This window comes from Rutilus rutilus (genome assembly GCF_951802725.1).
Source record: "Rutilus rutilus genome assembly, chromosome: 21".
Classification (NCBI taxonomy): Eukaryota; Metazoa; Chordata; class Actinopteri; order Cypriniformes; family Leuciscidae; genus Rutilus; species Rutilus rutilus.
In genome coordinates, this window is record NC_140226.1 from 7,793,631 (window position 1) to 7,865,719 (window position 72,089).

Here is a 72,089-nt window from a genome sequence, read left to right on the forward strand (position 1 = left end):
TCATTGATCTATTAGACCTTTAACAGGCTGATACTGCTGATTAGCCATTTTTCTTAACCTTATCTTACTAGCTTTTAATTCAAGCAGGCGATTGTTTTACTTAGTCAGATCTATTTAAGGATCTGTGTAATAAAATCGAACCAAAAAAATCTATAATCTTTCATTTTTTATCCTTAACACAAATATCAATAATTATATTATTTTGTTTCAAACAATGTCATTATTTTAAAATTAACTCTCACCCAGCTGTTGCCATGATAACAGCTTTAGCTGCTGATGTGCCATTTAATCTTTAATTACCTATCCTAAAATCCTATTTTTCCAGAATTAACTGATGGACATAACATGTCCTGCCTCTATTTGTTTGCAATGCAGAATAGTTCATAATGGATCCATTGATCCAGATCATTAAATCTGTAACTTCATTCTGAATTAAGAAAGCTTTTTAGAATTTTGTTTTATGAGCAAATATTCTATTTCACTGAAATGTCTTAACTGTTGAGATTCATTTCAGTTTAAATCTAACATGTTTGTGTTACATTGTTCTTGGTCTTGGTTTTAACTTTGTGATACATATATATATATATATTTTTAACACGTTGAAGACCTTTCTCAACAAAACAAATCCATATTTCATTTCTGGAAACTGGGCTAAATAAGCAAGCACTGTTACTGCATTCCTAGATAGACTAGACCCGCAGTCACCTCTCAGATATCAAATACAGACATTAGACAATACATGAAAGGAACATTTCAATAATCACACTGGTAACTTCTCTAACTAATAATAATCCAGAAATTAAATATGTTTCCCAAAATCAATCTCCTTTTGAAAGTTTTTCTTTTGCATTTTAACAAATGGAAACACCTAAAAAATATTTAATTTAGTCATTCATTCATCGCTATAGAAGTTTACCCTATTATCTATTCGGACCTAGTCCGGCAAAGTAACTTATCACCCATTCTCTCTTATTAGAGAACAATTATTATTTTTTAGCATCTATTTAAAAACCCTCAAGTTTCTTCAAAAATAGTCCCTATAGATTATTTATCATCTTTACAGTAATGTACCTAGTTAAGAGTCCCTATATACTCTACAGAATTAAGAGATTTTCCTCTTAATTTACATGTACCTGCAATATTTTCAAATTAATCAGTAATTGTTCACATCATGAGATCTATATCAATTCTCAGTTGTACAGTATAGTTTGATTGAAACAAATAAAACATCAATAAACATCACACAAAATTAATTATTATGCTAAGCTTAAACCATTAGTTGGTTCACATCTTCCTCCAGGTGTGTTGATCATCTCGTTGCCCCATGGACGTTCCATCTTCACCAGGGTGATTCTTTGCGAAACGTTGCAATGGGCTTATCCCACGTTGGCAAGGGAGGAAAGTTAAACTAGCACTTCCTTTGTCCCTCACTTTACGCGGTGCGTTGTCGTTGGTGTCTGCGTTTGGGGTTGCTGAGGGCTGGTTGGCGTTTGGCTCAAGCTGGTTGGTGTAGTTTAAGGTGAGAAGCTTGGACGGAGGTGTCACACACTGCAACCTTGCTGATAGTTGCAAGATTTTTCCTCAGAACACAAACGCAGTCCACTGGACCTTGTTTGTGGAGTGAACCACAAGAACAACCTGTGAATGGAGACCTTAAGTATTTTGTTAGTGACAACATGTATCATGTCGCCGGACTCATCTGCTTATCCGGCCGGTCGTCCTTTTTTGATGAGACCTGTAAAATTTCATGTTAAACAGTAACAAGACAATATTTTATACATTTGGAACAGAACCAGTTCTGTTCGATGAGATCCATCATGACATCCTGTAAAAAGTAAAAAGTTAAGTATGGGTGGACAGGGCAAGCTTGCTTGCTCTCTGCCTTCCCAAAGTTATACGCTGCGCGTGTGTGTGTGGCATTGTTTCTTTTCTGCCACAACAATAACCCAGCTTAGGCTAGTTAGCCAAAATCATCCATGGTCGTTGTTCTGTTGGCCATATTTTCTTCCCTGTGGGGTCATATTTTACCCTGTGGGGTCATATTTGACCCTGTGTATCATATTTTAACCTGTGGGGTCATATTTGACCCTGTGTATCATATTTTAACCTGTGCGCATAATTTACCCTGTGGGCCCACTTTATAAATTTAGATACAGCTGTTTTGATTGACAATTTATTTGTCTCTGTGTTTCTCAGAACACCATCTTTCACACACTTTCATACACTTTCATACACCCCTCTCTCTGGCCAGAGAATTATACCTTTTTGTCTGCTTTAGCAGTTTATGAACTGAATGGGGAACATATATTTATTAGGAGTGGAATACCATTAAATCTGACTGGTAACAACTTTTCCGTCAAAGCTACTGAACGTAGACATACTGTGCACAGTAAATTCCCCTTGCAACAGTGTCTAAACGTTAGGATATTTATTTTCAATTGTCTGATGCAGTCGCCATGTGTTTAAGTTTAACACAGTGAACGTAAACCTTTTCAAAATCAAATAGATTAAACACTTTAAAATAATAATCATATAGATTTGCAGTTGCAGTTGAGAGAATCCATTTTAATTTCCCAAATGCAATTTGTCATTCTTTGCACAATTTCAATTTTTCAAACTTTTTGTTGTTGCTCACAAGCTATTTAAAAAAAGATTTGGAAATCTTCACACAATCTTCGATCCGTGGACAAAAATAAAATAACATTTCCATCTCGTACCCCTGGTGATGACAGCATGTGATTTCAAAAGTCTATAATTAGAAAACATTGTTTCTATTGAATCTAGAAAATTACCTTTAAATGAAATGGAGTGACCAATTGTTGCTAGTCATAACTTCTCTTTAGACGCCTTGTGGCCTATATTATATTTTTCTTTTCCATAGAATTCTGCATAGTCAATAACCTAATGCTTTTACATAAACCTCACTGCCATGTCCAGATTGGTGAGTCATGCTCTCACTTCTGCTATTGAACTTCTTGCAGTAGGGCTTGTTAATGTTACCTATTGAAAGCAGATTCAAAGAGTTAGTTGAAGAAATATGAAGAATTGCTGAAACCAGTGGATAATCAAAAAATAATCAAGTTAAATAATAAACAAATTTGAAGCAGTCTCTGTAGTGATCATTGAAAGTGCAGCACCTAGCCCACACGGAAGATACATTGGATTGTCTCTCCGTGTGGATTGTCATTCAGTTGAACTGTCCATTCTGACCCCCCTCAGAAGTGTCAACTTCCTCTTTCAGGAGGGAGCTGCAGGCCCCACTTCCTCTTTTTTTCTGCAGTCATCCCATTTTTCACGGCAGCTGAAATCTTGAACACTCAGAGAACCGCAAAAATAAAATTAATTTCCAAAAGTCTCTTCTGGTTTACAACACAGCAATTCTTCAATTTATTAAAAAGCTTAGTCCTTCATTGCGGAAAAAAGCAAGCACTTCTTCTTTGCAAAGACGCAGGAAAAAGCAGGAAAACTTCTCTAATTATTACAGTGTAATGTAAATTAAAATAATTCTTTGTCTTTTCTTTTTTTTACAAGAAACCAAAATAAAATGACTGTAAGATGTCTGTTATGTGCTTGTTCAAATCACAATTTATATATTAATTGGTCACACAATCTCATTCTCATACGATGCACAATGCACAAAAAATTATCTTAGTTACACATAAACCATTGACTCGTAGAATCTCATAGATCAAAACCATTTTTCCACACTGTCTCCCAGGGATAACGGGATACAAATTCTAGACACCTTCAGATAGAAAGTATATTATTTAAACACGTGCATTTACAGTTTCTCTCAGTCCTTCCAACAAATTGCAAATGCTTTTGGACATGCATCAATTGGTTTCATACAACTCTCTGCTGTTTTATAACATTATCATTTGCTTATGTCATGTCAGTCAAAATTAACTATACTTGTGAATGCTGAATAGTCATTCCATATAAAACTAATAGTCCTCATTTCATTGCTTGAGTCATTACATGCAAAAATGTTGAACTAGTTGTCAAAATCTGTCAAGCAAATTTTACACAATTTTTTAAATCTTTTTTCCTGAAAATGTCTCCTAAATTGAACAATTTGCAATTGAGCAAGAGATGATATTCGCTGTGATGTAATGAAATTATGTGGCCAGACAGAGAGGAACATCTGGATGTGCATGAATGATTACAGTACTATGTATGTTGTATGTTCAGTTCCAATATGTACTGCAATATTGTGTACAGTTGTGCACAGCTCTACCCAAAGGGAGTTTATGTTTGTTGTAAATAAGGGTGTATTTGTTCTTTTGCACAATGCTGTGAACAAATTAGAATTGCAAAGAGCATATACAGTCAAAATGTGAAACATACATATTCAGTGTCTTGTACTCAGTTACCTCACTAAATACAGCACTGTGTAACTTTACTGTATTTTTCAAATGGCTGTGCAAATAGTATATAGTGCTGTCTTGAGCATTTTCAGGTAGTGTCACCAAGATCTGACTTTTTTGCATTGGAAAACATTTACAGAGTAAACTGTCATAATGAAAACATGACAAAGCCATTTGATTATCTTGTTCATAAACAATGGTGTCAGGCAGGACTTTTCATCTTGATGACACTGACACTTTCATTGACATGAATACTTGCTTTTGAGGAATGAGCTATCCATTTTGAGCAAGTGACACGCTTTTGCAGGTTATCAACTAGGTTTTGCAGTTTGTACTAATTGTTTTGAGAATTGCATTAACTGTGACGCAAATGCAAATAGCGATGCGAGAAACGCACCAAAGCGACCGAGAAAAACCGCAATATCTTACTATTTTTTCATCACTTTTAAGAGCCCCTATTGCTCAGTTTTATATATCTCATCTACATAAATACATAATTAAAGTCTAACCCATAAAAGTTTCTTTATGATTCAAAATTTCCTAATTATCACAGAGTATTTCACATGTGCATATTCCTATTATTATGATTTATAATTTTAACAATTTCTGCAATGTTTAATTGATTTCAAAATGTAAAAATTCATAAATCTCAGGATAAAAATATTCTATTTATCTTGTTTCCACATTTCTTTCTTTATCTATATCTTTCTTTATTAACCTTTATTTAATTCAGTCAAAATCAAAGTCTTTTTCAAACAAAACTTCAAACAAAAAGCAAGTTTCAGTACTGCAGCATCTCGGGGTATTTTCCCCTCCCGGATCTGGTTTCCAGCATGACAAGTTGCTTTGCAGAAGTTTTATTGACAGCTTTTTTGAAGCACTCTTAATACAAAAAAACAAAATACTCAACATATACCTTGGTTGCATTTAACCATAATCATTCATTGCCCTTAATAGACAAGGTAAGAAACATTTTTTTTCAAAATCCTTAAATCTTTTAGATGTGATTACCAGTTTTCTTCTAAATTTTACTTAATAGAACAGCTAAAATTTTATTACCTTTTAATTAATTTAGAAGCATTTTAAAGGAAAAGTGCTGAGGTCTGTCATACTACCTTAATACTCTAAGTCCTTTTAGCCCGACTGGAATGGTTCCCTCTGTCGAAGAGGGTTCTGCAGTCTGGCAGAGTGAAGACAACGTGGTTCCTCGCCCCTTTCATTCAACAAAGGGAGATTCCGAGGACTCCTGGCTGGCTCGCCAAATTGTAGAGGAATTTCCCCTTAACCTAACTATCCAAAATAAAACTGTTGCGTCTACTCATCGACACAGAGCGTCTACTAATCGACACTTAATAAATAATAAAACTGTTGCGTCTACTCATCGACACAGAGCGTCTACAATCGACACTTAATACCCTTTATACTCTAGCTCTTGCGTCTTCAGTCGACATCTGGCCGAGTTTCTTACTCTAACTTACTTGATTCTTACTTGAAATGAGCAAACAAAATAACAATAATTAATTGAGTGAGACCTGAGGTAGGCCTAGTCCGTGAGTCCCCCACGGATGAATCGGTGATCGCATAGGCCTATAGATTCTCTTTTAGACTAGGCTACTGAAAGAAATGGCTGCAAAACATGATCAAACTGGATTTTATTACGGCAGGCATGTCACATTAATTACATTATAAACCCAGTCGACATGAAGCCTTTGGGTTTCTAAATGAGCAGACAACACAATGTCCAGATAGGCCTACCAGATCAGGCTGTAACTTGGGGGATCTGTGTGTCGACAACGGACGGTTCCATTATGGAACTTCGGCCAGGCTGATCAAAAGAAGGCTATGGCAAACTTGATCGAACTGAATTAATGACTAGCACAATGCAATAGCAATGGAATGCATTGACATTGTAACACAGTCGACCCGAAGTCTTCACATTTCTCAATGAGCAAACAACAAAAGCAACGCATAGACCGAGACCAAGTTGGCCGTGGGTCCACCACAGATCCATTCCAGATCCGTGGTAATGATAAGGCATTTCCCTGCAATGTAAAGATAGGCCTATAGGCTAAGTGGAAAACGTGATCAAATTGGATTTAACAATGACAGGGCAAATGTCAAGTTAATTAGGCTGCATAAATGAGCAAGCGCATTAAAACATCCAGTGAGTGACGGAACTTTGGTTAGGCTAACAGAATCGAACAGAATTTTTATAATGGCAGGACAACATAGGCCGTCAGGTTAACATGGCATATGGTGTATAAATCTAAGTGAAAAGGCTATTTCAAATGCTGCATTTCTAATTGAGAAAGCAACGCCCAGTGCACCATCGTGGAAACAGAAATCTATGTCATGTCTCACAGAAGATGAGTGTCATTGACTTGCGTTGGAGTTATCCGTGGTCTCAGCACAGACTCTTTCCGTGCTCCTATCACAGATTTTAGTTCTGACTATAGCCAAGCGAGCAATAGGTGTAAAACGCCATCAAACTGGATTTTATGATGGCAGGACCAGGACGAGACAAAATGTCAAGTTAATTACATGCCATTGCAACACAGTCGACCTAAAGCTTTTAAGTTTCTAAACAAGTCAGCAACATTACAACATCCAGTGAGTGAGGTCAGGTTGTTGAGGTCCGTGGTGCCATCACGGGACTTCAATTAGGCTATGTCGTGGAAATTCTTTCTCAACTTTAAATAATAATTGTAAGACAGTAGGACATCTCAAAGGTTAATAAAGATCTTTATTTCTTGCAAGAAATAGACATTCACATACAGAACGCATCTGGTATGGGAAGGCCCCGACTTCTGCTTTTTGCTCAGCTTATATACACAAAACACATCCTGGTTAGGCTTCACCATTCGTTTACCTTAAAAGGAGGCATCTCGTCCAAAATCTTTGTCTTGCATAAATTATATCCAAACAGAACAATATCATGCCTAGATACAGGTTCCTGTTTTTAGCTGCTGCTCAAAATTCACACCTTTTGTCTATCGTTATTTTGATCTGAGCTGCGCACATATTTTCACACTTGAAGTCCACCAACAATAGGTCACTTGAGTACTCTTAGTCTCTTTGCTACTAAGTCTCCTATAACTCAAAACATTTTGTCACTCAAGCTTGTCTTAACTTATGTATTTCTAAAACTTGGTTACATATCTTTAATAACGTGCTTTAGCTTATATGAATATATTTCTTTAAATGCTCATGAGGAAAAAATAAAGTGACAGATGTTAATACAAGTTGTACACTTCTAAAAGTAAAAACACATCTAAGAGTAAAAAACACATCTAAATGTAAAATTTCTAATACATTCCACCCCATGTTCATTCAAGGAACATACGCAAAATTTGACATTTACTTCTTCCATAATCATAGTACATTGCCTTTTAACTTTGAATCAAGTTTCATTATCCTTTGCTAAATTTCGAATCACCTTGATCTATTAGGCCTTTAGATACTGCTGATTAACCATTTTTCTTAACCTTATTTTACTAGCTTTTAATTCAAGCAGGCGATTGTTTTACTTAGATCTATTTAAGGATCTGTATAATAAAATCTAACCAAAAAGTTCTAGAATACTTTCATTTTTATCCTTAACACAAATATCAATAACTGTATTATCTTGTTTCAAACAATGTCATTAATTTAAAATTAACTCTCACCCAGCTGTTGCCATGAGAATAGCTTTAGCTGCTGATAGGTCATTTAATCTTTTATTATCTATCCTAAAATCCTATTTTTCCAGAATTAACATGTCCTGCCTCTATTTGTTGGCAATGCGGAATTATTCATAATGGATCCATTGATCCAGATCATTAAATCTGTAACTTCATTCTGAATTAAGAAAGCTTTTTAGAATTTTGTTTTATGAGCAAATATTCTATTTCACTGAAATGTCTTAACTGATTAGATTCATTTCAGTTTAAATTTGACACGTTTGTGTTACATTGTTCTTGGTCTTGGTTTTAACTTTGTGCCCCCTACATAATTTGCTTTAATTCGTTGAAGACCTTTCTCAACAAAACAAAACCATATTTCATTTCTGGAAGCCGGGCTAAATAAGCAAGCACTGTTACTGCATTCCTAGATAGACTAGACCTGCAGTCACCTCTCAGATATCAAATACAGACATTAGACAATACATGAAAGGAACATTTCAATAATCACACTGGTAACCTCCTTAACTAATAATAATCCAGAAATTAAATATGTTTCCCAAAATCAACCTCCTTTTGAAAGTTTTTCTTTTGCTATTTTAACAAATGGAAACACCTAAAAAATATTTAATGTAGTCATTAATTAATCGCTATAGAAACCTACCCAATTATCTATTCGGACCTAGTCCAGCAAAGTAACTTATTCTCTCTTATTAGAGAACAACTATTACAACTATTAATTTTTTTTTATTTTTTTTTTAGCATCTATGATATCTGAATTAGGGTTCTAAACCCCTTAAGTTTCTTCAAAAATAGTCCCTAGATTATTTATTATCTTTACAGTAATGTACCTAGTTAAGAGTCCCTATACTCTACAGAATTAAGAGATTTTCCTCTTCTCAATTTACGAGTACATGAAATATTTTCAAATTAATCAGTAATTGTTCAAATCATGAGATCTAAATACTCAAGTCCTACAGTATAGTTTGATTAAAACAAATAAAACATCAATAAACATCACACAAAATTAATTCTTATACTAAGCTTAAAACATTAGTTGGTCCACATCTTCCTCCAGATGTGTTGATCATCTAGTTGCCCCATGGACGTTCCATCTTCACCAGGGTGATTCTTTGCGAAACGTTGCAATGGGCTCTCCCACGTCGGCAAGGGAGGAAAGTTAAACTAGCACTTCCTTTGTCCCTCACTTTACGCGGTGCGTTGTCGTTGGTGTCTGCGTTTGGGGTTGCTGAGGGCTGGTTGGCGTTTGGCTCAAGCTGGTTGGTGTAGTTTAAGGTGAGAAGCTTGGACGGAGGTGTCACACACTGCAACCTTGCTGATAGTTGCAAGATTCTCCCTCAGAACACAACCGCAGTCCACTGGACCTTGTTTGTGGAGTGAACCATAAGAACAACCTGTGAATGGGGATCTTAAGTATTTTTGTTAGTGACAACATGTATCATGTCGCCAGACTCGTCTGCTTATCCGGCCGGTCGTCCTTTTTTGATGAGACCTGTAAAATTTCATGTTAAACAGTAACAAGACAATATTTTATACATTTGGAACAGAATCAGTTCTGTTCGATGAGATCCATCCTGACATCCTGTAAAAAGGAAAAAGTTAAGTATTGGGTGGACAGGGCAAGCTAGCTTGCTCTCTTCCTTCCCAAAGTTATACGCTGTACGTGTGTGGCATTGTTTATTTCTACCACAACAATAACCCAGCTCAGGATAGTTAGTCAAAATCATCCATGGTTGTTATTTTATTGGGAATATTTTCTTCCCTGTTGGGTCATATTTTAATTTTTTAGATACAGCTGTTTTGATTGACATCATTTATGTCTCTCAACACCATAATTCACACACCCACTTTCACACACTCCACACACACCTCTCTGGCCAGAGATTCATTCATTCATTCATTCATTCATTCTTGTCTGCCTTAGCAGTTTATGAACTGAATGGGGAACATATATTAGGAGTGGAATACCACCAAATATGAACGGTAACAAAGTTCGACGACGACAGAAACTACTGAACGTAGACACACTGTGGCATTCCCCTTGCGACAGTGTCTGTACGTTACGATATCAATTCTCAGTTGTCCGATGCAGTCGTCATGTGTTTGAGTTTAACACCGTGAACGTAAACCTAACTTTTCAAAATCAAATAGATTAAACACTTTAAATAGAAATCGTATAGACCTACAATTGCAGTTGAGAGAATCCGTTTTAATTTCCCAAATGCAATTTGTCATTCCCCGCACAATTTCAATTTCCCAACTTTTGTTGCTGCTCATAAGCTATTTAAAAGAAGATTTGAAAATCTTCACACAATCTTTGATCCATGGACAAAATAAAAAACATTTCAATGCCTCTCCACTCTGCAGTCTGTGGTTTAGCTAAAAAGATGTGAGGGACTTCCCCATCTACATCATACAGTGATGCCTGGCTATCAGTCAATTCAACCTTCACAGCACACCATTTATCTGACCAAATTAACTCTGAGGTTTTCAGTTCCTCAATCTCTAGTTCAGACCATTTTTCAGCAAACATTTCATCTGGCTCACTGCTAACATGACATGTGCAATGCAAAATCACTTTCTTCCATGAAATCATGGTCAGGAGACATCCTATCTGTGGCTTTGTTTTGCAGACCACACTGAGGAGTGCTCCATTCAAAAACAAACATGGCATTCGCACCATGCTCATATCAGCAGTGAGGCCACTGTCATCACAATACAAATTCAGCTTCAGTTTACACATCAAATCTCTTCTCAGAAGATTACAAGGACAGGTATTAGTCACAAGAGAAGCATGAGAAAATGAGCGATCACCAATCTGACAAGACAAATCTGCTATATATGGTTCCTTTACCAGATGCCCTGTGGCACTTCTGGAGGTTGCCCATTTTCCAGATAATACAATTAAATCAGGCAATTGTTCATTTTTAATTACTGAGTTCTTCACTCCACTGTTAATTTAGAAATTAATTTTCCTACCCTCGATACTGATATCAATCATTGGTAATTTTGCAAATGCTTTATACATTCGTTCAGTATCAGCAAGCGAATTTTCTTCATTGCAAGAAACAGCAAGCATATTTTCTTCATTGCAAGGAGCAGAAAAAGAGATAAGATTAAACATATTTACCACCTGGGAGTCAGACCCTTCACCGTCGCTCCCCTCCCCCTCCTTCTTTCAATCTCCTTGTGGCTCTGGTGGCTGTTGGAATCCTCTGTTCTTTGAAGGATCCGGACAGTCATTTCTCCAGTGTCCTTTTCGCCCACAATTATAACAAACTTCAGGGTCCATTGCGGGTCGGTCACCCATTCCACGTCCTCTTCCACCCCATCTTCAGCAGAGCCAGTTGAGTGTCTTTGTCAATCTTTTTCCTGTTTGTTCTTGGCTTGGTCTCTCAGCAGCTGTTGTTGATGCGTTGCGTGTCGCCGGATTTCTTCCAGACGCTATTTTGACCTTTTTCCCTATTTCAGGGTCCAGACCGTCCAGAAAAAAACAGTTTTCAGATATTCTTCATACGTACTTATCTTTGATTGTCTGGCCTGTGCTTCTCTTTGGGTTGGTGTACATTTACGAATTTTGGAGATGGAGGAGTGTAGTCTGGAGGAGCAGAGGGCAGGGTGATCGAACCTAGCAAGCTTCGATGTTCAGGGTGTCTTGGTGGTCTTGCTTGCAGACTCGTTCCCTCTTCTTCTTTGTCTTCCTCTAGATCTTGACCTCCCATTGCTCCTGGTTGTCTTTGTGGTTCGTGTAGGGCCACTGCTGGTGGTGGTTGGTAGGGGGAGTAGGGAGCCGGACAGCGGTCGTCCTCAGCCAGGCGGGTTTTCATGCATCTCATTTCCTCGGAAGAATTAGAAACAGAGTTTAGTAAAGTTTTTTTTCTGGCTTCCTCTTTCTGGCTTCCTCTGATTGCACTCTCTAATGGTTGCTAATGCTGCATTTATCTGTTTTCTTTGTCTGGTAATTGCCTCATTTAACCATACATCTATAACTCGACCATTAAAGTCATCTGTAGGGTAGAGTGGGGGAAAACGCCCCCCTTAAGGAAAATGTGACATTACAGTGAAACAAAACATAAATGTGACTAGAATTGCCATCCCGGTTTTGAGTGACTATGGCAGGAGTTATTCACCAAATATTAAAATTGCTTAGCCTTCATAATTAATTAGTATTTTCACTGAAAATATTTTTGTACAAAGGGGGCGTTTTGCCCCAGCGGTGGGGTAAAACGCCCCCCAAGGTGGGGTAAAATGCCCCCTTTCTTACCAACCAGTTTGCTTCATAGATCAACAGCAAAATTAACAGACAATAGTTTTTAATCTCTAAAGGTAAAAGGCAAGTAATGTATCAACATGTATATATATTAATATTTATTTCAGCAATGTTCAAAATAGGCAAAATTAACTACCTTCCATCAGTGAGCTAACTGTGCTAGCAAGCTAGCTAGTTAATGCTCACTTGAGGTAATTTTTTCATGTTTTGTTCAAATATTTTGATTTACCACCTAGTTATACTGCATTAAGTGTAAAACAAAGGATTTGATAGACAGAAATATTTTATTATAGTAATTATGATAGAGAAACTATGCCCCCAGGGGGGGCGTTTTACCCCTCAGCGTAGGGGGCGTTTTACCCCAGAAGCTATGAGTTTTTAAAAAAAATGTTTAATTTTTAAAATATAATTATATTCCTTATAAATAATATATGATCTCAAACTACAGACTTCACTATTCATATATCATACATCACTGTGATATCCTGCAGAACAATATTCTCTTAAACACTTATTTACTAATATCTGAAAATTATAGCATTTACCCTGTAATCCTCTTCTCTTCAAATGTGTCGCTGGTGTCAGCTTATCCATAGAGATTTGTATATCCCCGTTATCAACGTAGTGCATAGCAACAGTAAAAATGTATCTTGACTACTTTTAGTGGTTATTTTGGGAAAAACAGGTGGGGGGCGTTTTACCCCAGGGGGGGCGTTTTCCCCCACTCTACCCTATATTTTTCTGTATATTTTTGGACTTGTTTTTTTGTCCAATTTTCCTTTGTCTTTTGCAGATGGCTTACACTCAGACATTAAACACTTATGCTTACATTAAACACACATTAATTAACTGTGGTATCCTATGATGCCACCCTTTTGAGAAATCCACTGTCTCCAATTCTTTATCATTATCATACTCGACGGTATTTATATTTGCGTATTTAATTTTTTTTTTTTTTTTTTGTATCGTATTTAAAATTTCCCAGTCGCGTGCTCACACGCACTATATTTACTGTGTTAATCCTCCCCCCAGCGTTGCCACCACGCCGGCCTAAATCCGTCAATCTAGGACTTTCAAAAATGCCCACATCCGTCGATGCTAGGTCTTTTTCCCAGACAAGTGCCTTATTAAATGTTTGAAAATCACTTTCAGCTTATTCCAAACCACACCTTGTCTAGACGTTTGAGAATTACTTTCCGGTTTATTCTCCAAACTCTGGCCCTTCTGGGAAAACAATTAACACCTGGCATTTGAGAAATTACTTTCAAATTTATTCTCAAACCCTAATTTTCTCTCACCGTGCTTTTTGCAGCTTGGTTCTTTATTCGGGATCGCGTCCACCTAGGCCTGCCGTGGTGTATACAATTCTCCCCTCCCTTGCAGTTTAGCGTCGGGGTATGGAGCCATAGACTTCTTGTCTTTGGGATGTTCAGTCAATTGCTTCGTCCACGGAGGTCATCAGCTTTGCGAATCCCTCCTCGTCGCCATTTGTCGTGGAAATTCTTTCTCAACTTTAAATAATAATTGTAAGACAGTAGGACATCTCAAAGGTTAATAAAGATCTTTATTTCTTGCAAGAAATAGACATTCACATACATCTGGTATGGGAAGGCCCCGACTTCTGCTTTTTGCTCAGCTTATATACACAAAACACATCCTGGTTAGGCTTCACCATTCGTTTACCTTAAAAGGAGGCATCTCGTCCAAAATCTTTGTCTTGCATAAATTATATCCAAACAGAACAATATCATGCCTAGATACAGGTTCCTGTTTTTAGCTGCTGCTCAAAATTCACACCTTTTGTCTATCGTTATTTTGATCTGAGCTGCGCACATATTTTCACACTTGAAGTCCACCAACAATAGGTCACTTGAGTACTCTTAGTCTCTTTGCTACTAAGTCTCCTATAACTCAAAACATTTTGTCTTAAGCTTGTCTTAACTTATGTATTTCTAAAACTTGGTTACATATCTTTAATAACGTGCTTTAGCTTATATGAATATATTTCTTTAAATGCTCATGAGGAAAAAATAAAGTGACAAATGTTAATACAAGTTGTACACTTCTAAAAGTAAAAACACATCTAAGAGTAAAAAACACATCTAAATGTAAAATTTCTAATACAGCTAACAGAATCAAACTGAATTTTTATGATGGCAGGACAATGCAATAGCTACAATAACAGAGAGGTTAACGTCTTTATGGTATTTGGTGTTGGAAAAGAAACAAATACTTCAAATGTTGCGTTTCCAAATGAGAAAGCACGTCCGTTGAGTGAGTTCTGTACTCCGTCATTGAAACGGGTATCCGTGTGTGGACCACGGAAGGTCAGTGTCATTGACTTGCGTTGGAGTTATATCCGTGGCTGCATCACGGAATTTGGGGCAATTCTGTGATGGCTCCACGGATTTTGAGTTAAGGGCCCGTGGACATTTCACGGAATCCTGTGAGACCAGGTTGGCCATCAACGGTGTAGAGCATAACGAGATGGTTTATGAAATTTGTACCCGAATACACGGTTACTACACATCATAAATTCACCTTTAGTCCATTCCGAAATTTCATGGAGAAAATTTGTCAAACGGATGTGGCCAAAAGGTTTTCTCGGTGCCATAGTCAGACTATGTTGTCTGAAATATTGTAATCTATTCTTCCATCACCCTGCTGCGCAGCCCCGCCTCTGGGGATTTAGGGGAGGATAAACCATCCATGCTCATGTAGCTCATATTTCTCTTTCTGGTTTTTGTAGAACCCCATTTATATACGCTGCTCTGGAATGCGGAGGGTGGGAGGGCGCGTACACAGACACACTTCCTATGTATAGTATGTAGAACAAAGTTATAGAACGATCAAGATCGAGGACACTTTGGTTATAGAAATGTTCAATAGGTCAAATTTGAACAACTGTATGGCTGATAAAACATCAGAAGGATTGTAAGAGAAATTAAGTCTAGAAATTTAAAGTTCAAGGTCTCATGTCTAGAAACATGTTCAAAATATAAAATTGTAACTACTGTTTGGCTGAAGATACATCAGAAGCAGTCTATGGGTATGTTTAGAAAGTTCAAGATCGAGGACTCTATGGTTAGAAATATATTCAGTGGGTCAAGTATGGACATATTTCAGGCTGATGAAACATCGGAAGCTGTCAATGAGCATGTACAGAAAGGTCAAGATCAGGGACTCTTTGACCAGAAATATATTCAGTAGGTCAAATATGAACTTTTGTATGGCTAATGTATTATTAAGAGAAATCAATAAGCTGAGAAAGTTAATGTTCAAAGACTCTTTGGCCAAAAATGTGATAGAGATATGGCTGAATTAACATAATAAGAAACCCTTTGAGGACCCTTTGACCAGAAAAAAATTCCTTGGGTCAAATATGGACTACTTCATGGCTGACATAACATCAGAAGGACTCAACAAGTATGTATAGAAAGTTCAAGTTTGAGCACTCTTTGGCCCAAAATATGTTTAGTAGGTAAAAAAGGGACCTCATATGGCTGATTTAACATCAGAATTAGTCTATAAGATAATATAGCTTAAGAATGATATATTATGTAAGATTATATACATATATAATTTTTATTTTATTTTATTTTTTATATATTTATATTTAAAACCTTGACCAGAAATAAGGTTAACAGGTCAGATATGGACTTCTAAATGGCTTATGAAGCATCAGAAGGAGTCTATGAGTATGTATAGAAAGTTCAAGATTGAGTAGTCTTTTACCAGTAGTTGAAATATGGAGTTCATATGGCTGATTTAACATCAGAAGGAGTCTATAAGTTTATAATAGTACACAAAATACATTTTGAGGACTCTTTTGCCAAAAATAATTTCAATCAGTCAAATATGGACTACTGTCTGGCTGATATAACATCACAAGTAGTCAGTCTTGTATGTTTAGTAAGTTAATGTTCAAGGACTCCAGAAATTTGTTCAGTAGGTCAAAAATGGACTTGTATGGCTGATGTAACATCAGAAAGATTCTACGAGAATGTATAGAAAGTTTAAGATCGATTACTCTTGGGTCAGAAATATGTGCAGCAGCAAAATGGACTTTTGTCTGGCTAATATAACATCACAAGAAGTCAGTCTGTATGTATAGTACAAACTCTTTGGACAGAAAATATGTTCCGTAGGTCAGAGAGCGACTTACTTATTCATTTTTGCTTTGAAGGGAAACTATTGCATTTATCTCTTGTGTTACAATGCATATAATAAACTACTTCATACCTCATGTGCAATAAAAAGATAACATGAGTGTTGCATTCCACAAACGATCTAAGAATTAGCGTTGAATAATCATTTACATCTAACTATATCAGTTAGATCTTTTATGCAGTGGAATGTAACTCCAAAAATGGCATCTCTTCAATGCACATCGGAATGAGATAGTTACTGTATGTTTACAATGCACTCATAGCTTATATGTTTTTCTTCTATGCAAAAAGTTTGATCGTGTGTGAAATGCAATGCAACGGCACAAATTGTATTTCCTCAAAGAACAACGCAGTGAGTTTGGGAATGAGTTAGTTCTGGTGTGCAATGCAATGCAAGAAGTGCATAGCCTATAGGTTATTCTTCAGTGCACAACGTTAGATTGTTTGTGCAATGCAATGCAACATGTTATCTCTTTAATGAACATGGGAATGAATCAGTTCTGGCGTGCAATGCAAGAATTGTATAGCATATGTTATTCGGTAACACTTTATATTACGACCCGCAAACAACTGCGTAAGTAAACCGAAATTACGGTGTACGTTTCTGTAATTATAGTGTACTTCCGTGTAGGTACAAGGGAACAATATGTTAAGTTTTGGGTAATAAAGGGGTAACAAGCAGATATACAACCTGCTAAGAACTTCGTAAATAAACCGAAATTACGGTGTATGTTTCTGTAATTATAGTGTACCTACGTGTAGGGATAAGGGAACAATATGTTAAGTTTTGGGTGATAAAGGGGTACAACCAGATATACAAGAAAATTATTTATAATGTAATTATTTTAAAAATGGTGCCTATTCTGTTAATATATTCCAGGCAAAAAAATTATGTCTGTTGTATATAAAAGTCTTTATTATATATAAAAAGCTTTATTAAGATGAAAAAGTTTTTTGAATTTTTTTTGTAAAATAAAAGTCAGAAATGAAATGGGATCCTTTATTGTATATTTACTGCACTTACCCTGTAACTACACAGAACAAGGGGGTAACAAGCACCACTTTAATTTACAGCCCGCATGAGTTACACTTACCCTGTAATTACACAGAACAAGGGGGTAACAAGCTCCACTTTAATTTACAGCCCCCAGGATTTACACTTACCCTGTAAATACACAGTTGAAACGGGTAACAAACACTATGTAACAATACGAAACAACACTATTTGCACAGTAATTACAGAGAAAGAAATTAAAAAAAAAAAAAAAAAAAAACTTTTAATTACACAGTATATTTGCCCTGACATTTAAGTTTAATTGCAATACTTACTTGGCTTAACGTTAAGTAGTTCAGTAAAAAAAAGCCAATAAATAGCATTGCCAATGTTTTTCGAAATCAGCTGTTTATAACATTGTTTCAGATTCAATTTTTATCATACTGAGCTTACATACAGCCATATATATACAGTAAATAAATATATATATATATATATATATATATATATATATATATATATATATATATATATATATATATAAAAGTTTAATTTACAACCCACAGATGTCAAAATTACCCTGTAACTACATTGCATAAGAACATATTTTGCCAGAAATGTGATAAAAACTTTTATATACAACAGACGTACAATTTTTGCCTGGAATATATTAACAGAATAGGTACTGTACGTGTTAGTTTTAAAATAATTACATTATAAATAATTTGCTTGTATATCTGGTTGTACCCATTTATTACCCAAAACTTAACATATTGTTCCCTTATCCCTACACGGAGGTACACTATAATTACAGAAACATACACCGTAATTTCGGTTTACTTACGAAGTTCTTTGCAGGTTGTATATTTGCTTGTTAACCCTTTATTACCCAAAACTTAACATATTGTTCCCTTATACCTACACGGAAGTACACTATAATTACAGAAACGTACACCGTAATTTCGGTTTACTTACGCAGTTGTTTGCGGGTCGTAATATAAAGTGTTACCACATGGGAAGGAGTTAGTTCTGGTGTGCAATGCAATGCAAGAAGTGCATAGCCTATAGGTTATTCTTCAATGCACAACGTTAGATTGTGTGTGCAATGCAATGCAACATGTTATCTCTTTAATGAACATGGGAATGAATCAGTTCTGGCGTGCAATGCAATGCAAGAAGTGCATAAAATATATGTTATTCTTAAACGTTAGTTCGTTTGTGCACTGCAAAGCAACAACACATGTTATCTCTTTAATGAACATGGGGAGGAGTTAGTTCTGGTGTGCATTGCAATGCAATGCAAGAAGTGCATAACTTATATGATATTCTTCAATGCACAACATTAGATCGTTTGTGCAATGCAATGCAACAACACATGTTATCTCTTAATGAACATGGTAATTAGTTCTGGTGTGCAATGCAATGCAAGAAGTGCATAGCCTATGTTATTCTTCAATGCACAACGTTTGATCGTTTGTGCAATGCAATGCAACAACATACATGTTATCTCTTTAATGAACATGGGAAGGACTTAGTTCTGGTGTGCAATGCAATGCAATGCAATGCAATGCAATGCGAGAAGTGTATAGCCTTTATGTTATTCTTCAATGCACGACGTTAGATCGTTTGTGCAATGCAATGCAGTATCACATATTTTATCTCTTTAATGAACATGGGAATGAGTTAGTTCTGGTGTGCAATGCAATGCAATGCGAGAAGTGCATAGCCTATATGTTATTCTTCAATGCATAACATTAGATCGTTTGTGCAATGCAATGCAAGAACACATGTTATCTCTTTAATAAAGGAGTTAGTTCTGGTGTGCAATGCAATGCAACGCAATGCAGAAAGTGCATAGCCTATATGTTATTCTGTGCAATGCAATGCAACAACACATCTCTTTTTTTATCTCTTTAATGAACATGGGAATTAATTAGTTCTGGTGTGCAATGCAATGCAATGAGAGAAGTGCATAGTCTATGTTATTCTTCAATGCACAACGTTAGATCTTTTGTGCAATGCAATGCAGCAACACACGTTATCTCATTAATGAACATGGGAAGGAGTTAGTTCTTGTCTGCAATGCATTGCAATAAGTGCATAGCCTATATGTTATTCTTCAGTGCACAACGTTATATCGTTTGTGCAATGCAATGCAACAACACATATGTTATCTCTTTAATGAACATGGGAATGAGTTAGTTCTGGTGTGCAATGCATTGCAATGCAAGAAGTGCATAGCCTATATGTTATTCTTCAGTGCACAACGTTAGATCGCTTGTGCAATGCAATGCAACATGTTATCTCTTTATTGAACATGGGAATGAATCAGTTCTGGCGTGCAATGCAAGAAGTGTATAGCATATGTTATTCTTCAATGCACAACGTTAATTCGTTTGTGCAATGCAATGCAGCAACACATATGATATCTCTTTAATGAACATGGGAATGAATTAGTTCTGGTGTGCAATGCAATGCAAGAAGTGCATAGCCTATGTTATTCTTCAATGCACAACGTTAGATCGTTTGTGCAATGCAATGCAACAACACATATGTTATCTCTTTAATGAACATGGGAAGGATTTGTTTTGGTGTGCAATGCAATGTAATGCAGGAAGTGCAAAGCCTATATGTTATTCTTCAATGCACAATGTTAGATTGTTTGTACAATGCAATGCAACAACACATATGTTATCTATTTAATGAACATGGGAATGAATTAGTTCTGGTGTGCAATGTATGCCCAATCAGTACGAACATAGTCTCAAAGTCTTAATAATTCACAAGATTTAACAAGGTGTCAAATTTGTGTGATACTCGTACATATTTGTATACTCGTACACAATCCTGCAGCTTTTACTCCTAGTGCTGTCATTGGTTACTGCCTCAATTCCTAGTAGCACCTATTTATCGCGATATTTGTAATGTCCCACACACTGTCAGAAAGTTTATATTAATTGCATTGTATTCATTAAATGATTACAAATTGGTCCCCGTCTGTTTGTTCCAATGATACATGATGTCTCTCCACACCTCATAACCTACCTTTGTTTACAAGAGTGGAAAGGCTTATCTGACTTGTCACATGACATCAGACACTCGATTATTTTGTCATAATCAGAATATTCAGTTTGCATGTAAATCATTTTTATGATTTTTGCTTGCTATTAAAGACATCCTTTTATTCATAGAAATGCCCACATATCAGTGAACTTATTACATAAAAATGCTTTTAACATTTAATTATGCAACACTCTTTACAGAAAAATATCCTACAGTTTTATATAAACTGACTACTTGCAAGTAATGTATTAATGTACCTTCCTTTCTGTTTTGCAGGATTACTTAGTCCTTTTTTTTAAAGCTCTACAATATCAAACTCAACAGCTCTTTTAAGAGCCAACCCTCACAAGAGCTACTAGTGAGTTGCAGCGAATCTTGCCATGATCAGCCCTTCCCAGGTAAAGTTTCTAGAATATTTCAATCAGTATTTACTCATCAAATGCTTTCTCCTGAATCGTATGGTAAATTAACATATTTATAACTGTCTTAATTTATGTTTCAAGAACAATAGTAATTGCACATAGAGTAAGTCTAAACTTTCTTGTTTTACAGCAGAGAAGGAAGACCTTATATCAACGCAAGCTAATCGAATAAGTCCTTTGTTTTGGGTGAGGAAGGAACATCTGGTGCCCAAAGACAGAAATGTGCATGAGTCCATTGATATGTTTTGTATTGAAACAATGCTGTAATATGTAATTTGATGTTGACAATTTTAGATTGTACAGGTTATCACTTGGTTTTTGACCAAGTGAAGCTCTTGAAACAAGTGACAGAAGAGTATGTTGTCTTGAAAGAAATCAAGCATCACTTGCAAAGGCTCAAAAGAGACCATGCCTATCTTTTAATGCCTTTCTTTTGTGTGCAACGCAAGCAACAGCATTTGTTGTTTCTTCGTTGAACAATGGAATGAGTTAGTTCTTGTAGGCATTGACCTGCAACAAAGTGCAGAGCTTATATGTTATACATCAATGTACAAAGTTAGATCGTGTGTAAAATGCAATGCAACAGCAAAAATTTTATTTCCTCAATGCAATTCGGGATGGGTTAGTTCTTGTAGGTATTGCACTGCAACAAGTGCATAGCTTATATGTTATTTTTTAATGCGTTGTGCTTCATCTGCAAGATCGTGCTTACAATGCAAGCAACAGCATATGTTGTTTCTTCGTTAAACAACAGAATGAGTTAGTTAGTTATTGTATGCATAATAAAGCAACAGCAAATGCAACGATTTCTCTTCAGTACACAAATTAATACGTTAGTTGTAGCCTAAAGCAATGCGAAATCACGTTATTTGTTTTTATTGCACAGAGCAATAAGTTAGATCTTTTATGCAATAAAATGCAACAATAGAGATGTTATCTCTTAAATGCACATCAAAGTGAGTTAGTTCTGGCATTCATTGTAATGCAACAAAGCGCATAGCTGATATGATATTCTTCAATGTACGTTAGATTGTGTGCGCAATGCAATAAAACCGCACTCATGTTTTCTCTTTAATTCACAACGGAATGAGTTAGTACTGGCATGCATTGTAATGCAACGTGATTTTCTTATGTTTTTCTTCAGCACTAATCGTTAGATTGTGTGTGCAATGCAATGCCAATTGCATTTAGTGAATGGGTATTCAATGCATTGTAATGCAACAGCTAATGCAATAATTTCCCTTCAAAACACAAATTAACAAGTAATAATTAAGTAATCAAGTAATAAATAACACAATTATTAACAAGTTTACTTTTAACAATATAATTACAAGTACAATATATTAACAAGTATTTTATTTATTTTCTCTTTAGTTCTCTACAAGGTTGCTGTTTGGTTTTGTTTTTGTTTTTGCTAGTTTCAGTTATTTATATCTAGATATTTTGTTTATTTATTTTGCTAGATTTCAGTATATTTTAGTATTGTTTCTTTATTGTTCTCTAGTCTCATTATCAGTTTTATTTTGCTTTTATTACTTGTCTTGGCTTGTTAGTCTTGTCTTGTGTTGGTTCCTGTCCCGCATCCTGTTTGACCCTGTTTGTTGACTCTCCTGGTCTGGCAGCTTGCCTGGTGCAAAGTCCAGTCTCATCACCAACTACCAAGCGTCTGATTCCCTGAGCCGCTGCATTGTCTCCATCTTTCACTCTCAGAAAAAAAGGTACAAAAGCTGTCACTGGGACAGTACCCTTCAAAAGGGTTCTAATATGTACCATTTAGGTACTAATATGTACACTTTTGGTACCAATATGTACACTTTTGGTACCAATATGTATCTTTGAGGGACTAATATGTACCTTTGAGGGACTAAAATGCACTTTTTAGGTACAAAGGTGTACCTTTTTAAAAGGTACCGCCACAGTGACAGCTTTTGTACCTTTTTTTTCTGAGAGTGTTGGACGTCACGTCTTGCTGTCTCATCTTCAACCTACCTGTTCTCCAGTTGTGCCCTCGGCCTGCCTGTTCTCCAGTTGTGTGCCCTGCCCTGTTGTTTGGAATGTTCCTGCCTGTGATTTGTCTTTGTCAATAAATATCACTCCCCGTTCATTCTGTGCCTGGGTCCTCCCTTCTCTGAATCTTGACACATATACTAGTTCATTCTGTGGTCATACAAAATCTGGCATGCAATATCTTTGTCCAAGTTGCCTATGAGGACATTCGTGCATTGTGAAAAACATGGCTGCCATCGGACAATACATTTTGAACACCTATTAGATCAGGTTAATGGAGGCCGATCGGAAACAAATTTGTTGGGCCTCATGGTCCTATGCGAAGTTTGAAAGAAAACAACCACCGGGTTTTTGACCCATATCACTCAACGTATCACACATCCACACAGTATTCAAATAATATGTTAAATCTTCTTATTCTGAACGACTTACCTCTTGAACCGCGGATGTCAATCAAATAATTCCTTAAATATTTGAGATTATTTGAAAAAATTACTTTTCGAACTCCTCGTAGGCAGTTTGTCCGAATTGCTCAAAACTTAGAGACCCTCATGGCAAAAAATTATCAAAAGAATTTTGATCTATTTAACCATTAAGCAGATACAATTTTGTATGTCTTGAATGGCCCATTTTACATGTTGTGTGCACAAAGTAGAAACTTATCAAACCAGTGGAAATATGGAGAACATGTCATTTTGAAGAAACATGCTTAGTTGAATGAATTACTGATGCTCAGAGGGCGCACAGTAAATTCTAAACTACCAGCCATTTCAACTGAAAGATGAAGGCTGTAATACTACATTTGTCCACTAGAGGGATCCGCAGGACAGTACATCTTTTTAATCTTTCTTTCAGTTTCCAGCACTGACTAATATAAATATATGCTTAAAAACTTTTATATATTTTTTTATTATGGGGCACTGGTAACATAATTAGTGGTTTTATATAATTCGTTTACAGAGGTATACTGCATGTGAAATTCTTATAGACCATAAAAGACATTTTCACAATATATCCCAATAACATTGAAAACATATTTGTCTTTGTGTGTGTGTGTGTGTGTGTGTGTGTGTGTGTGTGTGTGTGTGTGTGTGTGTGTGTGTGTGTGTGTGTGTGTGTGTGTGTGTGTGTGTGTGTGTAAGCATGCTTAATGGAGTTAACAATTACCTTGCTTTAGTGGAGATTACTGTTGGAAACAAACAATTTAGTTTACAAAGTAAGCCAATGGTGCCATCTGCTGGTTTGTTTTGCATTCATTTTTAGACGTTACAAAATCATTACACAATCACATTTTGTTCTGAGCTCTCAGTTTGACAATTGTGCCACATTATAAGTAATGTGAAAATAGTGTTATACAGAGGAGACTTGCAGTAAAAATTTTGTTACCCCTACAACAAAATGTGTGTATGTGTAAGCATAATGGTCTTAAAACGCTTGAACCTCAGTAATTGCTGCTCACATGTTGTTTTTTTCTTTCTTTTTTCTTGTTTTTCTTTTTAGATTACATAACAATGATGACATAATATGACAACACAAACTTTGACATAAACATTCACTTATTCACATAAGGAAACACATGCTAACTAACTTATTCTCTCTGAATGAAACACAAGATTGCTTTCTTTTATTTGATTGTGTAAGCACTAATTTGATTGCTGTGCATAGAATTTCTAACATATAGAACAGTATGTTTTATTAACTACATTACAAATAAGCCTAACCTTCAATTGCAAGAAACAATCTTACTACAAACTAAAACTACAAACAAACTGAGTGTGTCCTCCGATTCATTGCACTGGAAGAAAGCAATGCCTATAAATGTTCTGAGATATACTGTCATTCACAATATTGCTAAAAATGCACTTCTCTAGCCAAATACTTTAACGTTTGAGGACTCTTTGGCCAGTAACATTTTCAGTAGGTAAAATATGGACTACTCTCTGGCTGACAGAATACCAAGTATAGATATATGTCCAGTAGTTAAAATATGGACTATAAAATATACTCTCTGTCTGATTGAAAATCAGGTGTAGAAATATATTTAATAGATAAAATATGGACTACTCTCTGGCTGATCAAACATCTGTGTGTATGTTTAGTGTGGTAGAAATTCCCATACGCACAAGTGTGGGAATCAAATTAATCTGACATAATCTAATTTAAATTAAACTTCCGTATCTTCTAGACACCTAGTCGTCTCCCATGACACCTACAATATTGTCTGTGGATAATCCAATATTATCCACAGACTCTGAGTCAGACGACATCTTGCCCCCTATGATTTGGGAATAAAGGTCTCTAGTGTTTCACTAAACACCTATCACTTAGGAATGGAATGAAGATCTCTAGTGTTTAGCCTGCTGAGAAGTAACCAGATAGACAGACAATGCCTTTGAATTTAATCACGGCCGGGAGAATCCCACTGGCAAAAAGATTACAGCAGTTTATATATGTGCATGGACAAAAGTAACATGATATTACATAGTTTTTTTTATTATTATTATGATTAGTTCTTCATTATGTGCAATTCAGCAAATCTATCAAAATCAGCAATAAGTTATTGGGAAAGGCAAATTGGATTTCTTGAGTCATGAGGTTAAATACATATAACATCCTTCATGTTCCAATACATGTAACATCAGTATGACTCTATGTGTATATATTAAACCTTTGAGGAGGACTCATTGGGCCTCACTGGCTAATTAAACATCAGGTGTAATATGTGATTATGTATAGTCATTTAAGTTTTAAGGACTCGTTGGCCTTCTCATGTTCATGAGGTGAAAACTATACTACTGTATGGCTGATCTATAACGTCAACAATCATCTGTCAATATGCATTTGATGTTATGTTAATGTTAAAGGACTCTTTGTAAAGAAATAAACAGCTGGAGTGCCCTTGATAGCCACCAGAGGGCACTCCACCCCATATTATTGTGATTCCCTCACTAACTACATCTCCCAGAACTCAATGCCTGGTCTCATCATTCCCAATTGTATTCAGCTGGGTCTCATTATCAAATTGCCTCTCTTTATAAGCCTGGTTACCTCAAGCATTCATAACATGGAATACTCTCCTATCGAACATCAGGGATAGTCTGAGTATTTGTTAGATTATTACTCTATTTTTCTGTCCCTCATCCAGTTTTACTTTCATACCCTAGCTTTTATAGCCTACATTGTCCAGCGGTGGTATAGCAACTGTCCAATGAGAATATACATTACATTATATAGAATGCTAGACAAAAAAGTCCATTTGAGGAGAAATGTGTACATGAGAGTAGATATATGTTCTGGACAAATCCAAATCTCCTATCTGGGCTGGTTTCCAAGAAACACAAATACATGTAAAGTACATTAAATCAGATCTGTGCTGGAACAAGAACAGCTTCTCCCCCTTGCAGCCTAGAGAGTCCAGAAAATTCAAGATGAGAGGTTTATCTTACAATATCCCCCATTTGATCATATGATCAGGTGATCTCAGTGTGCAGCAGAGCTGATTCGAGCGTTAAATTCACTAGCAAATGAAGTGGAGCGCAAACAGAGAAATGGTAGTGTTTCCGAAGATTATTATGCGTCTGCAGGTGATAGAACCAGCACGATGTTGGAACGTCTGGGAGAATTTTCTGCCTTATCAGGCGTCAACATTATGCTGCGCTATGTTTCTTTTGTATACAAAATATTCTGATTGTCTGATACACATATGCTTATCTTTATTCTGATTACTATTAACTATACACTCACCTAAAGGATTATTAGGAACACCATACTAATACTGTGTTTGACCCCCTTTCGCCTTCAGAACTGCTTTAATTTTACGTGGCATTGATTCAACAAGGTGCTGAAAGCATTCTTTAGAAATGTTGGCCCATATTGATAGGATAGCATCTTGCAGTTGATGGAGATTTGTGGGATGCACATCCAGGGCATGAAGCTCCCGTTCCACCACATCCCAAAGATGCTCTATTGGGTTGAGATCTGGTGACTGTGGGGGCCATTTTAGTACAGTGAACTCATTGTCATGTTCAAGAAACCAATTTGAAATGATTCGAGCTTTGTGACATGGTGCATTATCCTGCTGGAAGTAGCCATCAGAGGATGGGTACATGGTGGTCATAAAGGGATGGACATGGTCAGAAACAATGCTCAGGTAGGCCGTGGCATTTAAACGATGCCCAATTGGCACTAAGGGGCCTAAAGTGTGCCAAGAAAACATCCCCCACACCATTACACCACCACCACCAGCCTGCACAGTGGTAACAAGGCATGATGGATCCATGTTCTCATTCTGTTTACGCCAAATTCTGACTCTACCATCTGAATGTCTCAACAGAAATCAAGACTCATCAGACCAGGCAACATTTTTCCAGTCTTCAACTGTCCAATTTTGGTGAGCTCGTGCAAATTGTAGCCTCTTTTTCCTATTTGTAGTGGAGATGAGTGGTACCCGGTGGGGTCTTCTGCTGTTGTAGCCCATCCGCCTCAAGGTTGTGCGTGTTGTGGCTTCACAAATGCTTTGCTGCATACCTCGGTTGTAACGAGTGGTTATTTCAGTCAAAGTTGCTCTTCTATCAGCTTGAATCAGTCGGCCCATTCTTCTCTGACCTCTAGCATCAACAAGGCATTTTCGCCCACAGGACTGCCGCATACTGGATGTTTTTCCCTTTTCACACCATTCTTTGTAAACCCTAGAAATGGTTGTGCGTGAAAATCCCAGTAACTGAGCAGATTGTGAAATACTCAGACCGGCCCGTCTGGCACCAACAACCATGCCACGCTCAAAATTGCTTAAATCACCTTTCTTTCCCATTCTGACATTCAGTTTGGAGTTCAGGAGATTGTCATGACCAGGACCACACCCCTAAATGCATTGAAGCAACTGCCATGTGATTGGTTGATTAGATAATTGCATTAATGAGAAATTGAACAGGTGTTCCTAATAATCCTTTAGGTGAGTGTAATTACCCAATAATGTTGATGATCATACAGTTTTTCCTTACAAATGCATAGGCCTATTACTCTGAGATTACAGAATATGACGGGTCAAAATCATAGCTACCGAAAATTGTGACCGCTCTTTATTTCTTCATAACTGACTGTAATGTTCAATAAAGTGACTCATGTGATGTATGACCAGCTCCCATTTCTATTTTATTAAGCATATAGATACTGATAAATGATCCATAGGTACAGTAGGGGTCACGGAATCTGACGGGTCAAATGTGGATCAGGTCAGGGGCTGGTGACATCATCATCTATAATTCAGTGTCTATTATTTAAAAAAATGAAGCAGCACAAACAATTTTTTTTACTGGCACAAAACAGCACAAATGACACAAAAATGGTGCGTGAATTTGGAGCATGTTGGGGGCTGAGTGACCTCAGAATGACCAATAAATATTATTCTATCTTTACAGGAAACCCAGTCTTACATGGAGGCGTTCTAAAGCGTCATCAATGCAGTGTGAGTTCCCTTTCGAAAGGGAACAGTTGACAACCAATGTCAAAGATTCTTTTTCTTTTTTTCTCTTTATGATGTACTCAACTTCCATTTAAATCAGTCACCCAATCTTGTTCTCATTTAACACAGTTCAGAAGTTATTTTAATTAGCATATACAAAAATCTCGAAATCTCTGCAATGGATCGGTTACATTTGTTATGGCATGTTGTTTTGCCATTACAATTTTTCTTTTTAAATTTCCTGTGGATATAAATAAATTCCCATTCAATGGGAGGCTATAAAACATTGTTATAAAGTTGTATATCTCTCTTATGTTCCCAGGTAAAATAATTAAGTTTCACTTTCATCACACTTCCCTCCTCTGCTGAAAATGACCAAATTCCCATGGTTATCATATAACATCTGCTACTTTATCCTGCACAGGCCAACAAAATCTTAAATCAAAGCAACTTTTGTCAGCTGGTTGCAAGTACTTCCCAGGGTCTATAATTAGATATATAAGACCGTGCTTAAATTTCTCACTGTACTAATGCAATGTTTTTCCAAACATTTCTTCTTTCTCATGATTATTTTGTTTGGTTTCAAGGTTGCTCTGACAACATAGATGCAAAATACATGGGCCCTCTGGATTTACTTATTATGCATTTGGCAGACACTTTCATCTTTTTTTTGTTATCGCATGGCTAGTGCCATGCTATACATGCTATACTGAGGCTACAGGTGTGCTGTATGAGCTACAGGAATGCTTCTTCCTAAACTAAATTTATATTAATATAAATTAACCTGATTTTATATTACTAAAATCGTTTGGCTGGTTGCTAGAGTACGCTTGCTGTATGTTAGCCATGTTAAGATCTTCTGGTTGGTTACTGGGCATTCTAGGGTATTCGAGCTAGAATTTTATGAAAAGATTTTGCAAGTTCCTAGGCCTTATTAATCTTATATATGTTGCTAGGCATTTTAAGGGCTCTCTGACTGGTTACTAGGCATTCGTTTTTCTGCCTGGTTGTTATTGGGTTTTTATTGTTGGTTGCTTGATGTTTTTACATTGACATTTACATAGATTAATAATAAATATATATTTGTAAATAAAATAAAATAAACATCTTTAAACTTGTGTTGTAAACTCACTTTGATAGCCAATATAATGATCCACTTGATATGTACCAATAGCTGATTATAAAAAATAACATTTTGGTTACTGACATTTTAATGCATAGCTAATAACAATGAATTATGATCATCATCTTTCACATGAAAACAATCTCACATACAGTTTGTGCAATAAGCCTATATTTATAGTAATAATCTTGTAAATGATTACAGTGGAGAAAATAATTATTTGATCCCCTGATGATTTTGTAAGTTTGCCCACTTACAAAGAAATGAAGGGTCAATTATTTTTATGGTAGGTTTATTTTAACGGATAGACACAGAATATCAACCAAAACATCCAGAAAAAAACACATCGTATAAAGGCTATAAATTGATTTGCATTTCAGTGAGTGAAATAAGTATTTGCTCCCCAAGCAAAACGTAATTTAGTACTTGGTAGAGAAACCCTTGTTTGCAAGCACAGAGGTAAGACGTTTCTTGTAGTTGGTCACCAGGTTTGCACACATCTCAGGAGGGATTTTGGTCCATTCCTCTTTACAGATCCTCTCTAAATCCTTAAGGTTTCTTGGCTGTCGCTTTGCAACTCAAAGTTTCAGCTCCCTCCACAAATTTTCTATAGGATTATGGTCTGGAGACTGGCTAGGCCACTCCAAGACCTTAATTTGCTTCTTCTTGAGCCACTCCTTTGTTGCCTTGGCGGAATGTTTTGGGTCATTGTCATGCTGGAAGATCCATCCACGACCCATCTTCAGTGTTCTGGCTGAGGGAAGGAGGTTCTTGTCCAAGATTTTACGGTCCATGGCCCTGTCCATCGGCCCCTCAATACAGTGAAGTCGTCCTGTACCCTTAGCAGAGAAACAGCCCCAGAGCATAATGTTTCCACCTCTGTGCTTGACTGTAGGGATGGTGTTCTTGGGGTCATATTCAGCATCCTCCTCCAAACACAACGAGTTGAGTTGATGCCAAAGAGCTCAATTTTGGTCTCACCTGACCACAGCACGTTCTGCCAAGCCTTCTCGGAATCATTAGATGTTCATTGGCAAACTTCAGACGGGCATGTACTGTCTTGTACTGCCCCCTTCTTGAGCAGGGGGACCTTGCGGGTGCTGCAGGATTTCAATCCATTGTGGCATAGTGTTTTCCAATGGTTTGGTTGGTGACTGTGGTCCCAACTGCCTTGAGATCATTAACAAGCTCCTCACATGGATTCTCTCCTCATGATCACCCTTACCCCATGAGGCGAGATCTTGCATGGAGCTCCAGACCGAGGGCGATTGATGGTTATTTTGTATTTCTTCCATTTCCAAATAATGGCACCAACAGTTGTCTCCTTCTAACCAAGCTTCTTACTGATGGTCTTGTAGCCTTGTGCAGGTCTCCAATCTTGTCCCTGATGTCCTTTGACAGCTCTTTGGTCTTGCCCATGGTGGTGGAGAGGTTGTAATGGAAGATACAAATTCTGTGGACTGGTGTCTTTTATACACATAACAAGCTGAGTACTTTCTTAAAGGGTTAGTTCACCCAAAAATGAAAATTATGTCATTAATGACTCACCCTCATGTCGTTCCAAGCCCGTAAGACCTCCGTTCATCTTCGGAACACAGTTTAAGATATTTTAGATTTAGTCCGAGAGCTTTCTGTCCCTCCATTGAAAATGTATGTACGGTATACTGTCCATGTCCAGAAAGGTAATAAAGACATCATCAAAGTAGTCCATGTGACATCAGTGGGTTAGTTAGAATTTTTTGAAGCATCGAAAATACATTTTGGTCCAAAAATAACAAAAACTACGACTTTATTCAGCATTGTATTCTCTTGTCTGTTGTCAATCCGCGTTCACGACTCCGCAGTCATTTATGTCATTAATGACATAATTTTCATTTTTGGGTGAACTAACCCTTTAAAGTGACAGGACTAATCTGTGTTTCACATGGGCACATAACTAATCTGTGAGAGGCAGAATTCTTGCTGGTTGATAGGGGATCAAATACTTATTTCACTCGATCAAATGCTAATCAATTTATAACCTTTATATAATGTGTTTTTTTCTGGATTTTTTGGGTGATATTCTGTCTCTATCCGTTAAAATAAACCTACCATAAATATTATAGACCCTTCAAACTTACAAAATCATCAGGGGATCAAATAATTATTTTCCCCACTGTATATAATATAACAACTTTGTTACTCTATAAAGCAATACCAGTCTTTCCCAAAAAAATCTGGTCATAATCAAACAATAAATATTTTGTGACATTTGAGCCACATTTAATGCATGAATAACATTTCATTACACTTTTCAAAACAAACATTTCACAAAAGACGTTTGTTAGGTTATAAATTGTAAAACAATAGATAAACTAAACTAAATTTGGATACTTTAGTTGTCATACATTTACTAAAGGTATGTTTCACTAATGATACTAACTACACCTTAATGAATGTGACTTCATTTAGAATATCCCTTATAAAATCACTCTGGAACCAGCTGGGTAAGCAATAATAAAAAAAATTTAAAAGGCTAAAAAGAAATTTGTAAAAAAAAATTATCCCATCAATTATTCTAAACATTTCACCAACATGTCCTTGTCACAGATATCTAGGGAAATATGATTACTACCAAGAGATGCCTATATAGATGAACATGCTATTATTATTTGAGATTTTAAGTTAATCAAATAATCAAAAAAAAAATCAAGTGAAATTCAGTTATGTAAACCTAGAATGCATCTCACAGTATTCTCACTGTACTGCTAGAGCAATCAATTGTCTTCGAGTCTTTCTTGTTTTCATTGTGTGAAGAGGCCAAACTTAAGTGGGTTGTGATTGAAAAAAGCCCTTCATGTTAAGTGATGGCTTACTGTAAAAATATAGTGAACCTCTTTTACATACATAGTACATTGTAATGTGCATCTGTTTTAGACTTAATCTCAGAACCATATGTTCTTTAAAACTAGGGATGCACCGATACCACTTTTTCCAAAACTAGGCCGATACCAATACTTACATTTTTGGTACTCGCCGATGCCAAGACCTGTATTTTCATTTTTGTAATTTTGAAATATCTTAGGTAGAGAAACCAAACGAATATGAATTATATTAATTGGTTTAATTTTGTTTAGCAAATATATTTAGTTCAGTTATTTTCATGCTTAATTATGCCTGTTAAAATGTATTGTACAAGCTTCTGTTACTTTCACTGTTCATTCTATTCCTCTGTCTGTGCTATTAAATAAAAGGTAAAATATGATAGAGTATATTTAGAGCTGCTTCAGCAGGGCTCAGTGCTAAGGATTTTTTTCTACTTGCCTGGTTGGGTAAGTGGTTCAAATGTTTAGATACCAGTGAAATAACAGGAAAAACTACAAGCCTAATTAATGTTAATTTAAAACATTATTAAAGACAAGTAAACCGTTAGTAATAAAATAAGAACAAATACTTAAATTACAAATACAATAGAACAAGGATACAACTGAAATAAACAGTGATTTCAGGTGTTAAGGTAGGCCTAACAGTAATTTTCAGGTACAGAATTGGAATAAAGTAATCAAATGTAAAATAACACTGCACAGTCTTCACTGCATAAATTAAATATAGATTATTTTTTATTAAAGTTACAAAAGTCATTCAGTCAAGAGCAATTAGTGATTTCTTTTTTGTCCTTTGTTTGATTAGCAGGTTTATTAAGCTGTGCTATCCCTTTAAGACCGAATGCATGGTTCAAATATACTGTTACACATGCGTTTTATTTCTCAACTGTTTACGTTCAGTTAGGATATTACCAACTATGTTTACTAGAATACTCACCAGTACGGGCAATTTTGTGTGATATCAGTTCAAGTGCAAGAAGACTTCAAGAATTGAATTCAGTATTCAAGCACTGTCTAAATGCGGCTTACTAGGTGCGAGCTTCGGATGTTTGCACACAGTAATCTTCTTGTCCTGTAATCAGGGCCGTACCCACCATTGAGGTCCCCAAAGTGTGTAATTTTTGTACAGTGTTAAATATGTGCCTTGTTTTACTTTATTTGCTATTGACATATCCGACCAAACTACAAACTTTCCAGCAATGTCTGGGAAAAGGGAAGTGCTCAACAAGCTGTGCCGCTGAGCACTCAATCCACTCCGGGTTTCGCTTATCAGCTCGTGCACACCAGCTATATAGGCGTAAATGATTTTTTTGTTTTTAAACATTTACTTCATAGACATCCTTCTCTGATATATCCATTCTGTTCTCTGTTTTCTCTGTTGTCTGTGTTTCTCTGTCACAAGCTGTATGGTATCGGAGCATTTTAATGAGTATGAGTACACAAGCATAGTATCGGACCCGATACTGATACCGGTATTGTGCATCCCTGTTTAAAACCGTGTGTTGGCTGAGGAACACTGGACAGAAAAGTGAGGAATAATCTAAATATCCTTCTGTTGTTTTACATCTCACCACAGTTGAACATTCTGCAGTTCCACGTCACCCAGAATCTCCAGCTGATCAATGGAGGTCAAGTCCTGCACTCTGTGCTTGTAATCCAGCAGGTGGGATCCGTTAACTGCTATTTTAAACTGATGAAGCTGACATAGGATGATCATCTGACAAGATGAAGCAAAAAAAAAAAAAAAAAAGAAGTTTATTGATATACCATTTCACAAATACACAATTCTTGCTTCTGAAGACAAATAAAGTAACTCAAATGTCTGATAGAACATGCTAGAATCATGCTACATTAGAAACATGCTAGCAATGTGCTAAACCATTGCTGAAAAATCCAGTATAAACCAGCATATTGGTCCAGACAGGTTCATGCTGGTTCGAGCTGTTAAAGGGATAGTTCACCCAAAAATGAAAATTCTGTCATCATTTACTCACCCTCAAGTTGTTTCAAACCTGTAAGAATTTATTTTTTCTGCTGAACACAAAAGAAGATATTTTGAAAAATGTCTGTAACCAAACAGTTGATGGACCCCATTGACTTCCATAGTAGGAAAAAAAAATACTATGGAAGTCAATGGGGTCCATCAACTGTTTGGTTACAGACATTTTTCAAAATATCTTCTTTTGTGTTCAGCAGAAAAAATAAATTCTTACAGGTTTGAAACAACTTGAGGGTTGACAGAATTTTCATTTTTGGGTGAACTATCCCTTTAAAGCTGGTCAAGCAAAACTGAGCTGATGTAGCTGGTCCACCAGCACTTCCGCTTCCCATGCAGGGGACCAGCAACCAGCATCCCACGCTGGTCCCAACATGCAAAACATTCCTTATGCTGGTGACCAGCAATGCTGGATTTTTCAGCAGGGACATGTTGGGTCTACTATTTAGGCTCATTATTTTTCTTTCGATTCTTATTCTCAGACCAAAGTTTCTAAAATGAATCTGGGGTAACACTTTATTTATAAGATAGGTACTGTTACATATCTTACATGTACTTACTATAGTAATAACAGCAAATTATGCATATTTACATGCAGCTAACCCTAAACCATTTTGTCTCGTGGTCTGGTTGAAACTAAGCTGGGGTCTGGTGTTGTGCATGTCAATGTCAAATCATCTCCGTTTTTGTTTATTATCTCATTTGTCGTGCACTAACCTACCTAACCCTAATTATATAGTAAGTACATGTTGTCAATTACTATTACATCCTGATTCTCTGAAGTTTTCCTTTTCTTGGTGTCCCTCAACTAAAAATACAGCTCTTGATTTATTTGTCCAAAATATATACTGTACATAGCTGTTATTCCCTTTCCTGCCATTGTTGAAATACTGTATACTTTCTCTGATTAAATTCTTTATCGTAAGTGAACCATTATACCAGAGTATAATTTCTTTCCCCAATTTGAACTGTTAAACAATAAAATGACATATTTACTGGTCAGATCACCTTTGTTTGTATGGTTTTTTGTACAATGAAATTGTAGCATTATGCATAATAATTCAGAATGAAATTTTAGCGATTAATACTATTGGCATGAGCATGCATTACAAAGTCAGACGGCAAAGTTAGAGAATATTATAAACAGCAGCAGCATGCATAGCAAATTCAGATTGCCATGTTAATGAATATTAACAGTAGCAGCATGGATAATAAATTCAAATTATAATGTTCGCAAATAATATTAACAGGGGCAGCTGTATTTTAGTGGCAAAGCATGGCTGGTATATGAACTCGTTAAAACGAATTAAGGATTCAATTATGCTTTCACCTATTCAACGGAGAATAGCGCAATTCTACGTATTTGTATTTGTACAGCAGCAGCAGTGTGCTATTATTATTAAATATTATTAAATAATATAATTATTGGCAGAAGAGAGTAGTGAATGTGTGTGAGGGTATAGCAAAAAAGCATTATGGTAAGCATAAGTCATTTACATCACACAGTTAGATGGTCTTGGGAGTCGGTAGTTTATCACTACAATGGCGCGATCAGATCATTTTAAGCTGCCAAACTCCGGGAAAGTTTTCAGTCCAATTATCCAGTAAGCGAATGCATTCCAACAATCAGTCCAAAACGGCGCTAATGTAAAGAAAACCAGGCTTATTACATCAGAGATGACAGTGCCGGTTTTCAGTTAATTATTCGTTCTGGTGTAGGTTTAGCTTTAAACACGAGCTCAGTCATGGCCAGATGATGTAAAAAACAATGTTTCTCAGCTGGATAAAGCAAACCATCATCTCGCTAATAAAGTTTTGATGGATTCATTTTAGAATTAGTAACAGAGGCTTGGCCACAACTATCAAACTGTCAACTTGAGATTTGAATCCATGGCACAAGGAAGTAGTTCCGCACAAAAGAGGGTTTTTAAAGACACACTGTTGTTTCCTATTTATTTACACACTTGTGCTGTCGAACTGTTGTACAGTATAAATGTAATATCACACTCATAGCCATGCGATTTGGCTGTATATCAGGCCTCCGGCCTCGTGCCTACAGCCGAATCACAGCCGTGCTGATATACAGCCATATCATTGGTGGTGGTTGAGGAGATTCCCCCCTTCTATGTAAAGTGCTTTGAGTGCAGAGAAAAGCACTATACAGTATATATGTCATGAATTAGTGCTGCACGATTAATCGTATCGCAATCGCAATCGCGATGTCAAGCCTACGCGATTATATGACGCAAAATGCTGCGATTTTATATTAAATAAACAAATTAGCGCTGTTAACGCACTTATTAATGCAAATGCTTTTAAACCATTCATCCGCGATAAGACATAATAGAACGAGCCGCCTGTGAATGTCCTCCTGACACACACACACATGTACACACACACACACACACACACAGATAGATAGATAGACGCGCGCCAGTATCAAGTTCTCTTTCGCGGTAGAACGAACAACACACATGCCAAAATGAACGCGCTGCCTGTGAATATCCTGACTGTGACAGACAGAAAGACTCGCGCTAATATCGTGCGTGCGCACAAAACAGCATGACAGAATACAGTTCTCTTTCGAGCTTGAACGAACAATAACACACACAATTATGCAAAAATGTCTTTTTGTCGAGTGTCTTCATAACATAAGAGTAGTCTTATGATAAACACGAAGAGTTGTGATAACTCGTGAAAGAATGAGGCGCGTGTGAGATCCGCGTCTCTGACAGCGGCTGGTCTTAAAGGGACAGTACAGTAGCCACTAATGACATCTGTCGCTAAAGTTATTATTATTTATTTATTTATTTTTATTTTTATTTATTTATTTATTTTTTCTTTAACCTAACATGTATGGTTATATGTACTCTTGTATGTAAATTATGTTTTGTTCTTGTTAAAATGCAAAATGCAAAAAAAAAAAAAAAATCTGTCGCTAAAGTTAATCAAAGAACAAAGGGAACAGAGAAAAACACTCACTGCTCTTGACTAAAGAACTTTTTTCTTTAGGCTGATTATCACTAATCTGTCTGTGCATTTATTTTCCTTGAGAACCAAGCAAGTTGACTCATGAAACCATTTGTTTATTATATCGCATATCGCAATCGTAATCGCAATATTGACCTCAATTATCGCAATATGACATTTTCCCCAAATCGTGCAGCCCTATCATGAATTATTATTATTATATTGTATGGCTACTTGTGTGATATTGCTCATAATGTATATTATAAATGTATTTTATCTACAAGTCTACATAGGTCAAGTCACCTTCATTTATATAGCGCTTTTCCCAATATAGATTGTTTCAAAGCAGCTTTACAGTGATAATAGGAAATTAAAAGTAACAGAGATTGTTGTGGCTTTACAGCAGCTCTAGAATAAAGTTATTGTCCAGCTAAAGATAGTTTTTGATTGACTCACTTTCATTGCAAAGATCATTAGTTATTAACTTAGGGGCCGCTTACACAACACCGTTTTAACTGAGAACAGAAAACTTTTAATGGGTTCTGGCCGTTCATTTGCACGACAACAGTGTTTGGTGGCTCGAGAACGCAAATCTTGAAACAGGTTCCAAGGCGTAAGTTTTGTAATTTTGTGAAAAATGTTATCATCTCCATGTAAACTTAAAAAACGTAAATCCTGTGAAAACGGCAACATGCATATCATGTGTTTAGTCTATAGGTATGCGCATTTGAATATATATGTGCGCAGGCGTGTAGTCTTTCTTTACAAATTGACATCGCCAAATTACTTGTCTGGCCTGCATAATACAGAATTTTAAGTCGTTTCCGTGGATCGATGCGAACTGGAATCATTTTTATAACGTTTTATCTGTACAGAAGTAAAGGGAAGGGAAGGAGGCCTTCACAGGGGAGAGACTAGTTGACACTTCAGGACTGCGTTGTCGTCGTGTCCAGGCGCAGGTCCTTCATCAGATCTGGATACGGCCTGGATCCAGCGGACTACGGTAAACCTCGGGATAAACAGAGAGACTAATATTAGCGTAGACGCCATTCTTCTTATGATATAACGAGTATATCAGGTGTTATGGGAAGTGTTCCCGGTTCCGGGTGACCTAAGAGATGTGTTTTTAGTCTAGATTTAAACTGAGAGTGTCTGCTTCCTGGACAATGTTAGGAAGACTGTTCCAAAGTTTTGGTGCTAAAAAGGAAAAGGATCTACTGCCAGCAGTCGATTTTGATATTCTAGGAATCATCAACTATAGACGTGAAGGACTATAATGCGTTAAGAGCTCGCTCAAGTACTTGGGAGCTAAACCATTTAGTGCTTTGTAAGTAATCAGCAATATTTTAAAATGTATACAATGTTTAATAGGGAGCCAATGCAGTGTTGACAAAACCGGGCTGATATGGTCATACTTCCTGGTTCTAGTAAGAACTCTAGCTGCAGCATTTTGGACCAGCTGGAGTTTGTTTATTAAGCGCACAGGGCAACCACCCATAAGAGCATTACAATAATCTAGCCTTGAGGTCATGAACTAACTGTTCCGCATTTGTCATTGAGAGCATATGTCGTTATTTAGAAATATTTTTAAAGGGGTGGTTGATTATGATTTCACTTTTTTAACTTTAGTTAGTGTGTAATGTTGCTGTTTGAGCATAAACAACATCTGCAAAGTAACGACGCTCAAAGTTAAAAGCTAAGGGGAGATATTTTCTTTTACACAAATTGCTTTTTGAGGACTACAACAAACAGCTGATAGGGACTACAATGAGTTTCTTACCAGGTTAGTGACATCACAACCCCTAAAATTTACATAAACCTTGACTCCGGGAACGCGATTTATAGATTGATTAATATACTAATCAATGACTAGAAGATAGTTAACTCCACATCAGCTACATACATTCATTAACTAACCATTCAGAAACGTCCTGTTGTGTTCTACATGTTGTCACTTCTTCTTGAGTCTCTCCATCTTTGTCCGACTCCGGTTTGAACATAAAAGGCTAAAGGTTTTGGAAATGTTTGAGTGCATGTCTGTGTGAGGCAATCAGAGCTGCAAACAAGCTCCGCCCTCTGTGCCGGGAGCAGCAGCTCATTTGCATTTAAAGGGTTAGTTCACCCAAAAATGAAAATTCTGTCAGTAATTACTCACCCTCATGTTGTTCCAATCCCGTAAGACTTTTGTTCATTTCACTTGTCATGTGTGTGATGCGTGTGAAGTACAACACAGAAGCGCTACGCTGTTACACTACGTGAACTAACTCAGAGGCCCACTTTTTTTTGTATTCTCATCGCTTGATAAACTTAAGTTTGAGCCACTGTAATAACTTGGACTATTTTAAACATTGTCTTTACTAACTTTTCTGGGCTGGCAAGTTTCAATAACATAGAAGCCTATGGAGGAGTGAGACAGCTCTCAGATTTAATCAAAAATATCTTAATATGTGTTCCGAAGATGAACAAAAGTCTTACGGGGTTGGAACAACATGAGGGTGAGTAATTACTGACAGAATTTTCATTTTTGGGTAAACTAACCCTTTAAAGGGACACACATAAACTGTTTTTGCTCACCCTCAAAAAGTGACAATTTTAACATGCTATAAAAATATCTGTGGTAACTCAAAGAGCACACCAAGGTTCCTAACTGACGACGAAGACTTGACAGAGCAGCCATCAAGTGTTAGACAGTATTCTATGTTATTACGTGCAGAGGTTTTTGGTCCAATAATTAGAATCTCTGTTTTTTTCAGAATTAAGTAGTAGGAAATTACTAGTCATCCAGTTTTTTATATCAGCTATGCATTCCGTTAAAGGGATACTCCACTTTTTTTGGAAATAGGCTCATTTTACAACTCCCCCAGAGTTAAACAGTTGAGGTTTACCGTTTTCGAATCCATTCAGCCGAACTCCGGGTCTGGCGGTACCACTTTTAGTATAGCTTAGCATAGATCATTGAATCGGACAAGACCATTAGCATCGCTCTCAAAAAAATGACCAAAGAGTTTCGATATTTTTCCTATTTAAAACTTGACTCTTCTGTAGTTACATCGTGTACTAAGACCGACCTAAGCAGGCGTAATGATATGACGCAGCGCCTGAAAATAGTCACCAGCTCGGTAACTTCCAACGTGACCGGGACTAAGTTTGTCTAACCTATTAGACCTATTTTCAGGCGCTGCGTCATATCATTACGCCTGCTGGACTCATGGTACGGCAGCAAAGTTTCTTGATTATTACGCAGGAATGAGAGTATAGTTCCTAGCCATATCAGCCTAGAAAATCGCAACTTTACATTTTCCGTCGGTCTTAGTACACGATGTAACTACAGAAGAGTCAAGTTTTAAATAGGAAAAATATCGAAACTCTTTGGTCATTTTTTTGAGAGCGATGCTAATGGTCTTATCCGATTCAATGATCTATGCTAAGCTATGCTAAAAGTGGTACCGCCAGACCCGGAGATCGGCTGAATGGATTCGAAAACGGTAAAACTCAACTGTTTAACTCTGGGGGAGTTGTAAAATGAGACTATTTCCAAAAAAAGTGGAGTATCCCTTTCATTTTGTAAATTGGTAAGTTTCGACAGGGCGCGAAGAAATATACAGCTGAGTATCATTAGCATAACAGTGAAAACTAATGCCATGCTTCCAAGCAAAGGTCAGAGGTACCTCAAAGTAGTTTCCAGCTGAAAAGGGAAAGTATGGCAGTTCACGCTCCTCTGGCCCCCATGACTGGCTGAGAAGAGAGTTCCTGATAAGCATGCCAGATTTGATGTGTGAGTTAAGGTGCAAGGCGATGTTGTTTGATTGGCTGCACCTTAGGTTAACAGTGAAACTTGAGAAAAGACAAAACAAGATAATTAGATGTCAAAGGCAAAAACTGTACAAAAGATAAGTTTAGTATCTACTACCTGTGAGGGAATAAGCTGATATGCCCTTTGATTGTTATATGCTGCCCTGGAATGACTCCTCTAAGTAAACTGCCCCTGTAGGGTATGCTCTGCAAAATCACAGTTCATGTTGTGAGTCATGTATTTTTCATGTTAATATGAAGTGCATTTTTTTCATTAATAAGAAAAAAAAATATTATGCAAAATGAATTGTTGATGTCAGGTGCAGGGATGCTAAACTTACTTGGTCATCTGATTTTGAAAATATTGCCTGTGCAAAAACAGAAAATATGTCATTGCAAAGTTGAAATGCATATTATTTACCCTTTTCAACAACATCCTTTTCAGCTTTTATCCGTATGTTTTGTATACAAATATAAATTGTGATATAAATTATGCCCAAATGATGAATTTGCATACATGGAGCTGAACTAACTGTATAATACTGTTTAAAAAACTCAAAGTTGGCCAGTCTGTGCACTGTAATCTAAGCACAGGGTGGCTACTATGTTTTAAAAAATATATATTTTTTTGGTCACTATATCATTCCCATACTTGAGTGTTAACTATTATACTAACATCTGGAATGTAATAATGATAAAATGAATAATAAAGAATGAGTAGGTGTGTCCACATTTTTTGAATAGTAGTGTTTGTCACTTACTGAGTCAGGGATAAAGCCAATGGCATGCAGGTCTACTTTTCCAGAGACTGAAAATGTGTCGACCATCTCAAGAGGAATTCTGTGTTCATACTCCAAAATGTGAACGCCATTTACTGCTACCTACAAGTAAATGAGTTAAATTCCTGTCACTTAACAAATCTAAAATTTCTCTCTGTAAATATCTCTATTACAACAACTACTAAGAATAAAAATTAATATAAACTTTATCTAAAACTAATAATGCTTGAAACCAGATAGGCTGAAGATTGTTAACTAGCTAATATAATAAAAACCTGATATAATGTTTCACACTCACTTTGAAAACATCACAAAGTACCAAGATAATGGTCTCAAAGGTAGCTCCTTGTTTAAAAGGCATGAGGTCCATATTTTCTTCTTTTCCCCAGTTTTCGTGTTGTAAAGTGTTGCACACGATCTGTGGAGAGCTGCTGAAGCGGGGATTGAAGTGAAAGGCAACATCTGCCCGTGGCTTTGTGCTGCAGCCACATGTCATATCAAACTGAAACCTATGGAAGCACATATTGTATTACACTGAAATATTTGTACCTCCCTTTTTAGTAGGCCAAAATCCACCCATAGCATATCATTGTGAGACAATTAACAGTGTATGTGAACATGCCATAGTCCTAAATATATAAAACTTAAAAATCACTTGAATGAATGAATGATTTGACATTGCTTATACGTCTGCATTGTAATTTGTGGGTGGAATATTCAGACGGTTCCATAGCAGCAGGCGATAGTTTTTACTACAATAAACATTAAATGAAACTGGGACACTGCGGGCATAGAACCTTAATCATAAATAATTATAAATAAAATGAATATGGCATGCTTTAAGATTATCATGTAATGTATCATGAGAATAAACCAACGGATGTATTGAGTTGACTTTACCTGTCCGCATCATTATGAACACATCCCTGTATAACAATCATCTCTCCTGGGTGAAGACCACCCGGTATAATCTCAGTGAAGGGGACAGTCTGGTGAAAATAAAAATAAAAACCACGTTCATAACGTTATAAACACAATCATTTTGCATTTTATTGCAGTCTAGGTTACTATTATGATGCTAGAAACAGAATGCTTAAAAAACAAAAACAACAAACAAACAAAAAACAAAAACAAAAACAAAGAAAACGCTTGAGAAAGGTTCATTTCGTAGGCTATAAACAGTAAGTTAGGCTAAATACAGTACGTATTGTTGTCGTAGCCTTTGCTTAGCTGTAGGGCGTCTCAAATAAATAAATCGATGACTTACCGGATTGAGAATCGTCTTTTTTGCATTTGCGACTGACATTAATATTCCTCTTTTTAAGAATAATATACTTAAAGTTCTCAAAACAACGCGGCCTTGCTAAAATCCCGTTTTCTCCATTGACAAAGGAGTGGCAGGCTGCGTCTCAAAATCTACGGAGCTGCCTGCTGAAACACCATGTTTGAGCATCATTTGTAGGAGGTTCCAGACTGAAAAAACGAACGCGAGAGAGATCAAATCTGCGCGAGAGGAATATGAAGTAGGCAACGACTGAATTATAAATAAAATTAATGCAGACTACAGCATGCTTTAAGATGTATAGTCTACAGTAAAATGTCTAATAATGCCCCCCCCCCCCCCCCCCCCCCCCATATTATTGGTTATATAGGCTACTGCAGATTGCTGTTGTTTTAGGCTAGCCTACTTGATTTAATTACAAATAAATCATAAATCAAATTAGTTCTATTTAAAAAATTGTATTAATGTGATTTTCTTTATTTTTTAGGCATTAACTTAATGAAACTCAAGTGCATGCTTGTCAACATTAAGACTCTACACACGGAGGAAATTAGAAATTGGCGGATGATTCAAAAATATTGAATCACCAATAAATCCAAAATATCGAATCACCTAAGTATAACACGTTAATTCCGATGACCCGAAGCCCTAAAATTAAACTTTTTTTTTTTGTCCAGAAAGCTTATTTCATTTCATTTTGATAATATTTTATCTATTTTTCTTACCTTTAAATTACTAGATATTTATCAATCAATAAATAATAAATAAATAATAATTTAAGCACATTCTTTCAACTTACATTCCAAAATAACCTTTTGGGTGCTCACATTTGACGTCTCTGGTGTTTCCGTCGACCTCTTGTGGAAAGAAATAATAAAACATAGTGCCAGTGCCATAGCTCTATGGAGAAAATGAACAGTTCTGCTGGGTCATAAAGACAATTATTCATCATTATGCATTCAGATATCCATTTAGACATTGGATTGGAAAATTTAGTTTTTTTCTGTATAAACTGAAGTGTCAGATATTGTAATAATTCAAGTAGTAAGAAAAAAGTAAAACCTTGAAGAATATTTATTTGAAAATGCTGATTTTAATTCAGAATATGTCTGGATGTGGATGTGGATGTTTTCAGCATTGGGGAGAATAGGTTCTATAGTCTCATGCCTTCATTTGTGTGTTTGTTCTGAATTGTGCCAGAATTTGGTTGTGTTTTTTTTTTTGACAAATTAAAATCCTAACATTCCATGTATTATATGGAGGTCAAATTGACCAGTGAGGTAAAGATTTGTTACTTTCTTTTTTATTTCAACCACATAGACACATAAACCCAGTCAATTGTTTTCGTGCATTCCAAGTTAAGGAACAAAATTCCTTAAGGTCTTTGACCACTCCGATGAACACCCGATTTTTTTGTTAAAAAAATAAAATAAATAATAATTTCGGGTTCAAAATGACCCGTGGGAAGGATGAAGAAAGAGACGCAGCCGGATCATTTCCATAATGACCAACACAATCTACCAGATTAGCATCTGGTTTAAGATGTGCATCTTTAAGATGATAGTAAATTGACCAGCGCAGACCTTAGTAAATCACCTTGCATGATTCATTTAAATACTCTCCTCCCATAAATTAAAATGCAATCACCTTAAAAAGCAAAGATGTCTGGGATGTAGTTTTACAAGTTTGTACACTGACCTAAACATTTGACTCACAAACCTCAAGATTGGTTACATCTTGTAGAAAAATTTTAAAAGGTGAGCTCTTAACAACACAACACAACAAATAACCAATAATAAAGATAAAACTGGTTTTAATTTATTTATTTATTTTTTTGGTCAGCAAACAGAGAAATAATAATTCTTTTACAAACCTCATAATTTATTCATGCTGCAATTCATGATGGGAAATCACAAACCCTTACATTTCATCAATATTGTTCAAAGTTCTTTGTTCAGACAAGTTTTGGGTGAATTCTGTTGGTCTACCATGGTGTTTTATGCAGTTTAAAGTAATTCACACTTCTTAGCACTACTTGAATCAAATGGTCTCATAAACCGTTGCTTTTTTAACAATGTAACTAATTGTTAAATTAATCCAACTTTTAAACATGTTTTACCTATGAACTTGACACAAGGAGGAAAAGAAAATAGTGCTAGAGCCCCCAATAAGCAAGCCAAAAGCAACAATGGCAAAACCTCCACAAGAAAATAGTTTAAACATAAAAAAAATAATTAAAAAAAACAGTAAACTTTAATCTTTGCGCATCTATAGTTCATTTCACTATCAGTCAGTTTGCAAGATTGTGTCTAATATGCAAGTTACTAAATAACTTGTTTATTGAAATCTTTATAAAAGTAATATCAACACAAATAGTGTTGTTGGTCTGAATAGCATGGATGTGATTACCTGTGACATTGTGTCACAACTATTATTATAATTATTATCATTTTAAATATATTACATATTGTAGCATAATCCACAATGATTTAATATTTGGGAGAGGGAAAAGGTGGTGTTTATATATTTATCGTTTTATATTCTGACATGAGTCAGTGTCCAAAGATGTCCATCTAGCATGTTTAGAAAAACAATTACAAAGCAGCACAGTGAAAGAAAAAAAAAAAAAAGAAAGAAAAAAAAAACATTCTGTGTGAACAGGCTCTAAACTATGTTCTGTTGTAAAGTACAATGTAAATGAAAAATCTTCAACGCAAAAGCAGCTGCTATTCTGGAATTGCAATTCAAGAAGATACAAAGTGATTGTGGCTCTACATTTAGACACTCATTCTAACTCATGTAGAAATGTGGAACCTGGATATCAAAACAATTATACAAGAAGTGGTATAATTCTTTCTAATAATTAAAGAACAAGAATGTGTAATGTGAAAGGTAAAAAAAAAAAAAATGATTGTGAAGCATGAAGGAAATAATAAGTAATAAAATTAAGAGTATGTGGGCCTCTTACTAGTTCAAATGAGGTCCATATCTGTGTATGAAATCCCTAAATAAATTTTACACTTTCCAAGAAAAAACTAAAAGAATTCCCTGATGCGTTGTCTTGCAAGCCCCAGTCATGGCATTTGCACAGACAAACACAGTTTTCCATGTGAAGATGAAATGTGAATTGCAGAATTCATGTGACTTTAAGTAGTCTTTTTAACCACATGGATGAAATAACAGGGCGCTTCTCCTTGCCCTGGGGTGTATTGCTTGAAGTCACCATATACATTGTGCTCGCATTTTCCAAAAAATGATGCTCTTAAAATCTCCTTAAAACTCTCCACACGATGGGGGTAGTATGACAGGCGGAATTTACTACAAGACACAAAGAAAAAAAAACATGAATAAAAACATAATGTATAACCAATTCCTAATACACACATACATTTTCAATGTATATAAAATATACACATTCATAATTCACATATTTATAATTTCATATAAAATAGTAATAGATCAACAAAAACGACAAGTAATGAGGTATTGAAAGAACTGTTAAACAAACTAGTGTTTGTGTCGAACCTCTAAAAAGTATCTAAACATATTCATTCCAATTCTACAAATAATTTTGGATTTATCTTAAATGCTATTTACAAATTATTTTACATATACAGACCCTTTCCAAAAAATTTGAATATCATGGAAAAGTTTCTTTATTTCCATAATTCCATTCAAAACGTTAAACTTCCATAGATTATAGATTTAGGGCCCACAACTTAAACGATTTCATGTATTTAGTTGTTTATTTGTACATAATTTGGGCTTCCAGCTCATAAAACCCACGAAAACAGGATTTCAAAAAATTAGAATATTACATGAAATCACACAGTAATTACACAGTGATGCCATGGTCATTGAACCAGGTTTTGGTTATTTTGGCAGTGTGGGCAGGTGCAAATCCTGCTGGAAAATGAAGGAAGCATGAAGTGCTCTGAAAATGTCCTGGTAGATGGCTGCGTTGACTCTGGATTTAATAAAGCACAGTGGACCAAAGTCCTCTTTTCTCATGAGAGCAAATTTTGCATCTCATTTGGAAACCAAGGTCCCAGAGTCTGGAGGAAGAATGGAGAGGCACACAATCCAAGATGCTTGAAGTCCAGTGTGAAGTTTCCACAGTCTGTGTTGGTTTGGAGAGCCATGTCATCGGCTGGTGGTCCACTGTGCTGTCCACTCAACGCAGCCGTCTACCAGGACATTTTCAGAGCACTTCATGCTTCCTTCAGCAGACAAGCTTTATGGAGATGCTTCCTTCATTTTCCAGCAGGATTTGCACCTGCCCACACTGCCAAAATAACCAAAACCTGGTTCAATGACCATGTTTCCACACTGTGTAATTACTGTGTGATTTCATGTAATATTCTAATTTTTTGAAATCCTGTTTTCGTGGGTTTTATGAGCTGGAAGCCCAAATTATGTACAAATAAACAACTAAATACTTGAATCGTTTAAGTTGTGGGCCCTGAATCTATAATCTATGGAAGTTTAACGTTTTGAATGGAATTATGGAAATAAATAAACTTTTCCATGATATTCAAATTTTTTGGAAAGGGTCTGTACTAGGGATGCATTGATTGTTTGGCTACTGGCCGGCATAAATCTGTTCATAAATTCAAGGCTGATCTTTTTTATAACTGCGACATGCACAGATTTACGTATGAATAAACACTTGCTCAGCCCTTAAAGCATGACATCACTGGAGGCTGTATTATTGCATACTGTAAAGCATTTGCGATGTTATGGATTCAGACCTTGTTTATTTCAGATGATTATGGCTGATTGTTTTAAAAAATATAAATAAGTATTAACTGTAAGGTCCCCGTTTTCAAGAATTGCTGAGGTAATTGTTCTGGCTCAGTAAACTTAGAGATAGAGGACAAATATCCTGCAAATGAATGTAAAAAAATAGATATGGTGGAATGGACGAGCAACATGAGGGTGTGTAAATTTTTGTATGACATCACACTGAGGACAACTGAGGGACTCATACGCAAGTATTACAAAAGGTTCAAACATTCAATGATGCTCCAGAAGGAAACAAGATGCATTTAGAACCAGGGGTGTAAACATTTGAACAGGATGATATGTACATTTTTCTTATTTTGTTTAAATATCATATTTTTTCATATAGTACTGCCCTTCGGAAGCTACAAAGGATACTTACATGTCTCCCAGAAGACAAATTAAGTACAATTTACCTTGATCTTCAAATTCAAAAAGTTTACAACCCCTGGTTTTTAATGCATAGTGTTTCTTTCTGGAACATCATTGAATGTTTGAACCTTTTGTAATACCTGCATATGAGTCCCTCAATAGTCCTCAGTGTGAAAGGATGGATCTCAAAATCATAGTCACTGCTGTAAAGGATTCAAATATGCAAAATATGCTGGAAAACCAAAGAATTTGCAGGGTGTAATGGTACACAGAAGTCACGGTTCGCTACTTAACTCGGTTTTGGGGTCACGGTTCGAAACAAGTTCGGTTCAACAGGAAAAAGGGTCACACTTTAGTTTAGGGTCCAATTCTCACTATTAACTATGATATTTGCCTTTTTTTAATTACTGCTTATTAGTAAGTAAGGTTTTTAAATTTAGGTATGGAACTTAAGGAATGGATTAAGAAATGTAGAATAAGGTCATGCAGAATAAGGCAACAATATGTACTAAAAAAACAGCCAATATCCTAGTAATATGCATGCTAATAATAAACAACTAGTTAATAGTGAGAATTGAACCCTAAAATAAAGTGTTACCGGAAAAAGCAACACATGCACAGTGCAAGGTTTCTTTTATTTGATTTTGAACAGATAGTACTGCAAATTACAGTTTGTCCCACTAAACGGCATTTAGTCCCCCTGAGTTAGTTGGTACAGTACAGCCTCCTATAGTGTATTAAGCACTGATAATGCATCACAACCACCCAAAAACTGACCCCACCAGAAGGTCACAGTACCTCGTCTCAGGCGGAGTCTGAATGTCCTCTGGTTGAGGCAGTATTAGAGTGTAGTCCAGTGTGATCATGTGAGGCTTGTTATTAACCCACAGCACTGAGGTGGATATGTCCTGCCTCAGGTCACTCTGAAACATAAGTCCTTAAGTATATGAGCCTCACAGAATGCAACAGAGTAATTTTTTTTCAGTTTAAATTTAAATTGATAAAAATATGACTTGCTTAATGAGTCATTAGTGTATATAATTTATTATATACTATGGTATAGCTTCTCCAGATTTAAGCATAATTTTATAGAATGAATTATATGCCTTCTTATATGCCTACAGTGTTGTCTTCTAATCCATGATTTGGCTTAGTTACATACATGTTTAGGCAGGTAAGGCTGACAAAATAGTTACCTGAAGGCTTACATGGAATATGACTATATTTTTTCAAATTTTTTGCAGCTAACAAACAATCAAGTGAATGCGTAACTTTAGTTAAAAGCCAAGCACCATTATAGTCTATATATGCTATTTTTAAAACACAATGAAGTGAACTGTGATGTGGTTACATGTACACAACTGGGTTCCCTTTCAGTCAGTCACGTTCAACGTTACTTTCTCAGGCGAGATCCCAATTCGTCAGTCGTTCTGACGTAACTTCTCCGTTCCCTCCTTCAGGGAATGAGGGTTACATAAGTAACTGAGACGTTTTACCTTATAGTAAATATTCTTTCCTTGGGGAGCTTGACCAGTCTCGAGGATGTAATCATAGTTACGGTGGTCAATAATTAGGATCCCTCCAGGTTTCACCATGCTGGCTATGTTTTGCAAGGCAAGCTTCTGATCACTCTGGTCCCCTGTGAGATATGAGAAAGAAGTTATTTAGATAAATCTGTCAAAATCTGAAACCTATTTTGCTTTGGTATTCTTACCTTTGAAGTCTGGTAAATGAGCGAATGAGTTCCCTAGACAGATTACTGCATCAAAACCATCTCCAGGTTTCTTCACATCTTCGTGTAATGTTAGCCAGTTGGCCTCTTCAATTACTAAAAAGACCACGGAGAAACCTTTAAAACATGTTTTTTTTCTTTTATACTCACTCAAAACAGAGATCTTCATTACCCCAGTTATCGAAGGCTGGCTCTTTTCTCCTCTCCCATCTCTCTTTAAGAGCATATTTGAGCATTTTGTCACTGGCATCCACACTAACCACCTTGAATCCCTCCTCTACCAACATGATGGAATCCACCCTTAAAAAAAAGGTAAAAAAAGTGCAAACGTAAAACCATGTGCAAATACATGTCAACACCATTGCTGAGTATTTTCTCCTTAAAACTGCAGTGAACCAAAGAATGTCTCAAAAACGCGGTTTGGAATCGCCGGTGTTTCTGACGTCACAAACTAACCAATCACGTCAACATGCCGGTAGGCTTTAGCATATCGTTTGCTATGCTACAAGCAGGCGAGTCTCAAGAGAAGCCAGGCTTTCCTGATATATTTTTCTGTTGATATGAAAAATCATGTACATTTAGCAATATAGCAGGTGAATTTTGTATATGATGTATATTATGGTGTTATATATGAACTATATACCTTTCTCCAATGACATTCTGAGTTGTTCAAAGCATTTCTAAGGAAACTGATTTTTAGAAGGCAGCCGTGAGACTCTGAGATGGTGAACGAGAACATGGTTTTTGTAACATTAGCAACACATTATTAGCTGTTTGATAAAGTAGTCAAGCAAAAGGCTAATCAGATCAATTACCATTATATGTCCGAAGTTGTAAAGAGCTATACATAAAATACATCATCATTCTGATACATCGACTTGTAGAAGACCCTTTATAATTCACTTTCTGTTTTCTGGTTCAAACATATATGGCTGAATTAAAGGAACACTCCACCGTTTTTTCATATTAAACTATGTTATTCCCTTAACTAAGACGAGTTGATACATACCTCTCTCGTCTCAGTGCGTGCACTCAAACGCTCTGGCGCGCGGCGACACTTTGATAGCACTTAACTTAGCCCAGTTCATTCATTAGGATCCAAACAGAGATGAAGTTAGAAGCGACCAAACACCTCCACGTTTTCCCTACTTAAATACAGTTACACGACCAAGTATGGTGACACAAAATAAAACATGGCACTTCGACTCGGTGCACGTTGGTTCTAATGACAGAAGTGAGAGGGAGAGGGGGAGAGGATTTTTCAGGAGTGATGATATTACTGCGCCAAGTCGAAGTGCTCCCAAGTGCTATTCCGCCACACATTATAGTTATCCTTTTTACCCGCTTAGAAAAGCGCCACATTTTATTTTGTGTCACCATACTTGGTCGTGTAACTACTCGTGTAACTGTATTTAAATAGGGAAAACGTGGAGGTGTTTGGTCGCTTCTAGCTTCATCTCTGTTTGGATCCTAATGAATGAACTGGGCTAAGCTAAGTGCTATTAAAGTGTCGCCGCGCCAGAGCGATTGAGTGCACGCACTGAGACGAGAGAGGTATGTATCAACTCGTCTTAGTTAAGGTAATAACATAGTTTAATATGAAAAAACGGTGGAGTGTTCCTTTAAACCAGTATTTCCACTTGCTATTATGCAGCGTTTACTATGGTTAAGTTGACCGAGTGGATCTCTCAGCTGGTGTAAGTGATTTGAGGCGGGGCTAATTTATATATTAATGTATCCACGTATACCAGGGATGGGGAACGTCGGTCCTGGAGGGCTACTGTCCTGCAGAGTTTAGTTGATTAGGGTTGGAAACACACCTGAACAAGCTAATTAATGTCTTCAGGATCACTAAGGCTACAGGCAGGTGAGTTTTTATCAGGGTTGGAGCTAAACTCTGCAGGACAGCGGCCCTTCAAGACCGACGTTCCCCCTCCCTGGCCTATACTAAATGAAGCAAGGGTGTAGAGTTACAGTCAAGCTATTTTAAGGCATGAAGAATTTATTTTGCACATAATTTTTATTTGTCATTTTGGTGATCAAAGATGAGTTTTAAGGGATACAATTATTGACTACAGGGGGACTAGTCCCAGACTAAAATGCATGTTTGAGCTGGTTTAACTGAAACCGACTTGCACTGATATAACCAAAAATATGTCAGTGCCATTGTTTTGGCTCAAGATGCACACCAGTAATGTTTGTTTCTAAGGCACGTTTATAAAAGCTACTCAATTTTCCTAATTAAACTAAGGCCTAATCCTGGCTTAATCTAAGCCCTGTCTTTGAAACCAGGCCATAGATTATTAGTATTCTGCTGACTTAATATTTGTACATACAGGTGCTATATTAAGCAGCACATAAGGTACTGAATGAAAAGTGTTTCTGTTGCTACATGAAAACGTCTGAAACGTCTGTGTATTTGCTAATCCAATCTGTGAAAAATTGCGCATACGTCTCTACAGGATACAGAAACTTTGAGTTTCAGGAACAAGACAAGAATGGTACATTGTAAACATATATACAGCGAAACTAGAGAGCCATTTTATTTCAAATTTGAAGTACTTCATAAAGCTCAGTGCAAGTAGACCATTAATGAACAAAAAACCCTGGGAAATGTAATGCATGTGTAATCCAATAGAAAAACAGAACAACATGTTTGGGCTGGAGTGAGTTCAAAGGTACGTCTAAACAGAAAACAGGTTTTGTGGGTCAAGCTGAGTTAACAATTGTCCATTAAGACTCCACAAAATACAGACTATCATCAATGTATCAATTGGAAGGGAGCAGAAGTTCCAGTGGATCATATAGACATATATATATATATATATAATGTTTGTAACTACCTTACCCCCATTTTCACTTACTTTCATCTCTTTATGCTTTACCTACAAAATATATTTCAATAAACATATAATGTATTACTTTGTTGGTGTCATACAGATTTTTTTTTTTTTGCAGTCAAATTCAAATGCCACTTTTTATTTTTTTTTAAATCATTTACACTTTACAGTAAGTTTTTATTAGTTAACTACTGCTACTTTAGTTAACATGAACTAAGAATGAACAATACCGCTATAGAATTTATTTAATCTTAGTAACCTAAGATGAACAAACAATTAACAAAGATTAATAAAAACTGTAACATATGTATTGCTCATTTATTTGTCAGTTCATGTTAGTTAATACATTAACGGAGTTAAAAGCTTATTGTATTATTGTAAGTATTACAATTTTATTGTAAGTGTTACAGAATCATCTTTCAAACGTATATTTAGACTAAGTATCTATTACACAAAAAGATACTACTTTTTTCTTTAAATATAAAACACACAACGGCTTTGATATAACATCACTTAAAATACAGCTATACAGCTGCCAGTGGCCCAGTGACAAAAAAAAAAAAAGCACAAGCGCTCTTTCATCGTTGGACTGGCTGAAAAACTGACTTTGTGTAATTTAGCCAAAATGGCATTCCACTTATCAAAAAGCTTCAAGGCCAACCCACATGACCCAGATTAGTGGCTAAGAGGTGGAGTTGAGTAAACCAAGAAAGTAACCAATCTATCAGTGGACTAAATGTCCATAAGGCTAAATGCTTTGTTATTAAATCTGAAATGACCCCCACCCCTATCAATCGGACAGATAAGCAGAGTAAATAAAGTACTACAGACAATCGACCTGACCTTGCCCATCAGATATTATGTGAGGGAGAGTTTTAATCGTTTTATTCATTTCTTAATTTGATAAGTTTTATTAGTTCATACCCTGTACCGCAGGCTACATCCAGCACCTTCTCAACCCCATGTTTTCTGAGCAGGGAAAACACCCAGCTCTTGTATTCCTCTGTCCGGCTCCGAGTGTCTCCGATGTACAGCTGCCACACTTTCGCTGCTTTACCGTCGGCATACTGATCAGGAAGACCAACTGCACCTATACCGAGAGAGCGTGTGCGGTAAACACTGTCCACCATACTGAATTATCACACCACGTGAACGTCTTCTGGATCTGAAATAAACCTCCTGCCTGTTTTCTGTACTCGGTTGTCTGCGTCTTTTTCATGCTTACATGTCTGTTGACATTTATATTGCGTCTGTGTTGAAACGGAAACTTTTGACCAATCGGACGCCCGTATACTCTTACGCCTACATTGCAATTGGCCGAGACGTGTGATGACGTGCCAGGCTGCTGACACACCCGATCTGTATTTCATCATAATTTAAAAAGGTTAAACAATCAGGAACAGAGTGATTGATATGATAATGTTGGCAAACTGTCGAAATGTGGGGCTTAGGAACTAAAAGATATTTAGAACATTTTGCGTCTGAAGTTGTGCTTACCAAAAAAAAAAAAAAAAAAAAAATTTGCCTCTGAGAGTTTTTAAAATGGATATTTATGTAAAGAAAAAAGTCTCATAGCTGTTTTCTATGTCCATTGTTTTCATTCGTGAGTTTGTCTCATTTAAGATAATACACTGAAAAGTAACATGTTATGTGTAACTTGACATTTTGATGTAGGCTAATAGTCCAATTACAGTCATGATAAAGATATGAAAATGTATAATTTACTGTCTGTAAATTAGTTTTCTTCAGTTGCAGCAGACAAAGTCTGGACTCAGCACTATTTTTTGCACTTGCATTCTTGAACAGATAATCTCTTTCCACCCCCTCACCTCTCTTGTACTCAGTGACACCAGTGTGAGCACTGATTGAGAAGGAAATAGTAAATTAGCTGGCTACACTAGTGTAGTATCCATTCAAGCACAATAGCACTGGATGAAAGATAACAGTTTCGAAAACAGTCTGATTCATGTTGACTGTTCATGGAATCTGTCAATTCAAATGAAGTAAATATGTAAGCGAATAGAGTGTTATGTCAGTTGGCATTAAATCAGAGGCAATTTAAATCACTTAGACAAACCAAAACATACATATAACAAATATCCAAGTGCTATGCTTAACTATTCTTACAATCTAATACATGCAATTAACCCCCAAATTGTATTTTTGAAGATACTTGAATCAAATATTTGATCAAATTCTTCCCTTAATTGAGTGGCACTGTAAAGTATTAATTTACAATGTGAAACATGTTGTTATTTCTAACAAATAAACCATTAAAAAAGCTGTATGATACAAGACTTTATGATATGATATATAGGATGTTCGGTATGCCCAAACAAACAGAACAAAAAATATTTTTCAAAAGAATCAACCTAGAAATGACATCCTTATATGGAATGAGATGGGATAAGATAAATGTTTTAACACCAAAATTGCACACTTTATCTGTGAGATCTGTGAGGAAGAAATAAATAAAAAATGTACAAATAAAAATGTTACATTGTTATCCGAACTGCTTTTAAATAGACCAGGTGTCCTTTTTTCATACACATTTGAGATGTATGCAACAGAAGAAAAGAGAAAGAGAAACAATTTAGAAGACATTTGACAATGTAACAAGGAAATTCAGTCTACGTTTTCTCTTTCCTCAAAAGTGGGACATTCATACATTCATAATGGACAAGACATTGGTTTTGTGTAATTAAATTATTAACTTAGGCATGGCCAAACAGTATAAACATAATTTCAACCTTTGACCTTCTGCACTAAAATAATGAGGTTAAAGAGCAGCTGAAATGAAATATTTGTGTTGATCAAGTGATGATTGATGAATGTTATTTCAATACAAATGTTATTGTACAAATGTACATGTATCAACAGAAAAATAATATATTCACATTTATTGTCAGACAGATAATCTTTGCAACAGCCACAAGGTAAAGGCCTCAGTCTCAAAACTGCACTAAATTTGAAGTTGTATTCAGCCATATGTCTTAAAATTTAAAAACTGATTTTCAAAGCTTATAGTTGCAATAATAAGTTTGTGAACCCTTTTATTATCCAAGTGTCTGCATTAATAACTCATAAAATGTGGTATGATCTTAATTTACAAACAATTATAGACAAAAGCAATCTAACATAACTAACACAAAAACAATTGTACTTTTTTGTTGTTAAATACATCAAGTAATTATTCACAGTGCAAGGTGATGTAACAAGTAAACCACTGAACCACCAGTATTTATGCCATGCTATGTGTTCCCATGTCTGGTTTGGACTTTTGTCTTATTTCCTGTTTCTGTGCCATGTTTGTAGTCCTTTGTAATTTTTCACGTTGATTAGTTCCTGATTGTTCCCAGGTGTGTTGTTAGATACTAATAATCATATAATGTAGTAAAATATCATTTATTGCTACTACTGTAAATCTATATTAAATTATTATGGGATCTGGGTGTACTTTTTGATAATTTCATTTCCTTTTTGGTATGGAATAACGAGAAATGAAAACCAGTTTGGTCCGTGTACTTTTTGATCATTTCATTTCCTGTTTGGAATGGAATAACGAGAAATGAAAACCAGCTCGTTTATTCGTTTTTTAGTTTAGTTTAAAAAACGAAAAATGAGATTTTGGCTCGATTTTTCATTTTTCGTTTGTGGTTTACAAATCGGTTTATGGGTTCGATATTTCATTTGCACACGGCGCTGAAACGCCCCTTTCATTTGATTGGTCAAAACGCTCCGCCTTCAGTAGCCTAAGCTACGAGCTTTTCTTTCTGTCAGGCAGAATAAGAGTCAGTACGAGTGCGGCACTGACAAATGCACTTTAATAAAATAATGTTTGAAACCACCACTCACTGTTAACTAGGCACAATATTTGAAGCAGAAATATGTTGCTGGTCACGTAATTCGTGCTGCTGCTTCTTGCAACCTTTGCTTGATGTGAGCCATATGACAGACAGATTAGTTTAGCATGATGTATTTCCCATTGATAAATACAGTGCAAATAGTTCAAATATCTCTTTGGATAAAAGTCAATAATAGGCTGAACTGTACCATGATAATATGTCCGTAACATTAGATGTCCGTAGATGACCTACCCATAACTGTTACATTAGAGTTAAGGGATAACACAGTTTGTACAGTATAAAAATCATTATGTCTAAAGTTCCCATTAAACATGAAAACCCAACAACCCAATGGGAATATATGCTTGTTGTGTAAAACAACAACTGGTGGACAGTAACAAAGTACATTTACATTGATTTACTCACACATTTACATTTACGACCGCACAAATGGGCTTCCTTTGTGAAATATAGCAGACCACCGTTTTAAATAACAGTTTAAAAAAGGTGGTCTGCTATTTTTCTCAAAGGAAGCTCAGTCAGTCAGTCAGTCAGTCAGATAGATAGATAGATAGATAGATAGATAGATAGATAGATAGATAGATAGATAGATAGATAGATAGATAGATAGATAGATAGATAGATAGATAGATAGATAGATAGATAGATAGATAGATAGAGTAAAAATAGTTTGGCGAGTAAAAATAGAGTTTGTGTTGTTGAATCTTTTTTTTTTTTTTTTTTCTAGTAGGCTACATCTTAAAATATAGAGCTCATGACAAATAAAAGTTCCAGATGGACAAACATTAAATGCAAAAACCAGTGTGAATAACAATATCTTAAAATAAACTAGAGAGTGGATACACAGATATGGCCTATTTATGAATGAAATTCATGCATTTATTTGTCATTTAAGCTGATGCAAACAGCGAAAGGGAGTAGAAAAAACTTATTATCCTGTCGCCCCCTCTAGTGGACAGCATTAAGTATTACGGCCTTCATTGCTCAGATAAAGTCAATGGATTTTTTGGGAAAGTACGGTAAGTCTGACCAGTTAGAAAAAATATAAGCGAGTCAGACCAGTCTTAAGGTCTGAGCTGAGTTTGGAGAAGCATTAAAGCTCTAGGCGAGTCAATTTTTTATAATAATAATAAATAATAATAATAATAATGTTCAAATATGATGGCTTTCTTAAGCCAACATAATAAAGAAAACTCAGAGAAACATCGACCAATTCTGTATGTAATAAAATTGTATTAGTTTTATAATAAAACTAATAACATTTTAAAGGTATGCCGTGCTCTTCAACTGACATGATTTTAATTAATCCCAAACCTGGTAATTTTGTCAGTATTAATGTACGTTCACTGATTCTAGCTTCTCTCTTTTCTGTCTCTTTCTTTTCATGTGAGGCTATACATGCTTACATTCTTAAATATAAACTTTATTTCTATGAAATTTTCAAAATTATTTATAGCCTACATATGTCACACACGCCTACCTGCCTTTTGATGTAAATAAAAAGACGAGAGTGGTAGGCCTACATGTTACGGACATATTATCATGGTACAGTTCAGCCTATTATTTTTATTTCCACTTCCCTTTTATCCAAAGAGACGGAACTATTTGCACTGTATTTATCAATGGGAAATACAACATGCTAGATTAGGTGACCAGCAACATATTTCTGCTTCAAATATTGTGCCTAGTTAACAGTGAGTGGTGGTTTCAGACATTATTTTATTAAAGTGCATTTGTCAGTGCCGCACTCGTACTGACTCATATTCTGCCTGACAGAAAGAAAAGCTCGTAGCTTACTGAAGGCGGAGCGTTTTGACCAATCAAATGAAAGGGGCGTTTCAGCGCCGTGTGTAAATGAAATATCGAACCCATAAACCGATTTGTAAACCACAAACGAAAAATGAAAAATCGAGCCAAAATCTCATATTTCGTTTTTTAAACTAAACTAAAAAACGAATAAACGAGCTGGTTTTCATTTCTCGTTATTCCATTCCAAACAGGAAATGAAATTATCAAAAAGTACAAGGACCGTCAAACCGCTCCGCCTTGCTAAGCTACGAGCTTTTCTTTCTGTCAGGAAGAAAGAGTCAGTATGAGTGTGGCACTGACAAATGCACTTTAATAAAATTATGTCTGAAACCACCACTCACTGTTAACTACACGGCAATACCTTTAAAATGTTATTAGTTTTATTATAAAACGAATTAAATTTTATTACATACTGAATTGGTCGATGTTTCTCTGAGTTTTCTTTATTATGTTGGCTTAAGAAAGCCAGCATATATTTAAACATTATTATTATTATTGTTATTATTATTATTATTATTATTATTATTATTATTATATTATTATGAGAAATTGACTCCGCCTAGAACTTTAATGCTTCACCAAATTCAGCTCAGATCTTCAGACTGGTCTGACTCGCTTATATATTTTCTAACTGGTCAGACTTACTTTCCCAAAAAATCCATTGACTTGCGTTATCTGAGCAATGAAGGCCGTCATGCTGTCCACTAGAGGGGGCGACAGGATAATAAATGTTTTCTACTCTTTCCCTGTTTGCATCAGTTTAAATGACAAATAAATGCATGAATTTCATTCATAAATAGGCCATATCTGTGTATCCACTCTCTAGTTTAAAGAGATAACATGTGTTGTTGTTTATTGCATTGCACAAACATTCTAACGTTGTGCATTGAAGAATAACATTATAGGCTATGCACTTCTTGCATTGCACACCAGAACTAACTCAATCCCATGTTCATTAAAGAGATAACATATGTGTTGCATTGCTTTGCATAGCACAAACGATCTAACGTTGTGTATTGAAAAATATCGTATGCATTTCTTACATTGCATTGCATTGCACACCAGATCTAACTCATTCCCATGTTCATTAAAGAGATAACAGATATGTAGTTGCATTGCATTGCACAAACAATCTAACGATGTGCATTGAAGAATAACATAGGCTATGCACTTCTTGCATTGCAATGCACACCAGAACTAATTCATTCCAATGTTAATTAAAGAGATAACATATATGATGTTGCATTGCATTGCACAAAAGATCTAACGTTGTGCATTGAAGAATAACATATAGGCTATGCACTTCTTGCATTGCACACCAGATCTAACTCATACCCATGTTCATTAAAGAGATAACAGATGTGTAGTTGCATTGCATTGCACACCAGATCTAACTATTCCCATGTTCATTAAAGAATAACATAAGTATTGTTGCATTGCATTGCATTGCACAAACAATCTATCGTTGTGCATTGAAGAATAACATAAGCTATGCACTTCTTCCATTGCATTGCACACCAGATCTAACTCATTCCCATATTCATTAAAGAGGTAACATATGTGTTGTTGCATTGCATTGCACAAACGACCTAACGTTGTGCATTGAAGAATAACATAGGCTATGCACTTCTTGCATTGCATTGCACAAACGATCTAATGTTGTGCATTGAAGAATAACATATAGGTTATGCACTTCTTGCATTGCATTTGCATTGCATTGCATTGCATTGCATTGCATTGCACACCAGAACTAACTCAATCACATGTTCATTAAAGAAATAACATATGTGCTGTTGCATTGCTTTGCATAGCACAAACGATCTAACGTTATGCATTGAAGAATAACATATAGGCTATGCACTTCTTGCATTGTATTGCATTGCACACCAGATCTAACTCATACCCATGTTCATTAAAGACATAACAGATGTGTTATTGTATTGCATTGCACAAACGAACGTTGTGCATTGAAGAATAACATATAGGTTACGCACTTCTTGCATTGCATTTGCATTGCATTGCATTACACACCAGAACTAACTCAATCACATGTTCATTAAAGAGATAACATATGTGCTGTTGCATTGCTTGGCATAGCACAAACGATCTAACGTTGTGCATTGAAGAATAACATATAGGCAATGCACTTCTTGCATTGTATTGCATTGCACACCAGATCTAACTCATACCCATGTTTATTAAAGACATAACAGATGTGTTATTGCATTGCATTGCACAAACGATCTAACGTTGTGCATTGAAGAATAACATATAGGTTATGCACTTCTTGCATTGCAATTGCATTGCATTGCATTACACACCAGAACTAACTCAATCACATGTTCATTAAAGAGATAACATATGTGCTGTTGCATTGCTTTGCATATAGCACAAACGATCTAACGTTGTGCATTGAAGAATAACATATAGGCTATGCACTTCTTGCATTGTATTGCATTGCACACCAGATCTAACTCATACCCATGTTTATTAAAGAGATAACAGATATGTAGTTGCATTGCATTGCACAAACAATCTAACGATGTGCATTGAAGAATAACATAGGCTATGCACTTCTTGCATTGCAATGCACACCAGAACTAATTCATTCCAATGTTAATTAAAGAGATAACATATATGATGTTGCATTGCATTGCACAAAAGATCTAACGTTGTGCACTGAAGAATAACATATAGGTTATGCACTTCTTGCATTGCACACCAGATCTAACTCATACCCATGTTCATTAAAGAGATAACAGATGTGTAGTTGCATTGCATTGCACGCCAGATCTAACTATTCCCATGTTCATTAAAGAATAAGATAAGTATTGTTGCATTGCATTGCATTGCACAAACAATCTATCGTTGTGCATTGAAGAATAACATAAGCTATGCACTTCTTCCATTGCATTGCACACCAGATCTAACTCATTCCCATATTCAGAGGTAACATATATGTTGTTGCATTGCATTGCACAAACGACCTAACGTTGTGCATTGAAGAATAACATAGGCTATGCACTTCTTGCACTGCATTGCATTGCACACCAGATCTAACTATTCCCATGTTCATTAAAGAGATAACATATGTATTGTTGCATTGCATTGCACAAACAATCTAACGTTGTGCATTGAAGAATAACATATAGGTTATGCACTTCTTGCATTGCATTTGCATTGCATTGCATTGCATTGCATTGCATTGCATTGCACACCAGATCTAACTCATACCCATGTTCATTAAAGACAGAACAGATGTATTGTTGCATTGCATTGCACAAACGATCTAACGTTGTGCATTAAAGAATAACATAGGCTATGCACTTCTTCCATTGCATTGCATTGCACACCAGATCTAACTATTCCCATGTTCATTAAAGAGATAACATATGTATTGTTGCATTGCATTGCATTGCACAAACAATCTAACGTTGTGCATTGAAGAATAACATATAGGTTATGCACTTCTTGCATTGCATTGCACAAACGATCTAACGTTGTGCATTAAAGAATAACATATAGGTTATGCACTTCTTGCATTGCATTTGCATTGTATTGCATTGCACACCAGAACTAACTCATTCCCATGTTCAATAAAAGATAACATATGTGTTATTGCATTGCATTGCACAAACAATCTATCGTTGCGCATTGAAGAATTACATAAGCTATACACTTCCATTGCATTGCACACCAGATCTAACTCATTCCCATATTCATTAAAGAGGTAACATATGTGTTGTTGCATTGCATTGCACAAACGACCTAACGTTGTGCATTGAAGAATAACATAGGCTATGCACTTCTTGCATTGCATTGCATTGCACACCAGATCTAACTATTCCCATGTTCATAAAGAGATAACATATGTATTGTTGCATTGCATTGCATTGCATTGCACAAACAATCTAACGTTGTGCATTGAAGAATAACATATAGGTTATGCACTTCTTGCATTGCATTTGCATTGCATTGCATTACACACCAGAACTAACTCATTACATGTTCATTAAAGAGATAACATATGTGCTGTTGCATTGCTTTGCATAGCACAAACGATCTAACGTTGTGCATTGAAGAATAACATATAGGCTATGCACTTCTTGCATTGTATTGCATTGCACACCAGATCTAACTCATACCCATGTTCATTAAAGACATAACAGATGTATTGTTGCATTGCATTGCATTGCACAAACAATCTAACGTTGTGCATTGAAGAATAACATAGGCTATTCACTTCTTGCATTGCATTGCATTGCACACCAGAACTAAATGCTTCCTATGTTCATTAAAGAGATAACTAATTTATTCCCATGTTCATTAAAGAGATAACAGATGTGTAGTTGCATTGCATTGCACAACAGATCTAACTATTCCCATGTTCATTAAAGAATAACATATGTATTGTGGCATTGCATTGCATTGCACAAACAATCTATCGTTGTGCATTGAAGAATAACATAAGCTATGCCCTTCTTCCATTGCATTGCACACCAGATCTAACTCATTCCCATATTCATTAAAGAGGTAACATATGTGTTGTTGCATTGCATTGCACAAACGACCTAACGTTGTGCATTGAAGAATAACATAGGCTATGCACTTCTTGCATTGCATTGCACACCAGATCTAACTATTCCCATGTTCATAAAGAGATAACATATGTATTGTTGCATTGCATTGCATTGCATTGCATTGCACAAACAATCTAACGTTGTGCATTGAAGAATAACATATAGGTTATGTACTTCTTGCATTGCATTTGTATTGCATTGCACAAACAATCTAACGTTGTGCATTGAAGAATAACATATAGGTATGCACTTCTTGCATTGCATTTACATTGCATTGCATTACACACCGGAACTAACTCAATCACATGTTCATTAAAGAGATAACATATGTGCTGTTGCATTGCTTTGCATAGCACAAACGATCTAACGTTGTGCATTGAAGAATAACATATAGGCTACGCACTTCTTGCATTGTATTGCATTGCACACCAGATCTAACTCATACCCATGTTCATTAAAGACAGAACAGATGTATTGTTGCATTGCATTGCACAAACGATCTAACGTTGTGCATTGAAGAATAACATAGGCTATGCACTTCTTCCATTGCATTGCATTGCACACCAGATCTAACTATTCCCATGTTCATTAAAGAGATAACATATGTATTGTTGCATTGCATTGCATTGCACAAACAATCTAACGTTGTGCATTGAAGAATAACATATAGGTTATGCACTTCTTGCATTGCATTGCACAAACGATCTAACGTTGTGCATTAAAGAATAACATATAGGTTATGCACTTCTTGCATTGCATTTGCATTGCATTGCATTGCACACCAGAACTAACTCATTCCCATGTTCATTAAAAGATAACATATGTGTTATTGCATTGCATTGCACAAACAATCTATCGTTGTGCATTGAAGAATAACATAAGCTATACACTTCCACTGCATTGCACACCAGATCTAACTCATTCCCATATTCATTAAAGAGGTAACATATGTGTTGTTGCATTGCATTGCACAAACGACCTAACGTTGTGCATTGAAGAATAACATAGGCTATTGCATTGCATTGCACACCAGATCTAACTATTCCCATGTTCATAAAGAGATAACATATGTATTGTTGCATTGCATTGCATTGCATTGCACAAAAAATCTAACGTTGTGCATTGAAGAATAACATATAGGTTATGCACTTCTTGCATTGCATTTGCATTGCATTGCATTACACACCAGAACTAACTCATTACATGTTCATTAAAGAGATAACATATGTGCTGTTGCATTGCTTTGCATAGCACAAACGATCTAACGTTGTGCATTGAAGAATAACATATAGGCTATGCACTTCTTGCATTGTATTGCATTGCACACCAGATCTAACTCATACCCATGTTCATTAAAGACATAACAGATGTATTGTTGCATTGCATTGCATTGCACAAACAATCTAACGTTGTGCATTGAAGAATAACATAGGCTATGCACTTCTTGCATTGCATTGCACACCAGAACATGTTCATTAAAGAGATAACATATTGTCCCATTGCATTGCATTGCACAAACAATCTAACGTTGTGCATTGAAGAATAACATAGGCTATTCACGTCTTGCACACCAGAACTAAATCCTTCCCATGTTCATTAAAGAGATAACGAATGTTATTGCATTGCATTGCACAAACGATCTAACGTTGTGCAGTGAAGAATAATATTGGCTATGCATTTCTTGCCTTGCATTGCATTGCACAAACGATCTAACATTGTGCATTGAAGAATAACATAGGCTATTCACGTCTTGCATTGCATTGCACACCAGAACTAACTCATTCCCATGTTCATTAAAATATAACATATGTGTTGTTGCAATGCATTTCACAAACGATCCATCGTTGTGCATTGAAGAATAACATATAGGTTATGCACTTCTTGCATTGCATTTGCATTGCATTGCATTGCACACCAGAACTAACTCATTCCCATGTTCATTAAAAGATAACATATGTGTTGTTGCAATGCATTTCACAAACGATCTAACGTTGTGCATTGACGAATAACATATAGGCTATGCACTTCTTGCATTACATTGCATTGCACACCAGAACTAATTTATTCCCATGTTCATTAAAGAGATAACAGATGTGTAGTTGCATTGCATTGCACACCAGATCTAACTATTCCCATGTTCATTAAAGAATAACATATGTATTGTGGCATTGCATTGCATTGCACAAACAATCTATCGTTGTGCATTGAAGAATAACATAAGCTATGCACTTCTTCCAATGCATTGCACACCAGATCTAACTCATTCCCATATTCATTAAAGAGATAACATATGTGCTGTTGCATTGCTTTGCATAGCACAAACGATCTAACGTTGTGCATTGAAGAATAACATATAGGCTATGCACTTCTTGCATTGTATTGCATTGCACACCAGATCTAACTCATACGCATGTTCATTAAAGACATAACAGATGTGTTATTGCATTGCACAAACGATCTAACGTTGTGCATTGAAGAATAACATATAGGTTATGCACTTTTTGCATTGCATTTGCATTGCATTGCATTACACACCAGAACTAACTCAATCACATGTTCATTAAAGAGATAACATATGTGCTGTTGCATTGCTTTGCATAGCACAAACGATCTAACGTTGTGCATTGAAGAATAACATATAGGCTATGCACTTCTTGCATTGCATTGCATTGCACACCAGATCTAACTATTCCCATGTTCATTAAAGAGACAATATATTGTTGCATTGCATTGCACAAACAATCTAACGTTGTGCATTGAAGAATAACATATAGGCTATGCACTTCTTGCATTGCATTGCACACCAGATCTAACTATTTCCTACCCATGTTCATTAAAGAGATAACGAATGTTATTGCATTGCATTACACAAACGATCTAACGTTGTGCAGTGAAGAATAACATTGGCTATGCATTTCTTGCCTTGCATTGCATTGCACAAACGATCTAACATTGTGCATTTAAGAATAACTTATAGGCTATGCACTTCTTGCATTGCATTGCACACCAGAACTTATTCTTTCCCATGTTCATTAAAGAGATAACGAATGTTATTGCATTGCATTGCACAAACGATCTAACGTTGTGCATTGAAGAATAACATATAGGTTATGCACTTCTTGCATTGCATTGCATTACACACCAGAACTAACTCAATCACATGTTCATTACAGAGATAACATATGTGCTGTTACATTGCTTTGCATAGCACAAACGATCTAACGTTGTGCATTGAAGAATAACATAGGCTCTGCACTTATTGCATTGCATTGCACAACAGATCGTACTATTCCCATGTTCATTAAAGAGAAAACTTATGTATTGTTGCATTGCATTGCATTGCACAAACAATCTAACGTTGTGCATTGAAGAATAACATAAGCTATGCACTTCTTGCATTGCATTGCACAAACGATCTAACCTTGTGCATTGAAGAATAACATATAGGCTATGCACTTCTTGCATTAAATTGCATTGCACACCAGATCTAACTATTCCCATGTTCATTAAAGAGATAATATATTGTTGCATTGCATTGCATTGCACAAACAATCTAACGTTGTGCATTGAAGAATAACATATAGGCTATGCACTTCTTGCATTGCATTGCACACCAGATCTAACTATTCCCATGTTCATTAAAGAGATAATATATTGTTGCATTGCATTGCATTGCACAAACAATCTAACGTTGTGCATTGAAGAATAACATAGGCTATTCACATCTTGCATTGCATTGCATTGCACACCAGAACTAAATCCTTCCCATGTTCATTAAAGAGATAACGAATGTTATTGCATTGCATTGCACAAACGATCTAACGTTGTGCAGTGAAGAATAACATTGGCTATGCATTTCTTGCCTTGCATTGCATTGCACAAACGATCTAACATTGTGCATTTAAGAATAACTTATAGGCTATGCACTTCTTGCATTGCATTGCACACCAGAACTTATTCTTTCCCATGTTCATTAAAGAGATAACGAATGTTATTGCATTGCATTGCACAAACGATCTAACGTTGTGCATTGAAGAATAACATATAGGTTATGCACTTCTTGCATTGCATTGCATTACACACCAGAACTAACTCAATCACATGTTCATTACAGAGATAACATATGTGCTGTTACATTGCTTTGCATAGCACAAACGATCTAACGTTGTGCATTGAAGAATAACATAGGCTCTGCACTTATTGCATTGCATTGCACACCAGATCTTACTATTCCCATGTTCATTAAAGAGAAAACTTATGTATGTTGCATTGCATTGCACAAACAATCTAACGTTGTGCATTGAAGAATAACATAAGCTATGCACTCGTTGCATTGCATTGCACAAACGATCTAACCTTGTGCATTGAAGAATAACATATAGGTTATGCACTTCTTGCATTGCATTTGCATTGCATTGCATTGCACACCAGAACTAACTCATTCCCATGTTCATTAAAAGATAACATATGTGTTGTTGCAATGCATTTCACAAACTATCTAACGTTGTGCATTGAAGAATAACATATAGGCTATGCACTTCTTGCATTACATTGCATTGCACACCAGAACTAATTTATTCCCATGTTCATTAAAGAGATAACAGATGTGTAGTTGCATTGCATTGCACACCAGATCTAACTATTCCCATGTTCATTAAAGAATAACATATGTATTGTGGCATTGCATTGCATTGCACAAACAATCTATCGTTGTGCATTGAAGAATAACATAAGCTATGCACTTCTTCCAATGCATTGCACACCAGATCTAACTCATTCCCATATTCATTAAAGAGGTAACATATGTGTTGTTGCATTGCATTGCACAAACGACCTAACGTTGTGCATTGAAGAATAACATAGGCTATGCACTTCTTGCATTGCATTGCATTGCATTGCACACCAGATCTAACTATTCCCATGTTCATAAAGAGATATATGTATTGTTGCATTGCATTGCATTGCTTTGCATTGCACAAACAATCTAACGTTGTGCATTGAAGAATAACATATAGGTCATGCACTTCTTGCATTGCATTTGCATTGCATTGCATTGCACACCAGAACTAACTCAATCACATGTTCATTAAAGAGATAACATATGTGCTGTTGCATTGCTTTGCATAGCACAAACGATCTAACGTTGTGCATTGAAGAATAACATATAGGCTATGCACTTCTTGCATTGCATTGCATTGCACACCAGATCTAACTATTCCCATGTTCATTAAAGAGATAATATATTGTTGCATTGCATTGCATTGCACAAACAATCTAACGTTGTGCATTGAAGAATAGCATATAGGCTATGCACTTCTTGCATTGCATTGCACACCAGATCTAACTATTCCCATGTTCATTAAAGAGATAATATATTGTTGCATTGCATTGCATTGCAAAAACAATCTAACGTTGTGCATTGAAGAATAACATAGGCTATTCACTTCTTGCATTGCATTGCATTGCACACCAAAACTAAATCCTTCCCATGTTCATTAAAGAGATAACGAATGTTATTGGATTGCATTGCACAAACGATCTAACGTTGTGCAGTGAATAACATTGGCTTTGCATTTCTTGCCTTGCATTGAATTGCACAAACGATCTATCATTGTGCATTGAAGAATAACTTATAGGCTATGCACGTCTTGCATTGCATTGGATTGCACACCAGAACTTATTCATTCCCATGTTCATTAAAGAGATAACGAATGTTATTGCATTGCATTGCACAAACGATCTAACATTGTGCATTGAAGAATAACATAGGCTATGCACTTCTTGCATTGCATTGCATTGCACAAACAATCTAACGTTATTCTTTAATGCACAACGTTAGATCGTTTGTGCAATGCAATGCAATGAATGTGATATAGGTTATGCACTTCTTGCATAGCATTTGTATTGCATTGCATTACACACCAGAACTAACTCAATCACATGTTCATTACAGAGATAACATATGTGCTGTTACATTGCTTTGCATAGCACAAACGATCTAACGTTGTGCATTGAAGAATAACATATAGGCTATGCACTTCTTGCATTGTATTGCATTGCACACCAGAACTAACTCCTTCCCATGTTTATTAAAGAGATAACGAATGTTATTGCATTGCATTGCACAAACGATCTAACGTTGTGCATTGAAGAATAACATATAGGTTATGCACTTCTTGCATTGCATTTGCATTGCATTGTATTGCACACCAGAACTAACTCATTCCCATGTTCATTAAAAGATAACATATGTGTTGTTGCAATGCATTTCACAAACGATCTAACGTTGTGCATTGAAGAATAACATATAGGCTATGCAATTCTTGCATTACATTGCATTGCACACCAGATCTAACTATTCCCATGTTCATTAAAGAGATAACATGTGTATTGTTGCATTGCATTGCATTGCAAAAACAATCTAACGTTGTGCATTGAAGAATAACATAGGCTATGCACTTCTTGCATTGCATTGCACACCAGAACATGTTCATTAAAGAGATAACATATTGTTGCATTTCATTGCATTGCACAAACAATCTAACGTTGTGCATTGAAGAATAACATATAGGCTATGCACTTCTTGCATTGCATTGCATTGCACACCAGAACTAATTTATTCCCCATGTTCATTAAAGAGATAACGAATGTTATTGCAGTGCACAAACGATCTAACGTTGTGCATTGAAGAATAACATATAGGCTATGCACTTCTTGCATTGCATTGCATTGCACACCAGAACTAATTTATTCCCCATGTTCATTAAAGAGATAACGAATGTTATTGCAGTGCAGTGCACAAACGATCTAACGTTGTGCATTGAAGAATAACATAGGCTATTCATTTCTTGCATTGCAGTGCAGTGCACAAACGATCTAACGTTGTGCATTGAAGAATAACATATAGGCTATGAACTTCTTGCATTGCACACTACATCTAACTCCTTCCCATGTTCATTAAAGAGATAATTTACCTGTTGTTGCATGAACATGGGAATGAATTAGTTCTGGTGTGCAATGCAATGTAATGCAAGAAGTGCATGCCTATATTTGCACAAACGATCTAACGTTGTGCATTTTGCATTGAACGATGTAACGTTGTGCGTTGTGCAGTGAAGAATTACATAGGCTATTCATTTCTTGCATTGCATTGCACAAACGATCTAACGTTGTGCATTGAAGAATAACTTATAGGCTATGCACTTCTTGCATTGCATTGCATTGCTCAAATGATCTAACGTTGTGCATTGAAGAATAACTTATAGGCTATGCACTTCTTGCATTACATTGCATTGCACACCAGAACTAACTCAAGCCCATAAAGAGATAACATATGTTGTGCATTGAAGAATACCATAGGCTATTCACTTCTTGCATTGCATTGCACACCAGAACTAAATCCTTGCCATGTTCATTAAAGAGATAACGAATGTTATTGCATTGCACAAACGATCTAACGTTGTGCACTGAAGAAAAACATATAGGCTATGCATTTCGTGCATTGCATTAAACTCCAGAACATAACTCGTTCCCATGTTCATTAAAGAGATAACATATGTGTTGCTTCGTTTCATTGCATAAACGATCTAACGTTGTGCATTGAAGAATAACATAGGCTATGCATTTCTTGCATTGCATTGCAGTGCTCAAACGATCTAATGTTGTGCATTGAAGAATAACATAAAGGCTATGAACTTCTTGCATTGCACACTAGATCTAACTCCTTCCCATGTTCATTAAAGAGCTAATTTACCTGTTGGTGCATTGTATTGCACAAACGATCTAACGTTGTGCATTGAAGAATAACATAGGCTATGCATTTCTTGCATTGCATTGCAGTGCTCAAACGATCTAATGTTGTGCATTGAAGAATAACATAAATGCTATGAACTTCTTGCATTGCACACTAGATCTAACTCCTTCCCATGTTCATTAAAGAGCTAATTTACCTGTTGGTGCATTGTATTGCACAAACGATCTAACGTTGTGCATTGAAGAATAACATAGGCTATTCATTTCTTGCATTGCATTGCACAAACGATCTAACGTTGTGCATTGAAGAATAAATATAGGCATGCACTTCTTGCATTACATTGCATTGCACACCAGAACTAACTCAATCCAATGATCATTAAAGAGATAACGAAGAAAAACATATATGCTATGCATTTCGTGCATTGCATTAAACACCAGAACATAACTCGTTCCCATGTTCATTAAAGAGATACCATATGTGTTGCTTCGTTGCATTGCACAAACGATCTAACGTTGTGCATTGAAGAATAACATATAGGCTATGAACTTCTTGCATTGCCTTGCATTGCACACCAGAACTAACTCAATTCCCATGTTCATTAAAGAGATAACTTGTGTTGCTGCTGCATGGCATTGAAGAAAAACATAGGCTATGCACTTCTTGCATTGCATTAAACACCAGAACATAACTCATTCCCATGTTCATTAAAGAGATAATATATGCTTTGCATTGCATTGCACAAACGATGTAACGTTGTCGATTGAAGCTATGGCTATGCTTAGGCTATGCACTTTTTGAACACCAGAACTAACTCAATCCCATGTTCATTAAAGACATAACGTGTGTTATTGCATTGCATTGCACAATCGATCTGATGTTGTGCTTTGAAGAATAACATAAGCCTTTGCACTTCTTGCATTGCATTGCACACCCAGAACTAACTCATTCCCAAACTCGAGTTATGCTTTGAGGAAATACAATTTTCCTACATTTGCAACATTGCATTTCACACACGATCAAACTCCACTGCATAAAAGATCGAACTGTTATAGTTAAATATAATAATACATTATTATTCAACGCTAATTCTTAGATCGTTTGTGCAATGAGTTA

General features: G+C 36.1%; 2 protein-coding genes across 4 annotated transcripts; both read right to left on the minus strand.

Moving 5' to 3' along the window:
- Window positions 1-23,700: 23,700 nt before the first annotated feature.
- lgals8b (galectin 8b) lies at window positions 23,701-43,548 on the minus strand. Of its 3 annotated transcripts, XR_014625730.1 has the most exons (9): window positions 43,225-43,548; window positions 42,858-42,946; window positions 42,256-42,466; window positions 41,940-42,059; window positions 41,520-41,546; window positions 41,297-41,385; window positions 41,055-41,220; window positions 35,914-36,058; window positions 34,014-34,137 (listed from the first exon to the last, which is right to left on the minus strand). XR_014625730.1 is itself a non-coding variant. In XM_084393260.1 (8 exons), the coding sequence occupies exons 1-8, from the start codon at window positions 43,261-43,263 to the stop codon at window positions 33,988-33,990; spliced, it is 891 nt and encodes a 296-aa protein (XP_084249386.1). In that variant the 5' UTR covers window positions 43,264-43,548; the 3' UTR covers window positions 23,701-33,987. The 3 variants fall into 3 exon arrangements, 2 of the variants coding, with proteins under 2 accessions (XP_084249386.1, XP_084249387.1); XM_084393260.1 differs by lacking the exon at window positions 35,914-36,058 and having other exon boundaries at window positions 23,701-34,137; XM_084393261.1 differs by lacking the exon at window positions 34,014-34,137 and having other exon boundaries at window positions 34,659-36,058.
- A 1,499-nt stretch (window positions 43,549-45,047) lies between these two features.
- gnmt (glycine N-methyltransferase) lies at window positions 45,048-54,212 on the minus strand. The gene is made up of 6 exons (XM_084393718.1): window positions 53,890-54,212; window positions 50,298-50,425; window positions 50,108-50,221; window positions 49,890-50,032; window positions 49,192-49,316; window positions 45,048-46,557 (listed from the first exon to the last, which is right to left on the minus strand). The coding sequence occupies exons 1-6, from the start codon at window positions 54,093-54,095 to the stop codon at window positions 46,386-46,388; spliced, it is 888 nt and encodes a 295-aa protein (XP_084249844.1). The 5' UTR covers window positions 54,096-54,212; the 3' UTR covers window positions 45,048-46,385.
- Window positions 54,213-72,089: the final 17,877 nt, after the last annotated feature.

Coding starts and splice junctions, on each gene's coding strand:
- lgals8b (XM_084393260.1), bottom strand. CDS start 43,263: ATGTCAGTCGCAAATGCAAAAAAGACGATTCTCAATCCG. Junction 42,060..42,255: donor TACTTTGTGATGTTTTCAAA/GTGAGTGTGAAA, acceptor ATTTACTTGTAG/GTAGCAGTAAATGGCGTTCA. Junction 34,138..41,054: donor CAGCTGGAAACTACTTTGAG/GTACCTCTGACC, acceptor TCATCTTGTCAG/ATGATCATCCTATGTCAGCT.
- gnmt (XM_084393718.1), bottom strand. CDS start 54,095: ATGGTGGACAGTGTTTACCGCACACGCTCTCTCGGTATAGGTGCAGTT. Junction 50,222..50,297: donor GCCAGCCTTCGATAACTGGG/GTAATGAAGATC, acceptor TGGTCTTTTTAG/TAATTGAAGAGGCCAACTGG. Junction 46,558..49,191: donor CAGACTCCGCCTGAGACGAG/GTACTGTGACCT, acceptor TGTGTCTTGTAG/TAAATTCCGCCTGTCATACT.